Genomic DNA, 52,263 nt, shown 5'->3' with positions numbered 1-52,263 from the left:
TAAAACAATGAAAGGTAAGTATTCACACATTAAAAAAAAAAAAAAAGTGAGATGCTATTTTTCTGAGGAAACCAAAGCATAAACTTGTAACCCTGTTTGCTGTAGAAATTCTTTCAGAAAATTTCTCCTCACTGTCACTGTGGGTTATATACCAGGGCACCTGGCTGCCAACAGCTGTTTTATTTCCACTGTTGTTCCATACAAACCTCCATGAGGAAAGTCTCCTAACATGGTGGTGGGATGTCTGCAGCTGTTCCCTGCTAGTGCTCCCACCATTGTTATCACTCATAGTTGCACCTGTAAAAGCAAGGAGGAGAAATCTGCAAAGTTAAAAGAATGTCTCTTGTAGACCAATGCCAAGAGAAGTAGTTTGGGGGCAGATCTGAATCTGCTAAATATTGAAATCTCAATTATTTTCAAAAACTCTCAAATCAATTCTGCAGCATTTTCTTTGACCTGTACAATAGTAATCGTAACAGCAGATCAGAACTTAAAATCCTTACTCTGAAACTTCTGCTTGATCTGCAGTATGTATATTGGACTTTGTTTTCCATGAGGAATCAGAACATTGCTGACTTTTTTCCCCTAATTTTTGGGCAGGATAGTAGTATATTTTTTGACTGAAGTAGTTTTTCCCTGGGCTTCCCTGATTATATGAAACAATGTTACCCATCCAGCTCCTTTTATTTACACACACTTGGCCTGAAATTTCTGTGGTCTAAAATTGGTGCTTATGTCTGCCACTTATGTAAATGCCAGATTATTTAAGATTAAAAGCACACTTGCACAAAAAATGCTCAGCTCTCCCACCCCTGCCCTATTTGAAAATCAAGAAGCTGGCCATGGTGATGAGATTTTGGATAATTACTGCATTTTGATTGTCTTCCTGATTAGAGTGTTCTCCAGCACAAGTCTACCTGAGTCAAAGCTGATGGCTACTGATTCACTTGGCACACACTTTCTTTAGGCTTTCCTCCACAGTTAGAAAAAAAAACCTTCCATTTTGTAAAAAATGAGTAATTCAAGTGTTCTGTTCTGAAGTTCACATCATTTCCTCTCTGCACCTCAGGCAGATATTTACATTAATGGACATGGAGGGCAAAATGCTGAAGTCAGAATATTTTGCATCTTTTTCTCTTCAGTTCACATTTACTTAAGTTCTGTGTTTTGGATGTAAAATGAATCTCCACTGATTTCACATTGGCTCTCTTATTATCAAGCTACTTATACCATTGCAAAAAATTTCTGACACAGAAGAGGTCTGCAGATCCCTCAGGGATGCCTGAATTCAAACACTTTCAAGCCTCTGGAAGGTTTAGCTCTTGCTCCAGAGTATTCTCCATTTCAGTTTGTGCCAGTGCTGCTTCAGCCCTCTGATGGGAAATGAAACTCCAACTATTTTTTTTCTTTTGGTGTTTAAGTTTTCGCATTGTATATAACTTGCAGTGTTCTAACTTCACAGAATAAATAATTGTGCACTTTTGGGCTTTTGATATATCAGGCTGATATGTGAGGCCCATCTGTCAAAACCCTAGTCTAACCCTATAGTAACTATACTTTCTGAGATAGTTAGAATGTATTGTGTGCTCTACAGTAAAGCTGTTCTCTGCTGGGATGAGAGACCTAGAAATGGAGGTAATGGGGAAAAATGAATAATTAAGTGTATGTATTCTCTGAAAGAGTTCTCCACATCAGAATGAAGAGAAATACTTGTTCAAGGCTCTGTTGAGGTCAAATAGTAAATGTAATTCTTGTTCTTAAATAGTTGATCATGACTTAAAAATACCCATATTATCAGGAACTGCAGGATAAATGTCACTGGAACTTCTTGTTTTTTTTCTAATACACCTTAAGAAATTAAACAAAGCGAATGCATTTGGTGGCGCCCTCAGGAAAAGTCCAGTCACTTCCTGAACAGTAATCTGTCTGTGAGCAGCAGATAGGTTTTCATTGTTTGCCATTTCCAGTTTCCAGTAATGGGAACGATTACTTGAACCAGACAGTTTCTGCTGAGTATCTGAAAAAATTTACCACTTTTAATGGCAAAACTTTATCTGTTTCCATAAAGCAAACAAATAAAAAAACTTTTTACCTGTTTTTTGGATCTTGAGGCAAGTCACATCTGATGATGAATATTGTTTTATTTTGGAATTAAGTGTCTGTTCTTCAGGAACGAGATGTATCTTGCTCTTCTGGTGATTTTCTTGCACTGTAAGTTTGATAACTAAGTATCTGGGTGTGTACACGCATTTTTGGTTTGTTTGATTTTTGTTGGGGTTTTGTAGTGCTTCCCATTACTGTCCCTCAATCTGCAAGCTTTGAAAATGACATTTCTCTTCATTTTTTTTCCAGGTTCAGAACTTTACGCTCAGGAGAGAGGTAAGTTATGACTTCGCCTGGAATTTTGAAAGAAGTAATTTAATTCCTCAGTTGTTAGTGTACATCCATAATGGAGTTTAGATGGATTTGCTGTACTATAACTCAGAGCAAAATTTGGCCGCTTAAAAAAGGATATTACTTGGTGGTGTTTTTTCGTGCAGTATTTAGATGAGAAATGTGCTGCCCGTATTTTAATAAATATTTTGATGAAATCCTAGAGCACTCTGTTTGACTAAGGCATACAAAAGAAGAGCTAGAAGGGGAAGAAATTTAGTTATTAGCATTTTGTTTTTGTCTTGAAACAAAACTCTTTCTCTTCCCCCCCTCCCCCAAGCACCGAGGTAGTATAAAATTATAGAATATAAGTTATGGGCACTCTGGAGTATTTGCTTTTTATTTTGCAGAATTTCCCAAGAGCATGTCTGAGCAGAGTACAGAACTTGTGTCCTGAGTGTAAAGCATTTAATTTTTATGTTATCTTCTTGCTGGTCCGCAGCACATACATGCTACATTCTTCCTTTTTTCCATCACTTCAGGGAAATGGTTGGTTCTTTTTGCCGGGTAGTGTATTCACATGCGAAAAATACAATTTTTGTATTTATTGTATGCCCAAAGTTCTCTTGGGCAAGGTTGGTTTATAATTAGCTGCTAAGTGGACATGGCAAGGGACTTCTCTAAATGCAGGAAAATTTTCCTAATCGAGTAGCAAATTTGTAATACAAATCCTGAGCAAGATAGGCAGACCCAAAAGCTGTAAGTTTTAGGGGAAGGGAAAATGAATGAACTCGTAAATGTTTCTCTATACTTGTTCATCTAACTGTGAATTAAAAAACTATAACAACATTGTAATAATTTTAAAATTCTATGCTATAAAATATTTATCATTCTTGTGTTTATACAGAAGCTTTATTTCTTAAAGTACTTAGCTTTTTTTTTTAATAGGAATATTGTATTCAGTGGATATTTTCCAGGACTAACAAGTCTAAATTCTAGGAGATTTTATATATGTTCAGTTTATGTTCTCATTTAAATTAAATGAAGGCTTTGCTTTTGTGTATGATCAGTAAGGATTTAGTGTGTCTGCCCACACAGTAAAGTTAGGCACATATGTATTTGTTTGCAGAACTGGAAACCAAGTATCTTCCATCATGCTCCAGTTGTCCTAAACTAGAGATTTAAAATTCTCCCAAGCTTGTGTGTTATGTGTTTAAAATGGAATTTGCTGAATGAAGTAACTGTAACCCTATCTGAGATAAGAAATACTGGGATAACTCCAGAAACTTCTGCTAATTGCCTTGGGGTTAAATAGAGCTCCATAGGTTTGCAGTTTATTCAGATAAGTATAAATCTAAAGTTTTGTCCACCTCTCATATCTCCTGGCAATAAGAGTTGGAAATAAGAAACTATGAGAAATAAGGAAAACCAAGCAGTCAGCTGCAAACCAATTTAAGCATCCTCTGTGTCTTCCAGGAATTTAGTGGATTTGGCCATGAGCATCTAGATCTTAATTTTTCAAAAAAATTTCTGTCCAGGATAGAAGAGGGCTGCTGTGAGTACCAAAAGGAATGACTGAGACACATTAAAACTAGTTTTAATTGGCATAGGCTTCAGGTGTGTGCACTTTCTTAACTTGATGTGTTTCTGTATGTTTAATAACTCTCAGTAGAATTCTATTATACTATCTTTTATTATTCTATTATACTTATCTACATTCCCCTTGAATCTATCTACATTTTAGCATCTGCGACAGTATGCACAGAACTGTTATGCTAAAAATAAAACTTCAAAGATACAGAAACAACTGAGCAGTACCATACTGTGGAAGCAGGGTACCAGTGCATGACACCTGTTAGGAAAGACTTGAGAGATGGAAAAATGTAGCAGGTATGGCTAAAGAGCAAAGTGAAGGAGGTTTTTAGAAATAGGAAGTCCTATTTCTGAAGTTATGTCCAATTGAAGAAGACAGGAAGGACTGCAAAATCTGGAGAGTAAATGTAAATATATTGTCAAGGAGGCTAAAAAGAGGAAAGAGAACTTAAAGAGCAACTAGCTAAAGAAATCAAAACTAGTATTAAATAATATGATGTGTGGTAGACTTACTTGCAGAACTCCTTTCCAGTTGATATGGTGGATGCAAGAATACATATATACAAGGCAGGACTGGATAAGTATATGGAAGACAGCCCTATTGGACATTACTAAATAGATAAAACAATTGATTTAGGAAAACATCTGAGCTGAAAACAGTTGGAGGCTTGGAGAATGAGTGTTAGAAGGAAGGTATTACATATGCTTGCCTTGTTTTTACTGTGTCTGGGCATCCACTTATGGCCACTGTTAAGAGACAGAATATTGGGCTAGATGCACCCTTAGTCTGAACTGTTCTTAGATGTAATTCTTGATCTTTCAAGCATATCTTTGTAGGTGGATCTTTTTTTCCGCTTAGAACAAGCAAGGGGAATTCACTCAGTGGGGCCAGTGAAAGGACCAGAGCTACTGAATCCAGGGAGTGCTGCAGTCCCACAGCTTGCAGCATTGGTCGCCTAGTGATCAAACTGGTGGCCCACTCAATGATTCTGTCAAGCCCCCAAGGCAAAGGCAGAGGAGATGTACAGTGCGTGCTGTGATAACCATCAGTTGCCTCTGGTATACCTGTGTGGTGGAAGGTAGAGCTGCTACTACCGTCAACATCTGTGAGATCTGAACAGTAGCACAAAAAGAAGACAACCTGCTAGGGTACAATGAATTGTTTTTAGTGATTGAAATGCTTGAGATAACAATATTTTGTTGGATTAATTGAAAATAAATGTAACTTTTTTATTTTCTCCATCAAGTTTTTACTTTCAACATGGTTGAAATCAAGGTTCAGCCATCTGTCAAAGTGAAGAATGGAGCTCCTATGTCAATCATCTGCCATGCCGATATTAGCAAAAAAAATGATTTCCAGCTGAGCCATAATTTTACAATTTTTAAGGATGGCAAGCTTGTGTTCATGATCACATCAGATAAAGGAGAGGCACGATATGGAATACCTGTAGCTAGATCTTCAGATACAGGACTTTATGAGTGTGCTGTGGAAGCAGGTGGGAAGACGAAATCTAGTAAGTCTTTGCACGTTTGGGTAACAGGTGAGTATTCCTTCAAACAAGGCTGTTTTCTAAGATACAAAAAAAGAACAACCTCCCAAAGGAACTAACAACGAGTGCTAAGGTGGATATCTTACCTAGTGTTTTTTTTCCATAGACATCATAGTACTTTAGAAGAGTTTATTACTAAATCCTCATTTTAAGGCACAGAAGTGAAATCACTCTCCCAGAGTTCCTGGCAGATCAGTGACAGTCAGGAATGGAATCCATATCTCCTGAGCCACCATACAGTGCTCTGTCTCCTAGGCCGGAGAATGTGTTATTCATGAAAGCTTGGGCCTATGTATCATAAATCTGGTGGAAGGGGGACTAGTTTACTGGAAGAGCTGGAAATAGCATACAGAGATTCTCACCGTGAGAGACACTGCCAAAGCCCATACCAACTGTGGACTGCTTTTGTGGGCTGTGTCATATCAGTCTTGCTCTTTCATCTTTTATGAAGATGGAGCCACCTCTATCTATAGTCTTGGCAGCCACACATATTCTTAACTGCGAGAGGAAAAGCAACTTGAAAAGTGTTGGTTCATGGTTAAATAGCTGCACAGTTGTACAGGGCCTGTAATTTTCCTTCAGAGGACTTCACCTGTAGTTACAATAATTGGCATGGTATTTAGTTTCTTCCCTTGCTCATTTCTGGGTGGCAACAGGAAACACTGAGGAAGAAGTGATCTTAATGTTTAAAAGAGTGAGTTTCGTGCTTCACAAATTACATCAAGATTGTGTTACTGTCCTGAGGGATGTTTTGTTCTTCTGAAAGTGCCCTGGCATGCACCCACACATAAAAGAAACTGTTTATAAAAGCTCACAGTGCAGCCTTAAAAAAAAAAAAAAAATCCCCAAACCCCCGTTCTTGCAAATTATTTGGATCTGTTCTTTAGTATAAATCACTAAATAATCATCAGAGAATAGTGTCTCTTTCATGATTGTGTAATGATCTATTTCCTCCTTTGTTTTCTATTCTAAGGGTTGACCAAGCCAATACTGACTGCTGAGAAAAAAGAAGTTTTAGAGGGTGAAGTTGTGAAATTACGTTGTGAACTGCCAGAGGAAGCATCTCCTTTGTATTTCGTTTTCCGGAAGATAAAGATGAATTCAAAACCTAATGAAAAACATGTATCTGAATCACATAGAAATTTTTCCACTGTGGAATTTTCTGTTGAAGAGGAGGATAATATTTTACATTTTGATTGCTTGGTTAGGAGACTTGTAAACCTTGAACTTGAAACCTCAGAACCCAGTAACAGAACACTTGTTACAGTCAAGGGTAAGTTGCTTAGCTGTTATGTTTACATTTCTTTGCTTGCCAAAATTAAAAAGGTTGGATCATGATTTTATATGTATTCTCTTGCAGAACCATTTATAAAGCCTACTCTGAAGGCCAAGCCCTCAAGTAATATTACTGAAGGAGACAGAATACAGCTTGAATGCTCAACAGTGGTAGCCCGAATGCATGACATTGAAATCATACTCCAGAAAAACAGAACAATACTGAACAGTGTACGAGATGAGAAGCTTTTGAAATACTCTGCAGTAGCTACTCTAGAGGAGAGTGGTGAATACCTGTGTAAGGTGGAGCAAGGGAGAGCATCTAAAACCACCAAGCTGAATGTTGTTGTGGCAGGTAATGCCTCTGTTCATTTTAGATTTTACTCAGTGAAGTAGTATTTAGATTTGGTAAGATTTGGTAGATTTGCAAAGTTTACATCCAGACCTGAGTAAATTTTCCCTAGTTAAAGAACATTTACATTTGGGTTTCTGATTTTTGCCTGCCATTGATAATTCACAATTAAAATAATGTTTTCAAAAAACATGCATGAGAAGTGGCTTTCAAAAAATTGCAAAGTTTCTGTTTTCCCTGAAAATATAACTGTGTTAAAATAGGATGTTTGGTTTTGTCCTGATTGTAAACTTTCACTGTGTCCTTCATTCTGCATACTTTGGGATAGGTAGTTGTATTCTTTTATGCTCAATTTGAGTGAATTTGTTCTCTTTCTATTTTGCAGAGTTATTCCCCAAACCAGTATTGACTGCTTCTGCAATTAAGCTGGATGAAAATAAGGAACTAACCTTGAGTTGCAGCATTAGTGGTTTTCGTAAAGCTAACTTCTCTATATTAAGGAAAAATTCAAATGGAGACATCTGGTTTAAAAATTCTAGGAACTTAACAATGAGAGTTCATGTGAATGACACTGGATCTTATATCTGTAAAGCTGAAGTAAAAGGAATAGTCAAGGAGAGCAAACCTGTGAGGATAAATGTTTATGGTGAGTTGATATAGAGGTTTAGAGCCCAATGTTGGGAAAAAAGTGGAAACCATAAGCATATAAATTAAGTTCATCTGTTTGCAGAATCAGTCCTCAGTCCCTAAACTAACAAGCTGTTTATTAGTATTTGCAATCTTATTTTCTGTGAAATGTGCTTGTAATCTTTAGCTGTAGAAGATTTGATCTGTCGTGATCTAATCAGGTCAGACTTTTCCAGGGCTGGCCCGGGGAAAAGGGGGAAGTTATTATGTCTTCCCTTCTTCTATCTTGTCCCCTCCGTTCTGTTAGGAGCCAAATAACTCTCGTGTCATTACCATTTCCAGGAGATGGTAATGTTCTGCAAACCTCTTACTCATCAGTTTGATCTGAAACTATGTCAGTGTCTGCATCCCCCTGAACACCCAGACAGAAAGCCATGAGAGCCAGAGCTCATCTGGATGGCTCTACCCCAGGAAAGCCAAGGTCTTTGCTGTCTATACAACTCCCTTCCCCCACCCCCCTGACCAGCACACTAATTATCAACACCCCGATTTCCTTCCCCCTCGTGGGGCATACAAAGTCAGTTCTCAAGTCAGTAAAGGGAGATTAACTGAGTTGTGATTGACTGTGCTGCAGACACAGAGATCCCTGGTTAGGCTCTGCATGATCCATTTCAGGTATTGTAAGTAATGCTATTTGCATGTTTTTTTGCTGTACAGACTTACCGCTTGGGTCAAAGGTAGCTCTGAAGTTTGGATGATCCACAGCTGGGTCATTGATCTTTTTTTTTTGTTTTCCTTTACACTCTCCTCATATGATCTTTTAGTCCAACTCACATGTTTTATATAAGTGTTTTTGCTTTGTTCAAGTCATCCCTCTGCTTCTATTCTATCAATAAGCAACAGCTCCCCATATAGGCGGTCTGCGGAAACTAGCTAAATATTGTATGTTTATATGATATATTAAAACAATTGTATATTTTGGCCTTATGCAACAGAATTGGCAATGTTTTTTCTTTTCTTCCCATTTTAGCTCCAGTCTCCAAGCCAACTCTTTCTGTTGTCAGTGGTTTACCGGAGGTAGTGTTAGGGAAGCCTCTACAGTTAATCTGTCGTTCTGTGATGGGAACACCGCCAATAACATTCAAATTCTACAAAGGAAATGAAATTAAGAAAACAGTAGTTAATGACACATATGCAGTGTTCCTGGATGAAAATATTAGACGAAATGACAAAGGAGGATACAAATGTGACGCTAGAAATGATCACTCCAGTGGTATGAAAACTAGCAATATTCTAAACATCACAGTGATAGGTAAGTCTATTTAATCCTTCTTCTTGTCTAATGTTAGATTTTGATTTCTGAAAGTGTTTGTAGCATCAAATGATGGACTAAGCAAGATGGATAATGAAATGTGTATAAAACTTTTTTTCAGGTGAATTAAAAATAGTTGGACTCTGTATTGCTCACTATTTGTCACTGAAGTAAAAATTCTGTTAATAATCTGGATCAAGTTAACTACAACTGAAGTTATTTTAATGTAAGAGATTTGGCTTGAACTATTATTCTAGAAGAACTCTTTTTGGGAAAATATGAATAATTTGATCTTGAATATTTGAAAATCTGAAAGATACTAGCTGTTAGTTAAATTAATGATGAAGCATTCCAGACCAGGACCAGACCCAGATTTTTCATGTTTGATTTTTGAAGGGCTAGATTAAATGTATGCATACTGATACTGGAGCTATTTCTGTGATATTACTTGCTAAAATCAGCATGTTAGCTAAATTCTTGGTAAAACATTTAAATCTGCATTTTTTATATTTTAGTAATCCCTCTAAATACCTCTGTTATTAGTTTGGCACTGAGCATTTTCAAACCAGAAGCTGCAGTTGCTAAGGAGCTCTGAAAGTCAGTCTTATTGTGGCTCATACTAGGAGTTACTGTATATGAGCATAGACTCAGATCCTACAAATATGTATGAGGTTACCCTTATGCTCAGCTTTAAGTACAGTGACTTCATTGGCTAATAACCCTTAAGAGTGAGAGGGCAGAATTGCACAGCTGGAGAGGGCAGTAGGGTCTCTAGACTAAGGGAAAGAAAAATGTGAAGTTAGAAAAAAAACATCTGAATCCCTAAATAACCACAAGCAACTTTAACAAAAGGTGGGGAAATTTCAGTTTAGGACATGAGGAAACCTGTGGGAGATGCTGCAGGAAAAGATAGGGGCTACATTAGAAAGGGCAGAATTCCTCTGTCTGTGAGGGAGCTTGGTAGCTGAAGCTTTTAAAGGAAGATGAACTGGAAGTTCACAGAAGAAAGCATGGAGCCTGCTGCATGCTGAAAATCTTATTAGTGCTCCAAGAAGAAGAATGTAAGTGAAAGTGTAGTGATTTGCAAGTGTGCTATTAGCAGATATGAAAAGAAACTGAAGCAAATAACAATTCCATAGCAGGCCACGAGACTGGTGTCAGAACTGATAACTGTTAAGACATGTGCATGTGGTTTTCCCTATTGTTGCACGTGTAAGAGAATGTCTTGTTTTGACAGAATTTTAACCAGTATGCCGTGTTTGTGTAGATTTTTTTTGATGGCAAAGAGAGCAGATGGTATTGAGGTTTGGAGTGATAGTTCCTGGTTTAGATCCTACTGGTTGAAAGGGTTGGCTCAAGAAAATTCTGTCACTGATTTAGATATGTTCTACCCCCCTGAGAGTCATTTCCTGGTGGGCCCAAAGAGCTTATTTGTCAACAACAGGCTTTGCTGTGGGGCTGAAAGAAGCTTCTTGGTTATGCTGTACCCAAGATACGGACTGAACCTTGAATTTAATTTGAAAAGCTATGGGAAATAATTGTAGATAGAGTGTTTGAGGAAGTGTACTGTAGCCATCTATACTAGATGAAGGTTCTTAACAGTGGCAGGCTTCATGTCAAAGCATATAGTCTTGTGGTTCATCTTGAATAATGAATGATGTAAGTAGAAATAATTGCCTCCTACCCAACTGGAAATAAAGAAAACATTGCTTGTGGCTGCTGTTCCGTCTACAGAAGGAGCTGACTAATTGTAGGTATTGACCTTTTATTAAAGGAAATAATGTTTTATCTGTAACCTCTTCAAAATGTTTTTCTACTCAGTAATGTCACCTCTACCTTGCTTGAGTTCAGAGCTGGTAGTTCTTCATCACATATTTATGATATGCTGATGTTGTCCAAACATTTGACGATTAAAGTAGTGGTGTGGCAATATGTGGTGAAAGATGAGTAGAGCTGTGTATCCGGTGCATGTTGCTGGCACCTATGTCCATGTCATTCAACCAGATAGTAACTGTGTACAGCTACTGGAAAAGACTGGAGCAGGAACTGATTTCTTTGGAACTTGGTAAGCAAGGGAACTCGTGATGGAGGATCCACTTGTAGAGACATTTTAACCCATTTACTTGGATCCTTGCTACTTTTCTTGAATGTATCAGCCGTATTTTAGGTTTACTGAACTTGATTACTGTCAAGTAATCCAGGACCAGAGCAGAAATCTATTCTTTCCCTATTGAAGAGCGAATCTTTTGCTACCAGAGTGTTTTCAGTTTTGTGTTCCAGCCTGAATCCAAACTGTGTTGGTTTAAAAAAGATGAGCTTGTGTTTAACAGGTTGGTTTCTCTCTGAGTTCACTGAAGAAGTGTAAGTTTTGACGTTGAGCTGTATGTGACTAGAGCAGATACATCCTGAATTGTTGTTTTTCTTCTGTGTCAGCTGGACTATTGCATGTTTGAAGGATGTGCTCTCCACTCTCTGAGCCCCTAAACAGGTCTTGAATTGAAGCATTTGCATTTGCTAGTCTCTAGAGGTTGGAGAGTGTCTTAATTGCATCAGTTCCACCAGAATGTGCTTTGCTGACACTAGAGAGAAGATGAATGATGAAAGTATGAAGAGATTTATTCATTAAGATTTAAAGTCAAGGTGACTTGAAATAACGAGTAACAAAGAAATCAATACAAAGCATAATCTTCATCTATTAACAAATGGATGTTTCTCTAGTGGCTTACATCCCAACGGTCCCAGCAAATGTGTGTATCCCAGCTGTTAGAGCTGGTGGTTCAGGATATAGGGTGACACTGTTTGGAAGTTCTGAATAGAAAGTCATGGTTTGGGGCCTGGTGAGCCAACCTTCTACAGAGTCACTCTCTCCTGAGGTGGTTGCTGTGAATTCTTTGTATTCTGTCCCTTTCTGGGGACAGGATCTGAAAAAAGACCTGTCTGATGGATAAATCCTGTCATGGTCATGGGATCAGTCCTAGTAACACACATCTTACGTCTAAATCTTTGCTTCCTGCTTCCTATCTAATACAAATACAGTTTTCGTGAGTATCATTTTTTATGTCAGCTTTGGCTTCCTCTTTCTGCTTCTATACCAGTGTTGCCTTAATGATTTCTCTTTTACATCTGCCTTGTGTTATTTGTGACCTTGCCTCATTCACATTTGTAAACTTTGCAGAGAAATTTTATTTAGTGATTTTGGCAAAACATTTCCTTCATATCCCAAGCATTTAGGGAAGCTACTAACATTCTATGTCTTGCATCATAAAAAGTCTTAACTATATATACATTTTTTCTTCCTTATGTAATTATAAATGCTGATACACATCTTCTCCTGATCTAGCTATGTATATACTAATATACTTAATTTGTAGAACAGAAAACCTAAAAACTGTATTTTGGCTACTCATATTCTTACAGCTTGTTAAAATGCAAACTAACTTCTCTCATTTTGTTTGCTATAACCTGTAACCCCTTCAAATTTGTGGCTTGCTTATGCCTTTGAAGAATTTGATCCAATATCTGTTGATGTTCACTACTGTATACTAAATGTTACAAAACAGATATAATACAGTTAGTATAAAATAGCACAACTCTACATAACTATGTAAGCATAGCTATATAAATTGAACTATAATTATTTGCACTACTGAACTATTGGGTGTATTATTTCTGAAGATAATTTAGATTGTTTCTAGGTTGGGGCCTGATGGGGATCCACAGAAGTTTAAGAAAAGATACTGATTGACTTCTGTGGGAATGGATATAAGTTTACTTTTGTGTTTGCTTAGTTTCTCTATGGTGCCTGTGTAATTCTGGGTGCATAAAAATATTTACTGGATAATGCTGTCTGGCAGAGACTGTTCAAAAACATGAACACTATGCATTCAGTCTCTGTTGAGCTAAGGAAAACTCATGTTAAAGCAAGTATTTCTACAGTACAGTATTTTATTATCAAAGTCATTTTTCATAGTGCCGATATTTGTTTTCTTTGTCTCTTCTGTAGTACCAATCAGGAATGCCAGCTTGGGCAGTAATCCTTACGGGGAAGTGGAAGATGGCAGTGACACTGCTTTTCTCTGTTCCGTGAAAGAAGGATCGTGGCCAATCCACTTCAAGATTTTTAAAAAAACTGATCATGAAGTCCTTTTATTTGAAAAAAGTGAGAATGCAGACAGAATCTTGTGGCGCAAGGAAGCAATGAGCAGACAGGACACGGGAACATATTACTGCATTGCTTCTAATCGAGCTAATGTGGATGTGAAGAGCCATCCAATAACCATCAGTGGTAAGTTACTTTTATGATAAGCTTCATACACTGTCATCATGGCAGGTGAGGGTCATGTTATTTGAGATATTACTGAGTATACCTCTCTCGCATGTTTTTCTTTCACCATTGTCAGAAGTTAAACAGAACTATTTATAAGCAGAGATGTCTTACCTACACAGAACAGTTTAAGGGATGCTGAAAAGCCAAAGCAGCAGACTGCAGAAGCTAAAAGCAACCATTTGTTGTACTGAGAAGTTGTCTGTCACAAGGGAAAGGCTCACTAGTGAACTTTGCATGTGAGTCTCATTAAAGTTCTCCCCCAGCACTTAAGAAGACCTATTTGTAGTAAAGTGAAAGCTCAGGAACTGCAGAAGTTGATAATGATAGCCTGCCACTGTACATACTTATAAACATGTCTTTCTTATTTCCAGTCGTCTTAGCGGCTTGGCAGAAAGGAGTCATTGCTGCATTTGTCCTAATACCTATTGCAGGAGCAATAGCTCTCACTTTATGGTGGTTTTTGTTTAAGAAGAAAACAGGTAATAAATGATTCTCTTCTATTTCTTTGGTGATGAATGCATTATAGCTAAAGCCTTGCATTTGCTTCAGGAGCAAAGGCCTGTGAGGATGAAACTTCAGGAGATGTTTTTAAATACAGTTTTAGAAAGCAGCAGAATCTACTTAAAAATGTGTGAGGTGGCCCAGGTTAAGCTGCAAGTATGCTGAAGCTTTCCAGGTACCCTGAGCAGAATGGGGACATTTAGCCAACGGTGCTGGAAAGGCACTATTGGAAGAAAAAGTTATTGGAGATAGGCCAGAATTCCACTGTTTGGATGCAAACCCAGGTCTGGAATCCAGCTTCTTGCAGTGTAGAGGCAGATGGGACCTGAGTTTTTTTTTGTTTTGTTTTGTTTTGTTTTTGAACCAGTATGGAGCTATGCTGATTTGATTTGGGGTCCCAATTCAGGGATAATTGGGGTACTTCTCCAGTTCTTATGAGGCAAACTTAAGATTGCTTTTTCTCCCTGCACTCAAATACAATTTCACTTAAGGATTTATCTTCTTTTCTTAAGGTGCTCTTTTGATCTTGTTCTTTCAGAAAATAAGTAAATCTGTTTTAAATGTTCATCCTGAGATATGCAGTATGTTGCAAAATATTTGGGAAAATTTGAAGTATCTGGGAATCCCAGACTGCTTAAATTGATTTGTCTGCATTTTGGGGTTTGAGATCATAGCTTCCCTGCAAAAGAGACATTTCAGGGACCTGGGTGATAAACAGGACATAGAATACTAGGTAATTAATTTTATGATAGCCAACAGAAAGTATTCTGACTTGGGTAGATAATCGTTTTGTTTTGTTTTGTTTTGATTTTCGTCTTTTAAATTCTTTTATTTATGCAGTATTTTAATAACAGCTCTTATTTTTCTTTGTCAAGCTCAAAGACCGTCCATGGAGATGTCTGGGTAAGATGTCTTGCTTTCCGATAATGCTGAAATATTTCTGTTTAAAGGGCCAGAGGCCTTCCTCCATATGAATATATTTTATTATGGCACACACCTGCAGACAATAGATGGTTGTAGCTGTGTGCTTCATACACCACCTGCAAACTTACAACAACAGGATGAGGAAATATTCTAAAAATAGAAAAAAATCAGCTAAGAGGAGTAGAGGAATGTCAGGCCTACATCTGCATACATTCAGATATGGAATTAAAAACTTGGAAGTCTTCAAGCAGAGTAATGCTAGAGGGACCACTTTTGACCTTAAAGTTTGCTTGTGCTTTTCTTAAAGGTGGAGGCAAAATTTTCATTAACTTCAATAGTTAAGGAGGTATGGTAGTCAGCACAGACAGTGACTGAACTTTGCATATCATCATGTTGTTTTTATCGCCTGTTTTGGATAATTACATCAAATTTTATTGGCTTGCTTTTCAGATCTGCCTTGGCTACAAACCTGACAAGTGAAAAACTGACAAGACAGAACAATGATGGAGACTATTATTCCAGTGGGATATTTTCCTGAAGACTATTAATGAGTTGGCTTGATTAAGAAACATTTATTTAAAATTTTGGACTTGCATGGTTGTGGTTTGGATAGGGGCCATTTTTGGGGGGAATGCACAGGAATGCCAATAACATTCTCCCACATATCTCCAGTCATATTGTTGTTGCATAGCTTTTTATGAGCACATCTTATACAAAGATTAGTTTATGAATCTGCCCAGTCACTTCTACCAGGCAATTAGTAACCAATATTACAGATGGACAAACCATGGTAAAAGAAAATTACTTGCTGTTTTTGAGAGTGTTGGCGCAGCCACAAGGAAATGATTTCAGAGAAAAAATTTGAGAAGTGGCTTCTAGTCCTGTGTTCTGGCTACAGTATAGGTATATTAACTTGCTACTAGTTAGCACCTTTTTATTCCAGGATCTCAATACACTTTACAAGATAGATGGGCGTGTTTAGAACACCTGATATGAATAATGTTATCTCTTGTTGTTATTTAGCTGATCATTTGAAAAAGTCACACTCTTCCCATCTGTGTTATATGACTGTCTTGGACATGAATCTAAGGGCAGAATTTCTCATGTGTAAACATTGCGACAATAAGAGTTGCAGCTTTGTTTTAATGAGCAAGGTGCAACTCATTCATTTGGCTAAAATAAGTGTTCTATCAGCTCAACTTTTGCTTGAATATTTTAGGATCAGGTTACATTGAAGATGGTGAAAATCACATGAAATCAACAGATGAAAATAAAGGTAATTGCATGCTTTTTAAACAGTAGATTTTAAATTATTTTATGAATGAAAGTTGTGATTTTTCTGATGATAGCAATCAAGATTTGAAAGTCCAGTCCTTTCTTCTTACTCTCTGATAATGAAGAAAACTCTTTCCTTTGCTGAGTCTAGTTCTTTTTCCTCACATGCAAAATGACAACGATGTGACCCCTTTCCCAACTGCATTATGAAGTGCAATTAGTTGTGCTGGGTTTGAGGCCATCTGCTGAAGGATGGTATAAAAATACAACTTATACTCAAAATTTTGAGTTCTATATGGCATATATTCAGAGCTTGTTATTTTCTAGACTGTGATACCTACAGACTTCTGCTTCTTTTGTTTCTCTTTCCTTCTTTATATCTGCAGATCTTGAAATGTTTAAGCATTAAACCTAAAAATAATCTTCTATAAAATCTGAACAAAATGACCTGCCAGATGCCTTGAGACACTACATAGGCTAATATGTATAATCATTAAAATGTGTCATAAAGTATTGCATCGTCTAGTATGTTGTATTCTTAAAGACTGGTGTTTAAGATATTTAGTTAAAGAATAGTATTTACATATGTGGGTATTACCATCTGAAAGCACACTTTGTCCCAAATGCTTTTGTTTTATACTGATGTGAAAGTGTTCTGATGGGTTAGATGCAATTTCTGATGACTTAGAATACATGTTGACTTGGTTGTCTCTTTGACTATGAGTCAAAAGGTAGCTGGGAATGCACTGGTGTAACAGAAGTTCGGATTAATGCAAAATTAATCCTGATTACAGAGCTAGATTCCTCCATAAACCTGTATGTAACATAGTAGGAAATAGGTGGCAGGAATCTCCATTTGATAATTTGTGCTACAACTCTGAGTGTACAGGGCAGCACTGTATCACAAAACTAAGAGAAAGGAGCTGTGCTAAATTGATTTCACAGGAAAGCTTGGAAACAAACTATATAAACAGTAGCTCAGTGGCTCTTGTTTTTTCCATTGTATCCTACTTGTTTCAAATTAAATGGGCTCTGGTCTAATAATCTGCATATGTGTCAGAAATAAATGACGTCAATCCTGACCAGCTATGGATTGGGCAGCTTCATTAAAACCAACTAAATTGTTTTCTGCCAGATGTGAAAACCAAGGCTATTATTCATGTGCCTCTAAAAATAACAGTATCTGTTTTTGCATTTGTGTAGTAACAGCTTTTACTTTAGCGAGCAAGAGGAAGGAACCTGCATTTGGTGCATGGAGTTTATCCCGTTGCGGTCTAAATAAGTCAAAATAGAATGGGAGAGACACACACACACACCAGAAACATAGGAATATAAGGCTATAGTGGTTCTCCAGGATCATTGCTGTTGTAGGAAGCATGCCCTTTAAAGTTTGTTTTTAATTAATATGGCTTCTTAAAAACTGGGGGGTTTTTTGTTTTTCTCTTGTCTCTCACCAGTACTATTGGAAGGCTGCTCCAAAACTTTGCTGTTCTAATCATTAGATCTTTCTCTAATTTCTGTTTTAAAAAAGTCCCCAGACAGTTCTGCAGGACTCCAGGCTGGATTACTGTGGTTGTCCCTCCAGTCTTTACAGGAATCCAGTAGAAATCAATCTCCACCATAAGCAAAAGGCAGAACAGAAGGCAACAGTTTAGTGCATCTGTTGTATCCAGCTGGCCAGTACTGGTCAGCTAGTAGTCTTAGTAAACCAGCTGTCTAATCATTGTCAGGCTTTTTATGGGCATTGTGGCAGAGGAGCATTTTGAGGCGGAAGATGGGTTGCCATTGTAGATGTTCTATGGAGAGCTTGTAGAGCCATGCAAGAGAGAAGTGCTGAAATTGCTTATTGGCAAAGCAGAACTTGAGAGGATGAGAGGAGATGAGGGAGGCCGTGGAAGACTCGGGAAAGGCTTTAAATATGGGAAAAGTAGAGAACAGAAAGTGTCCTGCCACAGCAGCTAGTGAAAAAGAGGAGAAAGTAATTTCAGGGAGAGAAAAACGAGAGAGCAGGAAGAGAAAAGATAGGAGCTGGAGTAGGAATATGCGAGAATCTCATATAATCCCCTGCTTCATTTGTGTTGTGCCACTTTTGAAGGTGCTAAATAGAAAGTAAGAGTTTAGGCACAATTTGCAGGTCACACAGTTTCAGAAAACTGGCTTGAGTTGGTCTGCTGCCTCTCAGATAGGGATGAGCCTCAGGCATGGATAGGCCTCACACCTCTTAGCAGAGTAACTCAGATCTGCCATGAGTAGGGCCTGATCCTGCACCTGTCAAAGTCAGTGAGGACTTGTCTATTAATTTCAGTGGCAACAGGATCAGGCCCACAGCTCAAAACATGCAGTACTACAAAGAAATATCTTCTTGATATTTTTGGGGCAGGACCTGACCTTGAGAGTGCTGAGGTGGAGTACACTGAAGTTGAAGTATCGACGCTTGATCCTCACAGAGGTAATAAACTGTTTGGCCTCTATGATTATATTTTGGGAATATCTCTGGGCACGTTACTGTTCCCTGACACTAGTCTGACACTGGCATCTGTGGGAGTAAGAGCAGGCTGTGTTGCTTGTGCATCACAGTTTCATGCTAATAGCTCTCCTTAATCTATGTGATGCTGTGGCAACCGTGCTGTTATTCAGTGCAACCCTTCTTCCCTTGTGATCCTCTTGTGCACCTGCCCTGTCTTTCCACATGAGATCTGTGCAAGGCAGGACTGCCTGCTGGAGCTGTGGCTCTGAGCAGAAGGCAGCCTGCTGCGGATCTTCATTTTGTAGAATCCACGTTAATTGAGAGGCATTTGAGGATATCCACAGGATAGAACAGAAAGCAGAGGAATTTCCTCTCTTTATAAAGGAGCTGGCTGAAGGGTCAAAGCTGTGATCCACTTGTGATGGAGAAGGGAGAAAGAAAAGAGCAGGTTTAGTCTCTCAGTCTGAAAAGGGCTGGAAACCATCCTGGATTTTGTGGCACATTAAATAGAGAAATGATGAGAATATTGATGCCCAGATAACTTTGGCCTCTTGCTGTCACAGCAGCTACAGTGACAGTAACCAGAGCTCATAGCATGAATCTGAAGTATGTATCTCTGCAACCTTGAAGGAGGAACATTCACTGAAATTTATTCTAAACACCAGAATGAACATTTCAATCATTTTCTGTCATCTGGAGAACCATGATCATTATGCCCTTGTGCCGAAAGCTGTTAAATCATTCAGAAATTTGCAAAAAAGGTTCGAATAGCTGAGAGTGAATAAAACCCATGAGAGACATTTATGCTATGCCCTAGCTTCTCTGTTCTAACTGGATGAGAAGCAGACTGAGGAAGAAATGGACAAATTTGCTGTTTCCTAGTAGGAAGGGACACTCACTCATTTGAGACCAAAGGCATTCTTGTTTAGTTAGTACTACAAACATTTGGGCAAACGTGCTTGCTCTTCAAGGTTGGCAGCAAAGCTCTTCTAGAACAGCTAGTCTTCCTGTTCTTATTCTGTTTTCTCATAAGCTGGTGTCTTTCATCACAGTGGTTTTCCTGTATTCTTAGCATGCTATCTATCCACTATCTGCACTTAGATAACAAAGTTGTACTGTTTTTCAAAATAGGACTAATACATTTGCTTGTTGTTCTAAATGTTTCTCCGTGTGTACTGTGCATTACAAAGGTGTAGAATGGTAAAGATATGCGAGCATATGATAAATGGAATGGAGATCACTATTAAATGCAAAATCAGCATCTCTAAAAATAGTCTTTTCATCCCATTCCTGATATAACGCTGTTCCAGTATAGTGGACTGAGTAATAAGATAGTTTCTATGCTATGTAGACTTCCATCATAGCTGAATCCGGTTAAAATGAGCAAAACAATATTTAAAAGATAATGTGTAAATGGAAATAGATAATGTAACTGAATGCTGACTCATGTTACAGACATATATGACATTCAGTACATAAATTGGTTCTGTGCTTCAAATATACTGAGATGTTATGGCTCCCCCATCTATTTCTTGTGGTAAACCCAGGACAAAAGTGACTGCTTAGCAAATGCAAACTTTGGTTATGAAGATGGCAACTGCACTGCAAGTATTAATGTGCTAATCTTTCAGAGCATCTTGATGATGCTGCCTGAATGGAAGGAATTGTATGAAGCCAAGTTGCAAGATTTTTTTTTTAATTCTTCACCTTCTGTAGCAATGAGAATAAAATTAGATTTATTCTCAGGAGAAGAGAAGCAAAACTAAGTTTCTTTATATGCCCTTGCAATAATCATATACATCTACAAAAATATTTCAGCCATAGGACTGCCACTGATACTTGTACCACATTGATGTTATTGCACAAGTTTCGTTTCAAATCATAATATTCTTTCTTGTCTTTTTGTGTTATGACCAGTACTTGTTAGGGAACAGACCCTTCAGATTATTACTTAGCTCCAGATCCCAATGTTTAAAACTCATCACATCTTTTTTGATTCCACCTATTTTCTGAATGACAAAACATGGCACATTTGCCTCTTCTCTGGGCATGCACGTCTCATCCAGCAGGCTGCATGTAGCGTCTGTTCCTTCTGCCATTTTAGGAACTCAGGATTTCCTTGATCACCCAGGACCAGTTTTAAATTATTTACTCTACCCATTCATTTGTTCTTGTTGCCACTGTTGTCAGTGGCAATACTGCTGTTCATCTCAGAAGTAGGAGAATTACATTTTCTGTATTGTGAAAGAATACTACAATAAATACTGCAATATCTAAGCCATAACAGGAACCTTTGGGTCATCTTTGGAAATCAGAAATAACTAAATGCCATCTCAGAACAAGCTTGCATAATTGTAGAAGGATGTAGATCTTGCTTTGACAGTAAAGAAGTTTTTACATTTGGAAACAGTGATTTTACCCTGTTTTTTGAGCCGTCTCTGCACTATCAGGTCATTTTTCTGAAGTTTTTTTTTTAACACAGTATAATTATGAATAGTCTGGTGCATCAAGAACTTTTATCTGTACTATGCATGTGTGTGAAGAACAAAAGCCAAGGTTCACTCCAGTGTTAGTGATGGTGGTAAGTTTGCTAGAGAAGTTTCACTGCTTTATTTTAAAACCTCCATGTGGAAATAATTTGATACCTACTTTTGTGAAGTAGGGGTGAAGAGGCTAGACAAATACGAGGCAGAGCTGGGGCTACACAGCCCAGCTGTTACTTGGGGTAATCATGGTTAGTTGTTACCTTGATATTTAAAGAGCTGCTGGTTCTAGAGAATGATTAAATTGAATCCTTATGGAGACTCTGTTCCTAACAAAAATAAAGCGCTTATCTTTTCTAAAGCGTAATTGTATAAAAGGATGGCACAATGATTTAGACCCTTTATTGTTAATATGAGGAAAAAGAAAGGCCAGTGCTAAAGAAAGATCAGGAAATATGCCTAAAATGAGAAGGGAGAAACTGCTAATCATGGGTGAGTAAGAACATGCTCCTTCTTTTACTTTTATAGTTGATTAGTCATCTGCAGGGTGGCAACATTATAAAGTCAGCGGGAACAAAATGTCAAATCATCCAAGTCATTTCTCTTAGCACGTTTTTCCAGTGCTGGGCCAACTTTTGGAACGTTAACAAAAAAAAAATAACATGGACAGTGGTATTATATCAGAATTTAATGAAAAAAAAAGCAAGCTAAGGAAATGCCTTCCACCAAGTCTTTCCACAAAATCAACAGCAGTAGATTTAGGACTGTAATCTGCTAAACAAATGCGCTACTAACAAAATGAGCTACTTCTCATTAAAATTATGAAAAAATTACATGTGACTTCACTGGAAATTGGATTGATCATTTAAGCAATACTGCACAGCATATGAAATGTACTTCAAGATCTTCGGACTATTTTTTTTTTTCTTCAAAGAATGTTCATGCCAAAACTGCAAGTTTGAAAGGTGTTATTAGGCACTCGGTGAGGTGCAACTCCTGTTGTCATTGAAATTAATAGGAGTGTTGCAGCTGAATTCTGTTGTGTTTAGCACCCAACATTTAAAAGATGTTTAACAGAATTAGTAAAAATGAAATTAAAAATAAGCTTTGGGAAATTATAATGGGGTGCCTGAGCCACTGAGATTCTTCAGAGCAATGCAGAACAGTAACAATCCTGATTCTTAGTTTGACTGACAGTCAATAGTCTGAATTCTTTAAATGTTTTCATAGCTAAAGTACAGGACTCCGTATCCAGAAATCTGAATTCTCTTTCCAGTTTCCTGCAGACAGAGAACAACTGTCTTCTAATTTTTTTTTTAACTTTAACTAGAAAAATCTAATGTCTTGTTTTAATGAAGATATACAGAAAGTAGAGATGATATTGACAGAATTCTGAGGTTTTCTAAGCAACTCATTACCACTGAAATTAACGAATGTTTCTAAAATGCTTGAGGTCCTTGAACAGCAAGCTCTTTGGCCCTGCCTTCATGGACCTTTATACCAACTGAAGAAACAAGTTTAAAATGCACAGTGTTCTGGAACAGTTTGCTTTACTCTGGTGACCCAGGGATTTTTGGTCTAGAAACATTCAGGAAATCAAGGAAACTGTTCTAATATCCTACTGGCCACAGCTGTGCTTATACTGCCGTAGAGAAACTGAGTTCTTGAGCTTTTCAGGTTTTTGGCCAAGGCTCAGCCCCTTTCCTACTGGGATAAGTGCCTGTAGTTATGATGTTGGTATCAAACCTACGTGGAGAGGATTTCACAGATACCAAGAAAAAAGGAAGAGCTTTTTCGTTTTCATCTCATAGACAAGAGTAGAGGTTTACAAGGGCTTATTTGTAACTCCAAGTGTCTGAAAAATGCATGGCTAAGATTAGTATTGTGTATGTGTCCCACCTCTGTCCTTAGAGGCATAAATCTTCTCTGTCTGCTTTTTTCCCTTACTTTCTATCATCCACAAGCCTTCTTTGCCTTCCCTCCTGCTATGTCCACATGATCTAAGTGCGCTAATAGAAGAGTCTGCTATGGCGAGGAAGTGAGAGGCAGCCCTTCCTGGAAAGCACATAGATAGAAGCTGTGCAGTGTGAAATGAGAATACTCTTCAGAGACATTTCACAAAGAACAGCAAATCAGATCATTTTTGTGACCATAAGATTTAATCAGATCAGTTACCAAAAGGAGGTGTAGTTAGTATTCAAAATTACAGATATCCTCAGACCTAGGATCCCTAAGTCCTTCGAACAAATAGAAGAAGCTCTTTTAAATCATGCAGAGAAATTCTTTTCCAGTGTAAGATGTTTCTGTAAAACTAAAGTACCATCAATTTAGGTTGAGAAGCTTATTAGAATGTTAAAGTCAAATTTAGGAAAGGAAGCCTATGTTGCCCATCATTTCATATACAGGGGGAAAGACATCTCTCTCTATGAGAACCATAAAGACTGGGTTTGGGGGAGGGGGTGTAGGTGCTTTTTCATACAGACTCTGCAGGCTGCTTAGGTACCTGCTTCCTCTGAAAGTAAAACAATGTGTTCTGTTTGTTTAAGGAGCTTTTTGTAAGGCAAACAAAAAAAAGAAAAGAAATTGATTCTGTGCCAATACATTTTCCAGCTCCTGTACAGAAGGGGACTGAAACAGTTTATAGTGAAATCAGAAAAGCTAATAATGGTAAGTAAGCTAGTAAAAAATTAAACACATAAAGGAAGCATTTGTATAGAGATTAGAGATAGATTTGTGAGTGATTAGTTTAGAAGATAAATGCCATAAAAAGAGATCCAAGTCACATAGGAACATCCTGAATAGCAGCTAAGAAATCACGGGTGTGAATAAACTGTACAACACCTTCATGTTTTTTCATAAACCAATGATCCTCAATGCAGTGAGGTTAATATTTGTAACATCTATTTCATCAGCCCATTCACACTGTGTCTGCTCAGTAGTTTGGCTCTACATCTGGATCTGAATCTGGAGCTGAACATGCCCTGTTGGGGATTATGTTAGGGTGCTATCTTCTGATTCAAACCCATCTCTAACAGCTAATGAAGAACACTTCCCCCCCCCCCCTTAGTTGAGCACGCTTGCCAGTGTTATAAAATATTACACTGTTTTTGGACATAACCCTAGCAAATACCCCAAAAGCTCCCAACAACAAACTAAAAAACTTTAAAGCAATATAATCACTTTAGCAGTGGGTTACGCATTTGTTTTAAGCACCATCACAAATTGTCTCAGATTGTGTGTGCCAGCCACACTAACCCCTCTCAACTCCTGAATTTAGCAAAGACTTTTGTATGTGGACATGAGCAGCTTACTGGAAATTACTGTCTATAAATGCTCTGGCAGTAATGAGTTCAGAGACAGTAGATTAAGAGTGCTGCTTCATAGCTTGTCAAAGACTAGATCAAAGGATTCTCTTTCCTCTCTTTGTATTAGGAAGTCTAGATTTGTAAATATTAGGGCTGTAAACTGGTCAGCTTTTCTCCCCATTCCCCATCCATCTTATCAAGTGGCTTTGTTGTGTACCATGTTTAATTTTTATTCTTCATGTTTTAATTTGCTATTTTCCTATTTAATGTGGGATTTCTCAACCCCTCCAACACAATATTCTGTTTCTAAGGAGTCTTTCCTGAGGATCTCGAGGTGCTTTACAAAACATTACTTAATTTTCCCTTGTGAGGAATTATAAGGCAGTTTTATCTCTATTTTACAGTTGAATAAACAGAGAGATTAGGTCATTCATTTCAGGCAATGTATTTAGACAGTGACAACACTGGGAACAGAATTTCAGAATCCTGACTCCTAGCTTGCTGCTAAACCTGTACTTTGTACACATTTTTCACAGCCTTGCAGAGAAGGCAGAACAACCTTTACACCAAAGAGCAGGCTTAGGCACTTCATGTAGGAGAGCCTGGCAGCATCATGGGAAAAAGCAGCTCACTTCAGGGCCTAGCCCAAAGACTAATGAACTAATGTTCTGAAAAGTTTTCTGGTGAGTTTGGATTGGACCTGTAATGAGCTGCACAAACCGACTGCATAGCCCCTTACTTTCTTTCTGCCGAGGTGTGAAGCTGAATATTATGCCTTTCATCATTCCTATTTTTGATGGAACAGAAAGAGTTTTATATACTAGAAGGATGTTTTGTGAGTTCTAGCGTAAACTCAAGGATGGTACAGTGGAGCTATAATTCAAAGCACTTATAAAACTGTACTTAAGGCGGGAACTGTAGTAAGATGAGACATGATTGAAAGACTGGGCTGAACTAACCAGATGATATGCAAACACCCCTTAATCTTGCAATCCACCTGCTCTTTTATACATAACATTCTACAGTTTCAGTTATTCTTGGAAACATAGTTAACAGTTTATTGTTTTAATCACATCTGTTTTTCCTGACTGATACACAGGAAAAGTGTTTCAAATAGATAAGCAGTGCATCACATAGCTATGCAGTTGCTTTGGACAGCTACCTTACATTCTGTTTAAATGTAATATTTACTTTGTTTTTGATAAGCTGCATGATGAGAAGGTAGCAAAGTACAACTGCAATGGAGGATTCCTGGGAAATAGATATATCTTCATAAGTACTTTCATATATTAATATAGGTACATTAAAGCCCAGTTCTGAAAGATGATGAACATTATTAGTGGACACAGAGGTGTTTTACCTCTATAATATTCACTAGGTTTGATTATCCCTATGAGATTTTTGATGTCTGAGAGTGCAATCTATGTCAGCAAGTCAATGGTTAGGACAAATGTGCCCTCTGGGGAAAGTACATGAATTGGGGAATTTATGTTGGCTACACTGTTTGAAAGACATAACACCTAAGACCTATGCAACATTTTAATATTAGCTACTTGTAGGTCACATTTGTGGTTTGGGTTTTTGTAATTAGAATTAATTGAGTGCTTCATAAGCAATGATGACTTTTCAGGGAGCTGCCTGTGCATATCAGGAATTGTGACAATTAGAGAGGAAGCTGAAGAGCTGTCAGTAGTTGTTATGTCTGATGCATTTTTTTGTGACTTAGGCAATGTATTTTTCCTCTCCCTTTTTCTGACCGCTCTCACTGCTGTCCTCAACAAGGCAGATGCCATCTCAGTAACCAACTCATCTTGGATTTTGATTTCCACAGCTATTGCTTCTCCTCACCCTAAATCATGAGTCCATAGTGCAGATAATGCTCTGGCCTTTCCACAGTGCCAGGCCTTTGGTAGTGTGCTGAGCACCTGCCATTATTCCTTTTCTTTTTGGTTTCCTATACTGACTATGCTATCTCCTCTAACTATCATTTCAATGTCTCTTCCACACCACGGTAAGACTTCCCATCCTATCTACTGTGGTGCTTTCCTCAGTCTGAATACCAGGCATAAGGAGATGCTACATTAAAGATAGACATTAAAGACTAAAGATAGACTGCCTGAGACACAGTCTCTTTGCACAAACAGGTGCATTTCAAATCCCAGAAAATGTCAATGGAGTTAGCTACAGTTTTGTGGGAAAAAGAAGTCATTTGTTAAATTCTAGCCCAGTCAGGCATGTTTTGATTTAAAGTCAAATAATAGTGCTGCAGATAGAGAATGTCAGTCTACTTAGTTGGATCCTAGATTTTCTCTGGTATAATGAGAGGTGTGGGGAGGATGCTGATCATGCTAGTATTGTCTCTGGAAGCAACTCATAGAGGTGAAGTTGTCCTTGCGCTTTTGGTGAATGGTAATTTAATTCAAAGAAAGAAGACTTGGTGTTTGGGAAGTTGATCCAGGTATTGGTTTAAAACTTCTCTAGATCAATAGGCTGTTACTTTAGTATTTTACAGAAAATACCTAAAGCTTCAAGTCTCAGCTTTAAATCAAACCTTACATCAGCTACACATCCAAATGGCAATTTGGGGAATGGGCACAATTAGCACCAGTCAGCTCAATAACACCTCTGTCTAGAAGTTCCCCACCCCCATCAGGATGAACTGATTTCTTTAAAACACTGTTTTCTCCAGCCCAGTCTCAGAGACATTGTTTTTTGTTCAGAACAGAGACAGTCTGAGACATAAGCAAAACAGTTAATTGCCTAAATCAGCAGACTGCCAGAAGGTAAAATGACCATGGCCATGCTGCCTGCTTTGCCTGTGCTGGAATCCCAGCTGCCTAGGCTGGATGGCTGATGCTGTTCCTGAGGGAGAGGTCAATGGTAAGGGCTGCTGGGAGCGTGGAGGCTCTGTTAGATGCAGGATTTACTTCCATCACATCTTTGAGCCTCCCAAGAGGCAATAGGGGCAGGAAGTCCAAGCATCTCCATACTGTTTTTTCCTCTCAGCTCCACCCCTTCCTTGGACACTGGTCCCAATTTTTGGGGTAGCACAGTTCATGTTGCTGAGAAGACTACAGCCGATTCCAGGTCACAGATTTCCTTACGTTTTTCAGGGCACTTCTTGTGGAAGACAGTCTATTAGTACATCCTTGCTCCTTTGGTGAACTCTGCTTTTGTTTTGCATCAGATCCAAAGTTTACAGAAGCCAGCGATAGGTTTTGCACTGATTTTGATGTGTGCTGAGTTGAACTCACAGTGGCTTATTGCAAGAGAACTGCTCTCTATTCTTAATTTCTCATCAGGAAAAGGGAAATCTACCAAACAAAATGCAGAGGCTTTATGCTGCTAAGCCTGGGAAAAAGAATTGGTCACTTGAAGGTAACTACAGTGGCGAGACAGGAAATTCTAAGAATCCTACTGCAACCAACAATGTACTATGGAAAAATAAATATATCCCAGTGGAAAGAGGCATGAGAAATCCCCATTACATTCAGTAGTTTGGAACAAACTTAGAAATCAGCTCCAGTAATCAGGAAATCTGCTCAAATACTTTCCTGCTACTAGGCCTCAGGCTTAACATCTCTGTACTCAGCCAGAAGTTCCCACTGAAAGTCTTTTCCAGCATGAAGGAAACTCACGGGGTTTGGGATTCATTATGTTCTTCAGGACTTAGACCTTAAGAGCGCATTTCAACTGCATACAGTCTGAGATCTTGTAAGTAATTTTTCCCTTCTCTGAAATAAAATCACTGTGTGTCTTAGTATTTTAAGACGTGTTCTATACCAAAGCCTAGATCTGTGAGACATTGATTCCAGAGACAAATGCTGGCTGTAGCTTTGGCAAAAAATTAGGCAAAGCCAGATGGTTTCAGTAAGACACAAATATGCAGGGGGGTTCTGTCCTTGCATGAACCTAAAATGCAAAGCAGAATTGTATGCCCCTGTGCAAGATGTTGTTCCCAATCTGCCTGCCAAGATTTCCTGTCTGTTGGAAGCTACTGCTCCTATAAAAGCCTTGGCAGAATGTAGTATTTGCCTGCAGTTCAGCTTCTTCAGCTGATGGTCCAGCATCTTAGCTTTCACCACTGCTGAAGAAGTGTTTGAGATGGATTGTGAGTTGCAGCTGCTTAGGCCTATATTCTGTTCTGTATAACCTGTAGCAGTGGGGCAGGGCAAGGCAGAGGGGATGACAGCATCTTACTACTGCCATATGATGCACCAGAAGTGAGCAACATCTGTTTGAGTTCTACTTGAGATCCAAAAATTTTCTTGGGCTTTACTGATCCCGGTTTCCAGTAGCTGCCACTAGGAAAATACATGACTAAGCCACATGGACTTGCATTCATTCCTTACAGAAAATCCATTTATTGTATTCCTTTGTAAAAGTATATTCTTTAAATTTAAAACCCTATCAACTGAAAGCAGCAACGAGAGTTTAAATCCATCAGGAATCCATAAAAATGCCTATCTTTATTATACTTGGTAATCTTTTAGAAGTCATCAGTGCTGGAACTTAAGGTCATTTATTGCTCTGGTTCCTCTAACAAAACATTTAAATCCTTGTTTGCTACTGCTGGGGAAGGAAAGCTTGATCTGTTTTTCTGTGTATGACTAGAATCTAGCATATCTCCATTTCCCTGTTTTTGTAAATAGGGGAATGCTAGGATTCATTTGAAAACCTCTGTGTTCCCCTTCATCACAGTAAAATCAGTTCAGTTTGAGTAAAAAACACTGCATGTTTACAACAGGAAGAAAAAAGAAGATTGTGAAAAGATTGACTTGGCAAAGAATTAGCAAAAGCACCATCCAGCTGTCATTGTGCTTTTGTTAGAGGATATACGCAGGCTTACCTGATTGGTACCTTTCAAAAATCATATGGCCTTTTAGCAGCACCTTCAAAGGACACAGAGTGTGACATTCTCCTAGCAGAGATATGGCACTTGGCTAGAAAGTCACATTATTTTGATTTGGGGTGACAGATTATATGGAGGCGGGATATCTGTTATTGTGACCAAATAGCTTTGGAGTAGCAAACATCCCGTTGTTTGAAGTTTGGAATTTATACAAAATTTCTCATTTCCTCCTTCCTGTAAGCACAATGCATTGTGACATAGGCCTAAACGGTTGCCCGCTGATACCTCATTTCATAAACCTTACATGTAGTTTTGTCCACTCAGGTCAAGCTTTGATGTAGCAGTGGGTTACTAGCATTTTTGTTCAGTGCTGTTTGCTCTCAAGACAAAAATCTTTTACATGTTTCCCTTGTAACTTTTATTTTGTTTCTTATCAAATTGGCCAAACACAGTGGGATCAATTTCATACTGAAATTAAGGTTATGCACCTACTGGTATAATGGGCAGTAGGCACATGAGTTTTTAACCCTTTTGCTAGGCTAAACATTGTGGGCAGCATTGTTTTGGAGAGAACTCATAGCATACAGTGATTGGTACATTCTAGTAGTCTCTCTGTGTTTCAGAAATTGCAGCCTGATTGTATGCTATGTTCATGATGCTGCTTTCACTGAAGCAGAATCATAATCCTAATGTTATAAAAATGCTGATGATATGAACTGCATGAGCTTAACTTCGCATAAATACACATGGATGTAATCATAAAGGAGAGAGAGACATTAGCATTGTTAACTGTTAGATTCACCCTTGTTCAGTTTCCTCATTACTTATACTGTCTGTCAAGGGATTTTCTAGACCTTTATTAAGGTCTATTTACAGTTTTTACTAGCCCTAATAACATGTAGTATTTTTCATAATATTTTTCATTTGACAATTTCAAAGCATTTTTCAAACATTATTTAAAAAGTGTTCTGCCTATGGGAGGGTTAATGTTATTATTTGTAATTTAAAAAATACATAATTGTAAATATAGATTAAGAGACTTCCAACTTCATAGAGAAAATGACTGCCAAGATTAACCCAGAGCCCTAGTCCAAATCCTGTGCTTTGAACATTAGATAAATTTTCTTGATACAAGCTCTCTCCACTGAATTTGATATACTTCCCAAGAAAATAGCCTTCAGGATTCAGTGCTTGCTTTTATCATGTGTGAAATATCTTAACAGGCCATACAAAAGAGCGCTTTGAACTCAGTCCTCTTCTAAAAGAGGAGTTAATTTCTTCATGTCTTACTTTTAGAGGGCAAAGGAATATTTGTGTTTTAGTATTTGAAAGTATTCTCTGAAACTTCTAAATAGCTAAATTCACTCTAAAAATAAGCTTAAGGTCTAATTTTAAAGTTCACTGATCCTAAATGGAAAGACTTCCCACTGACTCTCAGGGACAAGCATCTCTTTATTAATCAAATATCAGGTGTCTTCATGAGATCTTATTTGTCTCTGAAAATTGTATTGTATACCGGATTTCTGCAACACGTTATTTTCCTGGCAAGGAATTCGAAAAGGAAGTATAATGCTCATGAGAACTTGCCTCTAAAAGGAAGATTCTTTTTTGTCTGGTAACAGTTTGTGCTCTCAGTAGAGGCTATTAACTCTGAACAGACTTCTGCTCTAAGTCATAATCAGGAAGGCTGTCAAACATGTTCTTCTGTTCAAGATGGTCTTTGAAATGGCTGGTCCTAGCCACATACTTGCAGTAAGCTAGTGCTGGAATACTTCCTAGGACGAGAGCCCTTAGTTGAACCTTGGTTGTAGGTAGCAATATTACATTATTGCAAAGTGAACAAACTAAAGTTAGAATAAACATAAAAGGCTATTTTCTGGAACATAAAACTGATCACTCTGCAGTGTGCCATTTCATAATTTATGAATTATATTTTATTTTGCAGATTCTATGGAAAGCAGGTATTCTGTAAGTATGCATTTGATGTGAGCAACTAAAGATAGGGAGACAGGATTGAGGTTACTGTTCAGCTAGTGAAATAACATTCAAGTGTGGCCATGTTTCTCATTATTTATTTTTTGTTCACAACCTTTACTGGTAGCTATTGGGCAACCCCTTCATATATGTTCTTTCTAGCCAGGCTTTCAGTGATACATTTACAGTGTGGTCAGCTTTAAAAGCCATGGAATTGACTGGTATTTGATAGCACTAGTATGGGAGGTAGATGATAAATACTGATCTTCTGATAATTTGTATGTTAAACAACTTAGGATATGTATCACAAATATTCACACTGACAGAATGGCCCAGGTTGGGGATGGCTGCTGCTTGCTTCAGGCTTCTGTTGGAGCTGAAGCATTCAAGGCTCAGTTATGAGAACTTGCTAAATTGGTTAACCTATAGCTGGGGGCAGAGAGCTGTTGTTCTTTGAATTCTATCTGGAAAATCTATAGTATGTTTTGCACTAGCGAATCTCCTAACATTGTGCCTGCTCACATGACACATGTACATCTGTGACTGGGACATCGAGAGAAGTGAGGTCCTTCCTAAGGTGTGAACAATATGGTGAACAGCTTTATAGGGCTAAAAATCAGAGAAAATAATGTATTTATAGCAAAAAAAAAAAAAAAGTGAATGCCTTGAATGAGCTGTTCCTCTACACTGAAGAAAACTAAGAGGCAGGGAACATAAATTTCTGGAGAACTTTCATAAAAGTTAGATAAGTTATTTAACCCAACCTCAAACCAGGCAGACAGTGTGTTTTTTTGCCATCCACTTTGTGACTTTGGAACTTGTACTTAAAGAAAAGAGAGAGAGAGAGAGAGAGAGAGAGAGACTCATAAATAAGACTCACAATAGCGCAGCCTACGTCAGCTTATTGCATCCATTTGAGTTTTGAAAGGCTCTGTCAGCACTCACAACCCCATGGGATAAAAAAGCAGCCCATTGTATTATTTACAGACATTGGCAGAGCACTGAAGGTCACAGATTGTGTTACGATAAACAGACATATATTAACAGGCCAGTAGGGTTTATAATATCATTGTCTCTCTTAGTTTAAAGGTTTGTTTTTATTCTTTGCTCTCAATTCTCTAAAAATAAATCAAGCTAACTCTCCTCTGGTTATACCAGGCATTCCTTGGAGAGTCAGGCAGAAGAAAGTTTGGCCCTTTCCAGCACAGTGGAAAAGTGGGCAAGAGTGGCTGTGGTGGACATCTGGTGCGGGCTGAGGGAGGAGTTCTTTGTCATTTTTTCCCCGCACTCTACAGCATTTGTAAAGGAGATTGGATGAAAGACTGAAGCTTCATTAAAATGTTTTCATTTTGTTTTCCTGTGGCCAAAAATCTCTCCATGGAAGTATGAGGCTATTTCAGTGAAAACACAGTGACTACCCCGTGTAGTACCCCACTCCATCTTAATTAGTTGGGCTATTAGAGCTTGCTAAACCAGACAATCTATGAAGTAATGTTAAGTTGAAGGGAGAAGTGTCAACGGAGGGCAGTGTTTTTCTTGTGTTGTCTGTACAAACTCCTGTTAACAGTAGGAGAGTACTAAAATTAGATACTCTGTAAAGCTAATCCCATTGTCAGAAACACCCCAAAGAAAAGTTAGATTTGTAACACTTGCACATTTTACTGAGTTTTCCTAGAAATAGTCTTACTCACTTCACATCTGTGGCACTGTGCCCCCTCCTTAGATATCGCTCATGTACTTAATGTACCTGAGCGATATCTAAGGAGGGGGCACAGTAATGTAATTATTCCTTTTTTTGAATTATTAGTGCTTCCAAAGACATGGTGAAAACAATTCCCCATCTTCTGCCTCTTGAATGCTTGCTTCTATTCCCAGTAAAATCTGTGACAAAAAGCAGCACCCTCCTTCTTTTGAACTCTCCAGATAAGTGATTTGCAGTGGGATTGGACAGATAAATTTCTTTATAGATTTTCCATCCCCCCATTTTCTTCTCAGCACTTTTCAGGCAACATAGATGAGCACAGAAGAGGCAGGGAGTTACAAAGGTGCTTTCTATCATTATCGTGTTGCAGTTGTTTTCTTCTATAACTCATTTTCTCTCAATGTTTAGCTCTGATGTACCACAGAGGTTTGGACCAATTGAGTGGGAGTTGTTGATCCTACTCATCAAAAGGAAAATGCTCCTCTAAACTGATCAAGTAGCTTAAACTTCCTCCCCAGCTGTTCTGCTCCTTTACAAACAAATGAAGTGTTTGGCTCAGAGGTGAAGTTGCTTTAGATCTGCGGCTCCTTTAATTTGTGAGTGAAAGGGGGCCTTCAGGCTCTGGGCTGGTCGGCATGGCATCTTAATCACCTGAAATGCCGGATGGGTTACTTGGCTGCAGTGACCTGTCAGACAACAGGCCTGCAGAATTTGACTTTGTCCAAGTGGTAATAGGTATCCCAGAAGGGTCTATGGGACAAAGGGCACCAGAGCAGAAAGGCTGCTGTTTTGTTAAGAGCTTTTTTTTTCGAGGCAGAAGGACATGCAACCGTTTTACTGTAATAATGGTGGTGGAAACTTGACATCAGATCCTGCTGTCCTTTTCTCTCTCTAAATTAAACTAACAGTGTGGGTCCCACTCCTCAGATAAACTTTATTAACTTACTCCGTTCTGCCTTGATCCTCCAGATGTCACAGGCAAAACAGAGTACTGCACTATGGAAGAGAAAGATGAAGAAAATCATTTTAATGAGCACTAGCCCTGCTTCTATCTTTTTGCCTATAAGTAGCTTCTGTCAGAATAAATATAATTCAGCATGATAACTAAAGAACTGTGTTCCATCTTCACTGTGAGACCGTGATCAAGTTGAGCTCAGGGCTTTTAATAAACACTGTGTGCTGACAATAATTGTTGTGTTACACAGATTCATTGGAAGTGTTCGAATGTATTATGTCAAGAAAGGTGGTGCATTAGAAAAACTCATTATCTGTTAAAGTCTGAATTATTTAAATTATATAAAGGCCTAATTGCAATACAGGCTCTGACTGATTTGCAGTCCAGAGTAACTTGAACCTGAATGCCTTGGACTTCCAGAACATTTAGAAATTAGCCCAAAGTTTTGGTTTGGAGGTTCCTTGCCTCTTTCTCGTCTGTTTCAGGAATTTGTATCTTAAATGCCATCCATAGGAAGTATTTGCAAAAGAAATGAATTACTTAGAGAGGAACTGGGAGGAGGTTTCCTTCCTGAAATCAGAGCTGGCAATCTTTCTAAGTTATTTAATGGTCCCAGTTTCTGAAAACATATTGAAGGAAATATCTTAACAATGAGATAGCCACTTCGCCAAATACTAATTGGTATTGTGTTGAATTTACCTCAGCGGTACATTCTGACTTCATATCTCCTCCTCCCCTATTACCTCTTAGATGTGTTTATTTGTTTGTTTTATTTTGTCCTGGAGTGTATGTGGACTGGCAGTCTTGGTCAGGACAGAGTGTACTTTAGCTGCCTCTCTGTACAGCCTCAGAATGTACCCTCTGAGACAGAAACCTGTCCAATTTCAAACTATGTGCAGAAATGTCTGTTTTTTCAGGTACTCTCTCATCTTTACCAGGTGATCCCAAAAGCGTTTTATAAATTCTCTGCGGTAAAAGAATTGCTTCACTCTTTGCCAGCAAAATGCAGCCAGCTCTGAAGTGGGACCTGGCATGTGTTTAACTGTGCCTAGTAGCATGGCACAATAGCTTCAGAAGGGAAATGAAGATGAAGGATGTGTCCATTTAATATTGTGGGGGGATTTCAGGCAGTCAGGATATGAAAAACAAGGTGATCCTCTGAAATAAACATTGAATTATAAACCAGGAATTCCTGCCTCTGAGTCATGGGGCAAATCCTTTGGGGGTAAGTCCACAAAAGGAATTAGGCGCCTCAGTGCTGACAGACTAAACTATTAGGTTAGAGGCCACCATGTACTCTTAGCAGATTTTTGTAGGAGGAGGACTTGCTTTGGCAGCTGATGTCAGGAAAGACCTGACAGTTGTCAATCCTCAGTGGACAGAATTATTTCTGTCATGTAATGTAAAGTCTGTGAAGTTTGGGAACTTTCCTTGGCATCTCCCATTAGTTAGTGTAGGTGGCTCTGCTATCTGCACGTTGCCTTTTGTGGTTCTTGGTGCCAGGTTTCTATGTCCCCCTGTGTACTGAATAGAGAGGCTAATCTAAGGAGTGGATTCTTGTAGAAACACAGTGTCTGCCTGTTGGATGCTGCATCGCTCACTGTTGGGATACCCCAAGCGCTTCTTGGGGAAAGGTTTTCCTAGGTTGTAGGACTGAAGTTGGGAGCCTAATTGTGCATTTAGCCTCAATTAGTAAAGAAGGGCCCTTTTAGATGCATTGGGTGCCAGCAGTTCCCATAAGAATCCAACTTTTATCAGTAAGCGCCCAGTTACAAATGTTGGTGCTTAACTGTGTTGCAGTCCAGTCTGGAATTGTTAATCTAAATCTTCCACTGTCTTACTTCCTTTTTCATCCAATGAAGGTAATACTACTATCTCCCCAGGGAACTGTGAGTATTTATTAGCCCATTGCACAGTGCTCTAAGGAATATGTTATTATATTTAAAGTTTTTATATTGAACAAAAAGGACAGGAGAGGATAGGGGGGCATTTATATTCATACCTTTTTTTTCTTTTTTGGTCTTGTTGCCAACAGAGAATACAAGGGCCTCCTGATGCTACTTAGAACAGCCATCTCAAACATCGACTGAGGGAAGAAAACAAACCGAGATGGAAGATGTTGCAGCTGTTTCAAAAGCTCTGTTTATGAGTTTGCCAGGCTCTTCTTTTCAAAGTTTATTTCCTCAGGGGGTCAATAGAGATGTTCCTAAAGCATTTAATGGAAAAAAATTACAAATAAAAATTCTCATAGGAAAGTGGCTCTGGAAACCACTGACCTAGCTTCCCATCTTTAATTTCTCCTGCTAATGCAATTTTGTCTCTCTAGTCTCCAATTGATCATGCTCTGAGGAAATAGAAGGGGAAGCTACATCTGAGGAAGTACATTCTACAGTGCAGTAACTACTGTGATGCTAGATATCTAAGCTTGCTTTAAACTAGTGAATTTGGTTATCATCAGTAACACTCTACTGTGCCAGAACAGAGCTCAGCACAGCCTGGTCAGCCATGTATGTGCTTTGACATGATCTTGCAGCTTGTGCTGAGCTCCCTGTGCTGCAGCAGCTGGACTGCTACAAATTTTGGAGCCAACTAATTTATAGCTAGCTTGGATGTTACACTGCAATGATGCGTCTAATGGAAGAACAAATTCTGGGATCTCTAAAAACTTGAATAACTGTTCAAAGATTCAGTACTTTACCAAGTGCTTCTGTCAGTAGAGGTACAAATATCCTTGTTCTTTGCTGAATTGCTTTCCCCCTCTAAAAGTTGTAATGCTTTTTGGTTGTTTTTTTGTGATGGCTCTTCGAGGAATAATTGCCCATCACAGTTATTTTGGATGATGCAAAATATAGGTCTTTGGTGGGTAGATATACGACACCCAGGTCAATGAGTTTGTGCCTGAAAATCCAGTTATGTATAATCCGTATTCATTTGATTTTAGGAGAGATCCGAAGTTGTACTTAGGTCCAGTTTGGAGCTTCATGTCTATCCTTTTTCTCTATAGTATAAACCACTATCATGGCTTTTGAAGATCACATTCAATCCAAAACAGTTGCTGGAATGCTATTTCAAATTAGGGGTTCAGTAAAAGCCTGGCTATAAACTTCAGGCTAGACTGGATCCAGTTCTGGACCTGGATCTAATCATGTTTATCTCAGTTGCATTAGTTTTAATAAAATAGAAGAACAAAAAGTACTGTCCCCAACTCTTCAACCCATTGGTCTCTGACATTGCAATTGCTCTCCTTTTTTTACTGCAGATTAAATTACTGCAAGATCTGGGCCACAGGTAAGAAGGTTCTTATTTTAATTAGCAAATAATGAAAGAGAGGACATGGATTTGTATATACATATATAGTTACTGCTTTATGCATTGCATCAAAGGCGCAAAAACAGCAGGAAGTACAAAAGGGTTTTATATCCTCATTCCAAACACATTTAAATTTTCCAATTCCAGTTACTGGCTAGTATCTCTTTAATTTATTGTTCCCTATGAAAATGTTGTTTGTATCATAAACCTTTCATAAATTACTTCATAGCACTCTTCTGTTGGCACATGTTCTTTCTAGCATCCCACCAGTGTCCATACAAATGTGTTACTATAGGGAATGTGAAAAGGTATTATTTTAATAAATCTTTGAATTGAACTTTGCATTGGATCTTGCATGTTCATATTAGTGACCACTCACAAGTGAATGCCTGTAAAGCTTATTCTTAGTGATGAACCATATAGATACATTCTGTGATGTGTTGCGTAAATTTACATATGGAGGATGTCATCTCTGCAATAAGTGATTCCAGGTACCTAGATCTGTTGTCATGAACCAAGTAAACACACTAAATTGGTTTAAGAGTGAGCACTGGTTCACATAAGTTCTCTGCAAAATTACTTAAAGGTTCTCCACATACATTTCTGTAGTCCCTGGCACAGCTCAGAAAAGCTCTGGTCTCAGGTAGGTTTCAAAATGCCATTTGTGGAATATGGTGCAGCAATGGAGTGATCCATTAATCTAGTTGAGCTTGTCTCTTGGCTGGAATAATCATAAACTATTTTGGACTTAGCCTATAAAAGTTTTTTGCCCTCCTGAAACTCATCTGATCCATCCACTTCTTGGAATGCTGTGCACTGCTTTGAGCACTTTTGTTTTGCCTTACAAATATGTCAAAATATTTAAAATTACAGGGCATTAGCTCATCAGACATCTCTGCAGAAGACAAGGTTACTGTGCCCGTAACATAAGCAACTACACAATGAATCCAGTGTCTTGTTATGGACATGTCTCCTGGATGGCAAACAAGCCTCATAGCCCATTGAAAACATTTGGGAAATAAGTTTTGAATCTGTTTCTGAACCAGATTAAAGCTGAGATTAGAGTTCAAACAATATATTATTGAAAAAACAGCCAAAGAACCCTTCTTTTTTTCTTCCTTGTCACCAGACTGAACTCAGTGAATATAAAATGAAGTGTGTTGCTGAGTACTTGCTTTTGGGGTAGACAAATAAAAGGGTGTCCTAAATTAGTCTGGTGTGGGGACAGGCCTGGACTTACCAGGTAGCCTGGAGAGGTGGTGTCTTGAGGTCTTGAGGGCTTTTGTCTTCCCAGTAGCACCAAATGGTAGTTCTCCTGGATGCACATGATGCTGTGCAGCCTCCCATCCACCCCATTTAGATCCAGGCTGTGGTTGTGTGATGTGGTTTATACTGTTCTGCACGTGAAAGAGCCAGTCCATTTCCATTTGTCTCATGAGAGACAGCAGGAAAAAGCAGTTTGCAAAACAGGGCCTACAAGTGTCATCATTCCTGTTAGTGATAACTGGAAGCTACATGCTTCAGAGGAGAAGGGACCCTTTTGCCTCAAAGTCTAGCTCTGGCTGAAGATGGTTTGTTCCGATTCATGAAGAGCTGGGAAAGCACGGAGAGTTGCTTTTCACTTTAAAACATATCACTTTTTAAGTGTTAACTCTTAAAAGTGAGAAGGAAGTGAAGGGATTACTTTTCTAAATCAGTACTTTTAGCAGTTTGTTAATGCTTTCTGGTTATCACAGCCTGGAAGGAATCAGAATTTTGGGGTAAGGATATATGAAAGTCTCTACCTTTTTTTTTTTGTTTTTAACTCTTAAAGTTTAGGCTAGTGTTTCTCAAATAAACTTGCATGGATTTTCCCAACAGTTTTTCTGATGGTAAATGCTTCCAGTAAGAATTCGTTATTAGCCATTAACAATACTTCTGACAAAAACTGTAAGGAAAATCCTCAGGCCCTTTGTGGCCTGGCTTCTCTGCGCAGTTCTCTGGACAGCACCACATCCTGTTTGCACTGCGCGGAGTCACAGAGACCGACCATTTTGCTGCCTCGCTTCATTAACTTTTTAACATTTTTACTATTGCTGAGCAGAAGCTTTTGGGCTGAGATATAGAAATGCTGTACACTAACAGACTTTTCTTCCTTGGCACTGTTAATCTTTAATTTCCAGTGAACTAGCAGCTGCTTATTTTCTTTCCTAAAGTAAGTACATTTCTGTGGAAAACCAGAGGGAGCGCGGCCGGGTTCGCGCGAGCAGCTGCCTGACGGGGCCGCGCAGTGCGCGCCGCAGCCGCGCGGCCTGGCTCGCTGCTGCCTTTGCGCGACTCCCGCGCTGTCGCCTGCGCCTGAGGCGATGGTGTCGCCTGCGCCTGAGGCGATGGGGCCGCGGCCGCCGCGCTGCGGCCTTGGTGCGGCGCTGACCCCTGGCGGCCGCGGGCCTCGGGCGGTGGGAGCCGCCTGGGCGTGCAGGGAGCCTGCAGCTTTGGCCCTGCTTTCTGGACCGGCTGCCTCTTCCGTATGTATTTTTTTCTGTCTCTCTCCGTGCATAGAGTTAACGGAGCCTTGTGACTTTTATTCCTACAGCAGTATGATCTCTCCAGCTGGACCTCTGCCACTCTTCAAGAATGAAACCCAGGGTAAACCTTCCAGCCGTGACTTCTTCTCCCTTGCTGTATGTTTAGAGCATATGGCAGTTAATGACTTGTTTGTAAAATGCCGGGATATCTCGTGTCTGCAAAGAGTAAATATCCTTTTCATCAGTGAGTGAATAAACCCCAAAGTTTATTTACTTTTCTGGGGTGTTATGTGCTTGTTCTAATTCCTTTGTGAGCTCCATTCAGTTCAGGTTCTTAGTGCTGCAATTCATCACTAAGCTCTCTTTCATCATAAGCCCCCAGCTTCTGGGGGAAGGGGAAGTAAAGCTGTCAGATTGGCTGTAGCAGATCTGTTGTGAGGGAAAGGACAGGTACAGGGAAAGAAAAAAAGCTCAAGAAAAACAGAGTGATCAAATGGAAAAAAAATGACACCAGTTAAACTAGAAATTAAACTGATAGATAGAAATTATCAGTACAAATTTAAAATGCTAACACGTTTGTTTATTTAGAACTTCAAGGCTTTTCTGAATAGATTGGTGAAAGCAGAATAAACATCACTTTTACTGTTATTTGGGAAGTAATAAGCAAGTTGTCATGTCTAAAGAACCACAAAGAATGGGGCATTGTCTTCATCCTTTGAAACAGTCCACTCTAAATCACAGGTGCTCCCATAAAAAGAAGCATGGAGAGTCTAGCAATCATGAGAATGTGGCTTGCATGGGAAGCTTCAATTAAATGTGAGCATTTTATATTTATGCAGGTAATTTGTTTTCTCACCAAACACAGATATGCTGGGTGGGAAGGCTGAAAGAATTCTCACCATTGCAGGAGATAATCACTGTAGTTAAGTTTTGAATTTAATACTAAAATAAATCACAGTTTCATCAGGGAAGGAGTCACCTGCAAAGTCTGATGACAGACAAACAAAATAACAGCATGAAACTGAAATCAAAGATTTAGCACCAACCAGCAAAGATCTAGGTAGCCCTTGCAAAGGAGCTCAGAATAGGCCCTGATCTGCCAGGGTCTGCAGCAGCATTGAATTCAGTGCGAGGCTGTAACGGTGATTGCTAGAAACGGGCCTCACCCAGCATCCAGGGTCTGACCACACTCCCGAGCTTAGGGGGAATTCAGATTCAGAAGGTATTTTGACATGGTTAAGCCCGCAAATACAGTAAACTATTACTTGTGGTAAAGTTAGGATTTGGCTCTGAAGCTAATAGATTAGTACATCTTTTTTGCAAGTACAAGAGCACTAGACAAAATCAGGACCTTCTTTCAGGCAATGAAGATGTGACAGTTTTTTCACTGAACAAACGACAGGGACCAGTGTGACCGTTCACAATCTCCTGGTTGCTGCCCTGATTTTTCTGTAGTTGTCTTTTTGTTGTAATGTTTTGTTGGGGAGATAAAAGTAAAGCTTGGATTGAAGGCTTATTATGAGAGGAAAGAGAGTGAAAAGAGATAGAAAGGAAAGATGGAGGGAAGTGAGCAGCAAAAGGGGAGAGAACTGAAACGATTGCAGAGGGTTTGTGAAGAAACAACCAACCAGTCTGGTGACATTAGTGCCCCCACGCTCTGTGGTGCTGGCGATGCCCTGGAGAATGGGAGGCTGCGGCAGAATCGGTTCTGCAGAGGTTGGCCTGTCCCAAACAAACATTCACGTGTCTGTAGAAGTCCTGTGACTGCTAGAAGCAGAAGATATGCCTGGCAATAAAAGGCACTTTTACAGGTAACAGCATCATTGATCCAGGAAGACAATGGGCTCATTTCAGTTGCTGCTCTTGGTGTATTGGTCTTGTATAGGGATGTTAGCCATGAGGAACTGAGGAACCTATCTGATATACAGCTGGTGTAACAGACTGTAATATTGCCACCGGGAGTGTGTGTTTTCAGAAGCAAAATTGTATTACTCTGTTATTTAGCTGCCATAATCCAAGCCCTGTTCAGTGCTTGCAGAGGAAGTGTGACTGCCTTGTTCCACGACGCACTTATCAACACTTGCGCGGGGAGAGCTTGCCTTTAAATCCTCTGCGCTGGCTTTTTGTTTATTCATTTTTTAACTACACAGAGAGCCAAGTCTCCACTGCAAGTGACATGGTTTCACTTTGAAAATCAATGAGCTAGTGCTACGAGCACAGAAATGTCTTGCCTGTGAACTTCATGTTGTTCAGAGCAGCTGAACTGACAGCCCTGACTGACTTCTGTCTTCATGGAGCAAATCCATGCCAAATGTCTGAACTCCCTCGTGGCCCTCACCACCCACCCCAGGCTGCTCCCCGGTGCAAGCCTCTGGGGTAGTTCAGTCTCCAACCAGCAGTAAGTCACAGAAATTTGTCCTCTCCAAGTAGAATCACCACTTCTCAGCCCCAGCCTTTCCCTAGGGGATTCTGTTCAGGGATGAGTGCTTCAGAGGAAGGGAAAATGCTAATGCAGGGCTGCCGGCCTGTCCCCGGGAGAGGAGGGGACAGAGAGATTGACATCAATGGGGAAGGATAAGGGCTCTGGCTCAAGTGGGATGAGTCACGGTATTACTGGAAGGGGGGAATTTGGCATCCCTGTTTGACAGTAGGCTGAGAGAGTCTAATGGAAGAAAAATTGTCAAGTCTATTAAAATGCGGTCAGAGTGTAAGTCAATTTAATGAAAATTGCAGCCACCCAGGTTATTAAATTAGGATGAGATTGTCAATAGGAAATATAGATTTGCTTTTGAATAATTTTAAATTATTTAAAGCAAGGTAATAATGAAAATCTCACAGAGTCTCAGTAATGCAAAACATAGATTTGATTTTGTTACTGTTTGAGTTGGGTTTTATTTTTTCATTTCAACTTCAGGATTGTTAAAGGAGCAGGAGTTTTAAAAACCCAGACAAATGGGAATGCCAAGAGCTATAAAAGCTGCTATGAGGCAAAAGCTCAGAGGTGGCTGGAGATGAGCTGTGATTCTGCAGTGTTATCCATGGCAGAGCTGAAACCAGGTAAATCAAAGTGCATCTAAATGCAGTCCTTGCATGGAAAATAACAGCTCAAATTTTCTAGCCACTGATTGTGCTCAGATTACTGGGTTTTAGCACTCAGGACTAGATGGCCTCTATTGCTCCAGTTGCTTTGGCCATTAATGATAATACTTCTCACAAGCCATTTGGACCTGCTGTGCCTGATGCTCCCCTATCTCTCACCGCATGTGGCCGTTGCCACTTGAGCAGAGGGTGCTCTGCCTCCAGATACAAACAGAAGCATTTTGCACTGCCCTGAATTCCTGGAAACGCCTGCATACAGGCAAAAGAGAGAACAAGAGTGAACTGCCTCCCTGGCTGCAATTTTCAGATGGATTCAGTGAACAGAGCTGAGCCCTGACACAGAGTATTCCTTAGGGCTGGAGCTTTTTGGAAAAAACAGATCTAAATGTACTTACAGCATGCGCTGGGCACCAAGCACTCTTGAAAAACTGGTTCTGCCGGTGGCTGCTGAGCCTGTAACAATCACTAGACTATCTGCCCCCTTGGCTGGAAGTCGGAGACCTTAAGGGAGCAGAGAGGGGAAATATGCAGACTTGAGAAGAGAGACTTATGTTCCTCCCAGGGACCTCGGAGGCTAGTTGATCTCTACAGAAGGATGGTATGTTCAGCATGACTGAAAGTATTAGCTGGCTCAGCCCCCAAACCTCAGAACATTGTGTACGCTGCTTAAATCCAGTTTAGTCATTGCTGGAGGGAGGCAAGGCTGCCTTATTAGAAAAGAACCCTGACACGCACCTGAGTTTTGTCAAACAAAAAACACCGAAAGTTTTTTTTTTTAACTCTCTTTATTTCATTTCCTTTTCTTTTTACTTTTCTTGCTGAAGGTGATCTTCTCCCACTGACTTGATTTCTTTTTGATTGAGGATGAATCACACAATCCTGCATGTTTATCTGTATACTGAATGAGACTGTGGAAAGCAGATTTGATTAATGTTCCCTACAAGGAGAAAACGATAATTGATACTTTTTGATTACAACTTTTCTGCATTACGGTCTAGTTTTTCAGCTCATAATCATTAACAGTATAATAGAGACTTAAGTAAATGGCTACCTTTTCCTCTTTTGTAGTAGATATAGGTCAGATTTTTGTGTTTAATGGTTATTATCTCTGACACACTAATTAGTGCACTGACTGGCTCACAAAGGTCACGTCTGCATACAAACATGGACAAGGCTGTGTACTCACATCAACTGATTCTCCTAATTGCTGTGTCTTCTGGAGTCATTTTCACCAGTGCAAAGTCACTAGTTTGCCTTGGTAGCTGTTTTACACCTACTTTGTACTTATGTCAGTGAAAGGAGTGTCAGGAGTCCTCACGTCCACAGCCCGTGTCCCTCTTCTGCACTTCATAAATAAAAGCAATCATGCCTCACGCATCCTTGACTTTTCAAGCTCTGTGCAGTTGCAGTCAAAGGGACAGAGCTGTTGCCTTTCTATGAGGAAATGAGTGGAGCTTTTATTCCCCATCTCTGACCAAAGCACTTAGATGGTTTTAGGCCCAGTGGATTGTTTCTAATAGCAGGCAAAATTGATCACTCAGGTACTTTGATGAAGCCTTTATTATTTTTTTTATAAAGAAAGCACGAAATCCTGTTACCTCGAACAAGGGAGGAATCACACAATAGCAGATAGTTTCTTTGTAAGCAATTTCAATCCTTTCAGCTAGCACTTTATCCAGAAGCACTCTCTCCACCGGCTTTTTAGTGGAGTTTATCTGGTTCTGCCTGGTTTTGAGAGAAGGCTGCTTCTGTCAGCCCGCAGGAGCACACAGCGGCTCTACGCACTGCCCTTCCCCACATCTGCAAAGCCCGTCCATGCAGTCAGGACAAACCATGAATGTTAGCTTCTTCTCCACTTTTGCCCCCTTGCCTTCTTTCGTAGGGGGCTCTTCCTCTTCCAGCTGCCTGGTTGTGCAAGAGAGGTTGTTTGTTTCTTATACTGGTTGCCAACAAAAGGCAATAGCTAAATGTTCTGGGGTCAGTGAGGTTTTGCCTGAACACTGTGTGTGGGTGGCATTAGGATTAGATACTCAGTATGTATCTTTGCTTTGAGCTGAAGACTAAGACCTTTGCATGCTTGCTGTCAGTGATAAGGAAGATGTGTTGGAATTGGGACTAGATGAGATTGTCACTGCTCAAGTAAGCTTTTACTTTATGCTCGTCTTGCCACTAGAGAGAAACAGCTTGTTGACCAGTAAGCAGTATGCCTTGCTAATACTGGGTTGAATTTCTCCTCATTCCTTGTCCCACTTATCATATTTAACCTTGAATTTATTTGTAGAGAACTGCACAAGTCCTGTTTAAGACAGGAAGAAACAGAAGGAAAGCCTGGACATGGTGTGTTCTCTTGCAATATTGTCTTGGACAGTTTCCAATCTGTTAATGAATGAACACTGACATCTAAACCATCCCCAGGGGAAGTTCAAGAACCATCTGAGTTCAGTAAGAGGTTCCTAAATAGCTGTAACAAACCCATACTTCAAAAGAAATGCATTTTGCTATTTTAAAACATTAGAGTTTTGGAAGGCTTTGAATATCAAGATTAATTCTCTGTCTATATGCAATATAAGGTGGCACTGACTAGTGAGTGTGTCTCACTCAAATCTGGAAGGTTTAAATATAGCCTGGACTCTGGATTTGACAGTCTAAAGGGTTAAGATATGACTGTTTTGGTTTTTTTTCTCCCCAGAGCAGACTGTGCATGTACTTATCAGATTCCCTAGTATGTCTCACTGGATTAATGTGAAAAATATATTATGTTAGCTATTAGCACTTGAAATTTTGACTCAGGGATTCTGTTTGGATAGATTACTGAGCAATGCTTAATTGAAAGATTTAATGATGCTCTGAACAAGATATGACTCACTCTTGAACAACAGGGAACAGTTCCTGTACGTGACAGAAATGAGGTCATATGGAGCCAGATGTTATCCTGCACTGTGTGAAGCTATTTGCATAGGGTAGCAATATAAGATGGATGTAGAAGCTGAGCAGAAGGAGCAGGGCAGCTGGCAGATTTGGAGACTGAGGTATGCACCAGATCATTGAAATTACAAAGTGAAGCTGAGTGGGGTAATCCCAGTGCCTCACAGTAGACATCTACCTTGGATGTCCAGACTAAAAGGCTGCTCTTCTCTCTAGTACAGTCACTGAAAGTCCTGTTCTGAACTGCCCTTTGGAGGTGCCTGCCTCTATTCACTGCATATAATAGGTAGTCTAAGGAGCACAGGTTCCTTATTTAGCCACTTCAGTGATCAGCACAGTGAGGTATTATTTAATATGTCTCTGTGCTTGAGGTTTTCATCCCAAAGTGACATAAAGATAATACTGTTGAAAAAAAAGAGTATGCAAAGTCTGAAAAAAAAATCCAGTTCTGGAGGCATTCAGAACATTTTGTTCCTGAGACTGGGTCCAAATCTGCTAGAGATGAGGGCCAGCATGGAGCTGTCACTGGTGTTTGGTTGCAGGGGGAGAAGGGAAAGACTGGATCTTGGCTGTGATTATTTTGAGTGAACTGGCAAGTACTGACTACTCTGTTACAGACAATCATTTAACATGGGAAAATGTCAGTCCTGTGTTTGCTTTCAAAGCTGTGCTCTTGTTCATACCTGGGCATAAGTGCACCTTCATGTTCTCCTCCAACAGGAGAGGATCATTTGGCAGTACAGTTGTTCTTGGGCTTTCAAACAGCTTCGCCATTATCTTAGAGTGTTTTGAAGGTGAGGGTCCCCAATACATAGTGCTGTAGATCACAAGTGGGCTGCAGAAACATGTGATTATTGAACAGATAGATAACAGAGCAGTTAAAGAGAAATTGAAATCAAGTCTTGATGCTTTCTCTGAGTTTTGACAAGGCATTTTAACTGTTCAATCTTCTCAAAAGAATGATACCTTATTCTGCAGGGTTTTTAGAATTTGCAATTGTTTAAGCCCAGTCTTCTGGGCGAAGCTCAGTGTGTGACATGCCCCCATTTAAAATAAGACCTGAGTCTTACTCCTTTTTTTTCTGAACTGCTGGACTGACTGGCATAGACATTCAGGATTGTTCTACAATGTGTGGATATGGACCACATGGCTGGAGAAGCCAAAGTCTCTTCAGTGTTTTATCCCTCATTTGTAACTAAGAATTCACTTAGTGCTGCAGTTCCTGATTAGATGTTACCAGATATATGTTCAGTTCTGGAACAGATGTTAATGCTCTCAGAACAAAGAAATCTGTGTGAGACATGACTATTTTTTTGGTTAGTGTTGATGTTTTGAATTCAGCCAGCATGATCCAGAAACAGTTCCCATTAAGTCTATTGATAGGAGTCTTTCCTCGAAGGGGACACTCAGGAAACGTCACTTGAATTATCTTTCAAAATAGATTAGTTAAATTCTATTAAGCCCCTATGCAGATATTCTTATTCAGAATTAAGTGGCATTAATTTCATTTAGTGTACTTCACTCTGAAACTGAAGAAGGCTAAATCAAATGAAGGCCACTTTAATTCTCAGTAACAACATCCATGCAGGACTGTAATATAACTTCACTAACCACTTTCAAATCACACTTGTGATTAATTTGGATTATTTTTTCTGCCTTTCCATGTGAAGACAAGTCAATAAAATTGTCATAGATGACCTGATGATACTTTCTGCTGTGTCCCCTAAACATTATGGACCTAATTCCTCCTGAATGTTGGACAAGTTGGTTCCAAGTGCTGGGTGTGAAGATTGCTGTTATTTCTAGTCTCCAGGCAATGCTCTTTTCTCTTTACTTGATTTATATTAAGTGCATGAGTGTAGAACCTGAGTGTCTGTCCAGGCAAGAGCAGAAAGCTACTGCTGGCTGGGGTTAATGTTCCTGTGATAGAGTTGTGTATATGGAAGGCTGTAGTGTATTTGCCTGGTTTAAACATGTAGTTTCACCTGTTCAGTATCAGGCATACTAAATTTACTTGTAGTTTTAAAATAGGTGAATTATTTGGCAGCTAAAAGGTCAGGTCACTTGCTGTTTACTTTGTGCTTTGCTTTTCCCAATTAATAGAAGACTGTAGCATCTGATGGCACTGTCAAGGATTCCTCGTATAATGCCTGCGCAGACAAAATGTAGAATAGTGCCACTGTATCCCCCATACCTTCTCCCAGCTTTGTATTTTATCACAGTTGCACTCTGAAGTACTCCAGAGCGCAGCCAGCATATATTCTAACTCACAAAGGTCTCTGCAGAGGGAGGGGTATTGACTTCTCCGTCATGTGCAGATCAAATTTCAGCCTTTCAGAGTTTTGTCCAATTGCCAGGTACACTGAAATCCAGATAGCAGCTCTTGCAACCTTCGTGTGACTTTGGCAGCCTGCACATGGCTATGCTGCACAGCACATGGGCTCACCTCTTCACCAGAGATGGACGGCACCACAGGTAAGCAAGCACCAGCCATGAGAAACATCAAGAAGGTTTTGCAGGCCTGAGAGAGACCAGTGCTAATTCACAGAGTTCAAACTGTTAGACCTAGGCTGCACTGTAAAGCACCTTCCCTGGGAAGAGGTCTGCCTCTGGGTGTGACCTTGGCTGTGCAATTCTAGCTCTGCACCCATGCCTGCTGGGGGACAGCGCAGGGATTTTGCAGTGCCATGGCAGGGCTTGCAGAAGCCAAGATGTTGAGGTTGTTTTTGCCTGTTCTGTGAATTGATGTGATCTCCTGGCAGCCACGAGAGGCCTCTGCTGTTGCCCTTCTGCCAATACACCAGCCCAAAGCTGCAAGGAGTTAGGTGGAAGTTAGAACCTCCGCTGGCTCTGGAGGGCACCAGCTTGTATTTTTATAGCAAGGAAATTAGTCTTCTCTGTGTGCAAGGATTTGGTGTGAGTAGTACAGAGCTGTTTCTCCAGAGATACTTGGCAAACTAGAAACCTTTAATAAATAAATAAAAAGGGAGGGAAAGAAGGTGATCACAAGGACAAACAAGGTGGAGAGGATCTATCGTCAGTTCAGCTTTAAAAATGAAGCAGCAATGCACGAAAGCAGAAGAATGTGCTTTAGCATAGGAAGCATCAGGAGTCCGAAGCCTCTGCAGGTCCCAGGGGGATTTTAAAAGCAGAGGGGAGCTAGGCTCAGGGAGCTAGCTGGGGAAGTCCTTCAAGGAGGATATGACCTCCTGTGCTCCTCTGTGACAGTGAGAAGCCAGACAGAAGCACTGGGTATGTGCTCAGGAGCAGGGATTAGTGGGTGGGGAGCAGAGATATGTTGGAGGCCAAAATGGGCAGATTTGCAACTAGAAAGTGTGGCGGAGGAGGAGGCAGAGAGTTTGGGTCCAAGAACAGCAGTGAAGCCATGGGCAGGGAGAGAAATGGGAAGCGCTGGGAACGCTATTGTTCGTGTTTGACAGCCCAGCAGAAGACAGGCACGCACACACTGTGGAAGGAGTGTATTATTCAGGAAACTCATTCTCTCCTCCTCACCCATAATCAGAACCAGCTGCAGCCCACTAGGAAGCCTTGGCCTTGCAAGTGCATGTTGGGTTGGCGTACACACAAAGTGGGCAGGGGGGTGGTGTTTGTTTTTTCAGTGCTAAGCCTCTTTCCATTGTGTTTAATATTGTACAGATAACAAGAGCATGATGCAGAAGACAAATAACATCCAGTAAAGCTGTTTTCACACAGGCACACGGAGCTATGCATGCCAGGATTCACACATTCGGGCACAGCTGCTGCCTCATTCATTTTAAAGCTTCTCTGCATAACAACTGCGAGCAGGCCTGTCCTGAAGTTCTCAGGTCTTCCCCAGGAGATCTCATTGAAGGCAATGAGAGACTTGTGAAAACCATGTGAAAACCCAAATCTCATGTAATGTTCTCTTCACAAAAGTACAAGCTTTAAACTGTCCTGAGCTGTGAAATTCTGATGATGGCATTACAGAAAGAAATGTACTGAGTCTCACAGTAGCTCTGGGAGAGAAATATGACTTCTTATTTTACAGCCCTCTCAAGCACTGCTTTTAAGAGGCATTTAGATGTCTTCCTCACATATTCTGAAAGATTAAAGTCATTTTTTTCAAAAGCAGCTCCTGACTACTGACGCCTTTTTCTAGAACCTGCAGGCCTGTCGTTTCTGAGAATGATTGTGTATTTATAAGTAGAATACTGAAATATTAAGAATAAATAAGCATGACTTTATTCTCTTGTCTTTTTGTAGGATGCATGGAAGATAAATTATCCAACAAAAGGATTTACTCTCTCTCACAGCATTGAATGATTCAGAAATTCAGAAGCTTCTTCCTTTTTCCCTCTTCCATCTGGTTGGGACCTGCCTTTGGAAGAGGATTCCCAAGAGGCCACACACACTGCGGAGCCCAGGTAACCTGGTCAGACACTGCTTGTGTCTAGTATTTCCTAGTGGCTGGCTCCAGCCTTTGCTCAGCATGTATTACTCTATAGAAGCCTCTAACTTGAGGTGGAAAAATTATTCTCCTGAGGTCAGGTCTTTTAGTGTGTGTTGCCTAAGTAAGGTGCAAACAGTGGGTAGAAAAGCTTCGGAACATCTAGTGAGTCGTTTATAGTTTAACACAGCTGAACACAATCAGTTACTGTGTCTGGCACAGACTATATTCCTATGGAAGAAACCTGTTATTAAGAAAACAAAACCCATTATCTTATCTTCAGACTTTGGAAATACTAACATCAGCTTTGTATAACGATACAAAGGTCTGCTTATGTACTGCGAGAGCTATAAAAAGAAATATCCTAGATAACTGAACACACTTTTTACCTATGTGGAAAATATAATAGTCTTTTAAAATTAAAAAATCACTGGATGATGAATAAAGATGACACAATGATCAGAGAATGCAGTCTTTTGTTGGGTACCTAAAACTCAGGGGGACTTGAGACTGCTCAGTGCTCTGCTTGGACATTCAGTGACTTGAAGGATCTGACCCTTCATTTGGTGAGCTCAGTCCTTTCCCCACTGGAGCAGATCTTGCTGGATGCTGACCACCCTTAGTCACCTGCAGGAAACCCACTTTTAAAAAGAGCTACTAAGAACCTTGAAGAAACCAGAGACAATAATTCCAGGGCTCTGGATTCATTTTCACAAGCACTGAATTGTCCTTGACATGCAAAGAAAAAATAGTATGATTGCTATTTGCATCTACTTTTCAATTAGACTGCAAACCATACTGCATACTAAATATATAATGCCTACTATAATATGACCCCTAACATTGATTGAAATATATTTGTAGATATAATAAAGATGCTAAAATACTTGAAAATTAATATTTTGTATTTAACTCTTTGCATGAGTTAATTTGGAGCAATTTGAATTTGGCTTGCATATCCCACTAATTTTTGGCTAGTAAAAAAAATTAACTTTTGCATCATCACCTCATAAAGTACCATAAATTTGAACACTGGTACAGAATAAAGAGATTCAGAAAAGTCTCTTAGGATTCTTTATGATTTTACTTGAATTGAAATTGTTAAAGTGAGGGGAAGCGAAGTGAGGAGAATTCACAGGGCCAAATTAATCTATGGGGCAGCTGAAGAAACCTGGGTAGCTCGGGCCAACATGAATCTGACCCAGGGTGGAAGTTGTAATCTTGTTATTAACTGTTTTCAAAAGCAAGAGCAGTGAAGTAAAGGGTAAAAGCAGTGGTAAGGCAGTAATATAAGGCTATAGGGCTGCTGCATGAAACTATCTATTGGATCAAAAACCTTCTGGCAAATTTTGGTAAATGTTCTTTCTCAGCCTGCTGCAAGTTGGGAAATGCAAAGAGAAGATAAAATGACCTCTGGCATGGTACATTTGCTAGGGTAACCACCGAGCTCTTTGGGTAACAGAATTTGTGGCCCCCTTGGTATAATGTTTTGATCTCAAACTATCTTATTTTGCTTGCTGGCATGTACGTCTCCCGCAGGCAGGAGCTGTTTCTAAGAAATTATTTAGCCAGAAATTGCAGCAGTAAACATGAGCTGCAAAACCCGATATGTAGTTCATGTATATTAAAAACAAACAAACAAACCACCCCCATACCCCCCAAACCCAGCATTCTCCAAGAAATGGCCGCTCATGAACGCGGCCAAGGCAGAAGGGCGCCCCAGGAAGGGGCCGGGGCCGGGGCCGGGGCGCTCGCTGCTCGCCCGGGCCGCGCGGGGGAAGCGGCTTCGCAGCCCCCGCGGCCGCTCCTTCCCCGTTTCCTCCGCCGTGCGGGGCGGGGGGCGGCTGCTTGCGTCACCGCTTGCGCCACCTGGCAGAAACTTTGGGGTAGGCCCCCGGCGAGAGGCCCCCGGCAGCCGCCGGCCCCGGGCAGGCCGCGGCCCGCCCCACCCCCGGGCCCGGCGCTGCGGCGGCTCGGGCAGGCCCGGCCCCCGGCGGGGCGCGGATTGGCGGCGCCGCGCGGCCCCGCCGCCGCCTCTCCTCCCCCTGCCGCCGCCCGGCGCGGTGCTGGTGCTGGTGCTGGTGCTGGCGCTGGCGGCGCGGGCCGGGGGACGCCGCCGCCGCCGCGCCGGGCAGTGCCATGAGCCG

At 39.9% G+C, this 52,263-nt stretch overlaps 2 protein-coding genes across 9 annotated transcripts in view; both read left to right on the top strand.

The window, feature by feature from the left end:
* Positions 1-1,995: 1,995 nt before the first annotated feature.
* Positions 1,996-39,918, top strand: PECAM1 (platelet and endothelial cell adhesion molecule 1). Of its 7 annotated transcripts, XM_013953147.2 has the most exons (16): positions 1,996-2,211; positions 2,353-2,379; positions 5,214-5,507; positions 6,490-6,789; positions 6,877-7,146; positions 7,529-7,789; positions 8,801-9,082; positions 13,086-13,367; positions 13,781-13,888; positions 14,786-14,813; positions 15,285-15,355; positions 16,054-16,110; positions 18,490-18,558; positions 23,670-23,726; positions 31,162-31,184; positions 35,883-37,498. In XM_013953147.2, exons 1-16 carry the CDS (start codon positions 2,178-2,180, stop codon positions 35,910-35,912), a joined length of 2,193 nt encoding a protein of 730 aa, XP_013808601.2. In that variant the 5' UTR covers positions 1,996-2,177; the 3' UTR covers positions 35,913-37,498. The 7 variants fall into 7 exon arrangements, with proteins under 7 accessions (XP_013808601.2, XP_067164471.1, XP_067164470.1 ...); XM_067308370.1 differs by lacking the exon at positions 31,162-31,184; XM_067308369.1 differs by lacking the exons at positions 31,162-31,184; positions 35,883-37,498 and adding an exon at positions 27,667-27,981.
* A 10,126-nt stretch (positions 39,919-50,044) lies between these two features.
* The window catches only part of TEX2 (testis expressed 2), a 64,784-nt gene continuing 62,565 nt past the window's right edge, over positions 50,045-52,263 (top strand). Inside the window, exon 1 of one of the 2 annotated variants that reach the window (XM_067308484.1) lies at positions 50,045-50,093. The gene's annotated coding sequence lies outside the window, so the exon portion shown is untranslated. Of the gene's footprint in view, positions 50,094-52,183 lie in introns of those variants that run through there. The other variant, XM_067308487.1, reaches the window with a different exon arrangement.

The sequence above is a fragment of the Apteryx mantelli genome, chromosome 19, assembly GCF_036417845.1.
Source record: "Apteryx mantelli isolate bAptMan1 chromosome 19, bAptMan1.hap1, whole genome shotgun sequence".
Lineage (NCBI taxonomy): Eukaryota > Metazoa > Chordata > Aves > Apterygiformes > Apterygidae > Apteryx > Apteryx mantelli.
Note: the sequence above shows the minus strand (reverse complement) of the source record. Positions and strands in the feature narration are given on the sequence as shown.

Coding starts and splice junctions, on each gene's coding strand:
- PECAM1 (XM_013953147.2), top strand. CDS start 2,178: ATGTATCTTGCTCTTCTGGTGATTTTCTTGCACT. Junction 13,368..13,780: donor CCATCCAATAACCATCAGTG/GTAAGTTACTTT, acceptor TCTTATTTCCAG/TCGTCTTAGCGGCTTGGCAG. Junction 16,111..18,489: donor ATCAACAGATGAAAATAAAG/GTAATTGCATGC, acceptor TTTTTGGGGCAG/GACCTGACCTTGAGAGTGCT.